The sequence below is a fragment of the Stenella coeruleoalba genome, assembly GCF_951394435.1.
Source record: "Stenella coeruleoalba genome assembly, chromosome: 2".
In the NCBI taxonomy this organism is placed as follows: Eukaryota; Metazoa; Chordata; class Mammalia; order Artiodactyla; family Delphinidae; genus Stenella; species Stenella coeruleoalba.
In genome coordinates, this window is record NC_137147.1 from 110,707,244 (window position 1) to 110,778,308 (window position 71,065).

General features: G+C 50.9%; 1 protein-coding gene across 1 annotated transcript; it reads left to right on the forward strand.

The window, feature by feature from the left end:
* The first annotated feature begins 3,755 nt into the window (after positions 1-3,755).
* Positions 3,756-30,022, forward strand: RHCG (Rh family C glycoprotein). Its single transcript, XM_079913138.1, has 11 exons — positions 3,756-4,121; positions 13,911-14,097; positions 17,338-17,488; positions 21,447-21,594; positions 22,380-22,546; positions 24,002-24,139; positions 24,338-24,474; positions 24,788-24,912; positions 25,110-25,183; positions 28,678-28,770; positions 29,588-30,022. Exons 1-10 carry the CDS (start codon positions 3,935-3,937, stop codon positions 28,744-28,746), a joined length of 1,383 nt encoding a protein of 460 aa, XP_079769264.1. The 5' UTR covers positions 3,756-3,934; the 3' UTR covers positions 28,747-28,770; positions 29,588-30,022.
* The last annotated feature ends 41,043 nt before the right edge of the window (positions 30,023-71,065 follow it).

The following is a 71,065-nucleotide window of genomic DNA, read 5'->3' on the forward strand; positions in this document are numbered from 1 at the left end:
TTCTAGAAACGCCCAGTTCACAGAGGCTGCTACTGTTGCTAATCTCTGCTTCTGTCTTCCCTGAGACCCCTGCATTTTGGTTTGTGTGTTTTTGGACTCCTGTACCCAGAACATACTCTGCAATGGCATGAGCTGACCCCTCCATGTACTGTTCACACTGAAAGAGCGGGGGCTTGATGTCTTGGTGCCTAGTACAGGGCCTGGCATGGGGTAGGTCCTGAGTAAGTGCTGAGTCCCTGGTACACGCTGGCCCCTGTTCTGTACGGAACACAGGGAGCCCAGTGGGTCATGCAAAGTTTGAACTGTAATTGGGCAGAGTGTGTGGGTGGGACTCTCCTTGAGCCTATAACTCTGTGGTTTCTGCCCCAGGCCTTGGGGAAGCTGATTTTTCCTAGCACATATCGGAGGCTCCCAGTGACAGCTCCACAAGGGATTTTCTCCAAACTTTTTGTTTATGAATTTTCAAACCTACAGAAGAGTTGCAAGAATGGTGCAATGAACATGCATGTACCCCTCACCTGGATTCACCACTTTTGCTTCATCACACACACACACACACACATACACACACATTGTTTTCAGAACCATTTGAGAGTTGACATCATGACATTTCACCTCAAAATGCTTCACCAGGCATACTCTCAGAACAAGGACACTGTCCCATACAACCACACTACAATGATCATACTCAAAACACTTGACGCAGATAAATCCCTTATCTAACCGTGGTTCTTGTTTAGATTTCCCCAGCTGTCCCAATAGTGGTTTTTTACAGGGTTCTTTTTGTTTGTTTGTTTTGATCCAGGAGCCAATCAAGGATCAATCAAAGCACCACATGCAGCTGTCATGTCTTTTTAATCTAGTTCTCTTTTTTTTTTGTTGGTCATCCGGGACACCTACATTTTTTTTAAGGAATGCAGGCCAGTTGTTTTGCAGAATGTCCCTCAATTTGGGATTGTCTGCTGCTTCCACATGACTAAATTCAACGTGTATGTTTTTGGTAGGAACAGCACAGATAGAATGTTGTGACCCTCTCAGAGCAGCCCACCAGGGAGCACAAGATGTCCCGTGTCCCACTATCTGTGACCTCATTTTTGATCCCACAAGTTGTCATAGGGGAGAGAATTTTGCAGAAGCCTGCATTCTCTCCCCTTGCCCCGCAGGCCAGCCACATTGGAGACTGCCCCATGAGCGTGGAGATGTGGCACTCTCTGTGGCTCTGAGGAGATAAAGGGAATGGGGTGTGGCCAGAACTGCTTCCCAGGGCAGTTCAGAATCACCTTTGTCCCCAAACCACAACTCCCCTCCTGCCTGCCCACGTGGCTGCCATGCCCTGCCTCTCTTTGGCGGGGAGGAAACCATCCTGTCCCGGCAATCCCCACTCATCCTCCCTACTTGTCAAGGCACTCACGTTTTAGGAGGAAGCGGCTGGTTCCTGTGGTAAACCCCTGCCTGGCCCAACAGACCTGAGCAGCCGGTGTCTTGAACCCTGGTCTCAGAGGAGAAGCCTAGAATCCCAGCCTGCTGGTGGCAAGAGAAAATACTGGGCCAGGACAGGGAGGTGGCCTGGAATCAACTGGTGGGATGTGGGTGAGTCAAGGGTAGCCAGAGGGCAGAGGGGAAAGGTCTACCTCTTAACTGCTCTACAAATCCCAGATCAGTTCACCTCTTCCATGAAGCCCACCTTGATCATCTTGGTGCCCACCAAACTCTTCTCAACTGCATAGGAAAGTGCTTAATTCTGCTTTAACCACTGGGGCAAATTACTTGTGCCTCCTCTTGTATAGTACTAAACCTGGGGAGGCGGCGGGGGGGGTGCATCTTTGTGCAGCTATTTGGGCCTAATCCTGCATTGTGTATGTAGTAGGTGCTCAGTACATGTTTTGATTAGCTAAATAAAATGAGAGTTCATCTATTCATGCATTCATTCACTCGAAAAATCATTAACGAGCAACTACCTTGAGCTAGAATCTCTTCTAGAGGCCCTTGCCCTTGGGGACTGAATGTAGGGGTCAGACCACAGACAGATAAATAAGCAGATGATGTGAGGCCAGCGCTACAAAGAAAGAGTGTGTGAATGACTGAACGACTGAATGAATGTATGAATTGTAGATCGAGGAGAGGAGAAAGTGGATGAATGGCCCGGGGAGGGAGCTCCCATCCTCCTGCCATCACCCTGGGAGGACAGGCGCTCTGCAGAGAGTCTGGCCCTTGTCTGAGGTGGGGCAGCCTGCTGGCCTGGCCTTATGTTAGCCGGAGAGAAGGTATTCTGGGAGGAGGTATTTTCCCTAGGCTTTTGGAGCAGTGGCCATTTCCCCCCAGGGGCACCAGAAATGAAACTGCTAGCCACTCGAGGGAAAAACAGAGCTCAGTTCACCAGTAAGACCAAGGGCAGCCAGTGAAGAGGACAGCTGCCCTGGGACATTCAGTAAAGTGCAATAGCATCAAAATGCTACTGAGGAGGTCATGTTCCCCAAGTTCAGGGGCAAGCTGGGACTAAAGGCAGCAGAAGAATCTCCTTCCTTCCTCCCTCCCTCCCTTTCTTTCTTTCTTTCTTTTTAACTGATGAATTCATAGAAGTGCTAACAAAAGATCAAAATTAAAAAAATTAATTACATCGGACTGAGTGAAATGATGAGGATGATTATAATTTTTGTGACTTTCTGTTTGAATAAAATTTTTAAAAATCCCACAAGGACTCAGAGGCAAAAAATATACAAATCAATTTTCACTGCAAAGTAAAGGAGCTGTTACGGTGGAGGATTCCTGGACTGAATGTCAATATTATGACATAGTATGAGTGTGTTTCGTGTTTGGTAATTGCAATCATTGTTACTTTTGTTGTGGTCATCCATCTACAATGCTTGGTGTCAGTTGATTTATCTCTTGTAAAAATAAAATACAGTCTGTGTGTGTGTGAAAAATACAGGGAAAGCAATATTTAAAAAAATAAGAAATCAAATTTATTTTGACAAAATACGGACTAAGCAAAGATTTAACTTAAATTCCAAGGTTAAATTCTATCTTGACTCATATCAAGATCACTTATAGTAACCAATAGATAATTCCTGATCATAGTTAAATGAACTTGTGAAAAGCTCTTAAACTGTTCCTACAATCTTTTATATATATATTTTTCTTAATACCCTTTTCTTTGGGAATAATGTTAATTTACCTGAAATGTGCAAAGATAGTACAGAGAGTTCCCCTGTACCCCTCACCCAGTCCCTCCTAACTTGCATAACCAGGGTACACTTGTCGCAACTAAGAAACCAAGGAGGGTACAACACTAGTAACTAAACTTGAGACTTTATTTGGGTTTCTCCAGTTTTCCCATTAACATCCTCTTTCTGTTCCAGGATACAATCCTGGGTATCACATCACGTTGATGTGTCATGTCTCTTCAGGCTTCCCTGGTCTGTGACAGTTTCTTGAACTTTCCTGGTTTTTCATGTACCCTGTGTGAATTTTGTAATCAGGAAAAGAAAGGCACGACGATGAAGAAGATGAAGATGAAGATGAAGAAGATGATGATGATGATGATTTATGCCCGGGAATGCCTTCGTTTTTATCTCGGTGGGAGGCAAATGATCGGCTTTTTCTTCCTCTGTTCACCGGAACAGAAGAGGAAAGGCAGTGCTGCCCGGTATCTATGGGATCCACAGAGGCTGGACGCCTTAATCCCTGCCCTCTGCCCTCTCGGTCCCTACTCCCGCCACCGTCAACACCACCCCAGCGCGGGGGCCCTTGGGCGGAGGGCGAGCCGCGGGCCGCGGGTCCCCTCCCCGGTTGGGCGAGCGCGCGGGCGGCCCCCGGATCAGCTGTTCCGCAACCGGACTCGGCCGCCCCGCCCCTGCCCAAGTCTTAAAAGCCTCTCTCGCCTCCGAGCGTCCGAACTGCCTGCTGCCCGTCCCGGCCAGGCGCCCCCTGCAGCATGGCCTGGAACACCAATCTCCGCTGGCGGCTGCCGGTCATCTGCCTGCTCCTGCAGGTGGCCCTGGTGGTCCTCTTTGGCGTGTTCGTGCGCTATGACCTGGATGCCGACGCCCATTGGATCGAGGAGAGGATGTCCAGGAACATTTCCAGCGACTTGGACAACGAATTCTACTATCGGTACCCGAGTAAGTCCCACCACCTTGCAGGCCCAGCTGCGGCATATCCGAGCTGTCCCCACCGGGCTGAGGGCCCCGCCCGGCCTCACCTCCGCAGCCTGCTGCTCAGGAACATCGGGCAGGCAGGCGGGAGCGGAGGAGGAAATGCTGCCCACAGGCCCCCCTGCCCCGCCCCTCTTAGGCTCCCCACCAGGGGGACTTCCCAGTGTCTGGAGATCAAGCTTGGGAAGTGGCCCGATGTACACAAATTCCTTTCACCCCCTGAAAACTCACCGGGGAGAGCTCACTCCTTCCAGGTGCCGTCAGAGACCTCCAGCCTCCCTGTCAGAGAGCCCTTCCTGATATCTTCCAAAGACCTGAGTCTCATCTTGGTCACCAACCAGTGGGTGACTCTGGTTCCCTTGTCCAGCTGTGCCCATGCTCTCCATGTTAAGGGGGTAGTTCCAATGTCGAGGGCTGCAGGGGTGGCTCATTGGCCTACCAGCCCTGCTGCTGGGAGAGGTGTGGGGGACCACGGCACCTACCACCTTTTGGCTTGGAGAGGGAGAAAGAGCACCCCTGAATTCTCTCGCATCTGTGGTGCTGTGGTTAAGAGCATGGCCCTGGAATCACCAGACCTCACCTCTATCATGGCTCTGCCATTAACCAGGTGGGTGGCCTTAGGCAAATGTCAACAATGCAGAAACTCAATTTCCTCATCTGTCCAGTGACGATAATAATAGATCCTACCTCCCAGGAGTGGGTTGAGACCTTGCACATAAAGTTCTGGCCTGGTGCTGGGCATGGAGTCCTCACTTCATAATGGAGCAATTGCTAGAAGAGCACTAAACACAGAGGCCCTAGGATTCAGGAGTTAGAAGAACTGGCCCAAGGTCACTCGGGTCGGCCCAACCTCCAGACTCCCAGCCCAGGACTCTTTTCATGCCCTTGTGCTTTCTAGTTTTCCACACCATCTGCCAGCAGCCAAAGACAATCTTTCTAACTGTTGGTGCTCACATAGTCATGGACTATTGGTTTTGGAACAGTCACCTACACAAACTGGTCTTCCCTCCATGGCTTATACACCCTCAGTAATGGGATTCTACCCATTGTACTCAGATCCAGTTAAATAAGTACACACATTCAGGATGGCAGCCTGCATGAAAAGAAGTAGAGGTGGAGGAGACTGTAGGTCCCGTGGGAGCCAGCCACATTAAGTGCCTCCCAAAAAGCCAGCAAAATCACAGGCTTCGTTAACAGAAATATGGTGCCTAAAAGAAGGGAGGTGAGAGAAGAGGGTGCCCAGCGTTGGTGACACCACAGCCTCTACTGGGCTCCACTCAGGGCCATGTTTTAAGAGATCTTGACAGCTGTAGCCTTGGAGCTTAGACTCCAAATCCACCTTTCACATTGCCCACTTTTATGCTTCTTGGCAGGGGACTGACCCAGCAAATGGTGAGGCCGGCAAGCTTGAGACCCTCCTTTGCCTGTTTCACTCCTTCCCTCCAGCTCTTGCTTCTCTGTTGGCCACAGAGCCAGCCCCTTGGTAAAGCGTCAGGGCCAAGGCTTCCCATGGGCGTTTATAGGTCCCGCACGTGTCTGTGCAGTGGAAGGTCTCAAGATCCTCTAATAGGAGCTACAGAACCACGGCAGTAGGGGGTACAATCCTCACATCTCCCCAGCTCCTATCCCCACTCTCTCCACACCCACCCACTTCCTTGCATACATGCTCTACTTTTATTCACTCAGTGATCACTTATCTATAGGGTGGCCGTATAATTTATCAACCAAATGACACTTTGGAGAGTGAAGAGGTAGGAAATTTGTGCTAGTAGTAATTTGCCAGGACACAGGCATAAACCATGACTGTCTCAGCAAACCAGGGCTTATGGCCACTCTGGTCAGAGAGGTACACCCCGACACCACAGGCCTCAGCAAGGGGGTCAAGTGCTCTGTGCAGAAGAGATCTGTGACAGCTTCCTGGAGAGCAGTAGGATGATGAGGAGGGGAAAGCAGGGCAGTTAAGGGGTCCATGGAAAGAGCATGCGGGGATGTGGGCTGAGCGGCTTAAGTCTGTGAAAAGACTGGGAGGGAGGTCGCTAAGCGGGATGAGGTAGTCCCAGCCATCAATGAGGGCCTTGAGTTTCTCCTGCCACGGCCGGGGCGCTCTTTGTCATCTGAGCAGGAAGTGACAGAGAGGAGAGGAGTGTAGGGAAAGAATCTCGGCCTCAGGATTCCTTGGCAAGGGCAGGAAGTAGTGGCAGCAACTCAAACCAACATACAATCTCTCCATAAGTCATCACCGCCACCGCATGAGGAAGGCAATGTTATGACTCTCATTTTACAGGTGAGGAGACTAAGGCCAGAGAGGGGAAGTATCTTGCAAAAGTCACTCAGCTAGGAAACTAGTGAGCCAGAGTAGGAGCTCCGGGGACCTGAGCCCACCCTGCTACACTGCCCTCCTCCCCCTAGTCTCACCTTTCCCCTCTCTTCCTGCCCCTCTTGCTCCCAGTGGCCATGGTTAGGAGTTGGAGCCCAGGTGGGGCCCTGTGCCTGGATTCCTGGGCCTGAAGGCAATTCCCAGGGGCGGGAAGTGAGGGCAGCCCTTGTGGTACTTTCAGGATTCTTGGTTCCAGGCTGTCAACACCTGCGTGGGCCTCATTCCCGCCCAAGGGATTAGTGGAGTACACTGGGCATCTCGGTTTCCAGAGGAGTACCGCTCCAGCTGGCTCAGGCTGGGGCCCGGGAGTGCCTGAGGACAACTCCCCAAGCATGGGCCCCTTGGCGGCAGGCACAGAACCAGCTGGGGACCTGCCCTGGCAGTGGCCTCAAAGGCCGTGTTGCAGGCACCGGCTGCTGAACATGAACTTCCTCCTGGGCTGGTGCTCTGGGGCCTGGGGGTCTCCAGGCAGTGTCTGGGGGAGGTTGGCCTGAGGAGGAGCCATCAGAGCCTCGGCTCTTGAAGCCTCCTGGGAAAACTAAGGGAGAAGGGAGATCACCCAAGGTAGAGGATGCCACAGTTTCAAACCTGAAGGACTGTTTCATGAAACCGAGGCAACAAGGCTTGGCCTGTGCTCCTGGGAACCTGAACCTCAGATTCAACTCCATTTAATAAAGACCAATGTTCCCACAAGCAGAGGGCAGTGTAACCTGGTGGTTGACTTTGGAATTAAACAGATCTGGGTCCATCACTAAATGGAGTAAGCCACCTCCTTAACCATGCTGAGCCTCAGTATGCTCATCTGTGAAGTGGGAATGTTCTTTAACGCACAGGCTCTCCTGGAAGATTGAAGATGACGGGTGGTGGGGAGGGCACGTCTCATGGCATGAAAACAGAGGACAGTAAATGCTGATATCGAGCTTACTCAGAAGGGAGTGAGTGCTCTGCTGCTGAAGGTGTTTAAGTGCAGGCTCAGCATCCCTTTAGAGATGTGGCCGAGGAATGTCTCTTCCAATATTAGTTTGAACTATTATAGCATTTAAATTCCTTTGTGCTCTCCCCACTTACAAGTGCTTTTTGCATGCTCTGTCAGGCAGGGAGTGTATTTGTTTCTATTTTATGGTGCCGGTGATGGAGGTTAGAGACTTGCCCAGCTGGTCAGTGGCACAGGCAGGGGCGAGGCCAAGCCCTCCCACTGCACAGCCAACCAGCTTCCCCCAGTCTCTGCCGCATTGCTACTCCCCAGCCACCTCCCCAGGAGGTTTTGCAGTGATGGGGTGGTTCTGTGGTCGGCTCTGAGGCATGGGGGAGGTGGGCACAGAGCCTTGGGGAATTGAGAGTCTGGCCGGTAGGTTTCAAAGGCAACAGGTTAGGCTGGGCTGGCCTATAGAGCATGGGAAGGGCTGGTACCCAGGCTGCTGCAGGGCACCACTCCTGCTGTGCTGAGGCAGCAGAGGAGGGAGAGCTGCCATAGCCCGTCAGCATGGGAAGATTTGTCCTCAGGCTTCAGAGATTTTTGAGACTTGGCCAGCTTCAGGCCAGCTTCATTAGGGACCCATAGGGAAGAGTGAGCAAGGAAGCGGGTGCAGAACAGCTGTGTACTGATGCCCCCTTGTGGCAGCTCTCAGAGCTGGACGCCAGGTGCCAGACTCGCCCTATCAGGGACCTCCCAGTGGAGAGCAGGTTCTGGGCTGGGCTGCTTGAGTCACTCCAGGCTGGGGAAGGAGGGGGAAGAGGGGAGGTGTCTTAACAACTTACACTGTCCTCCAGCAAGTCGCCAACGCAATGCAAAGCACCTAGTCAGTCTTGAAAGAGAAAAAGAGAAGTATTACAGTAGCTAATATGATTGCACAACGGCTAAAGGGCCAGGCCTATGCCCAGGGCTTTGGTTGGATGACCAATTAAATGTGCACCACACACCTCTGAGCTCTGTTACTATCCCCCACTTTACAGAAAAAGAAACTGCAGATCAGAGAGGTATGTCCCTTCTGAAGTTCATGCACTCCGGACCTTCACACTATTTTTTTTTTTTTGATGTGGACCATTTTTAAAGTCTTTATTGAATTTGTTACAATATTGCTTCCGTTTTATGTTTTGATTTTTTTGGCCACAAGGCATGTGGAATCTTAGCTCCCCAACCAGGGATCGAACCCACACCCCCTGCATTGGAAGGCAAAGTCTTAACCACTGGACCTCCCGGGAAGTCCCCAGACCATTATTATTAAAAGCATTTTCAGTAGCATCAAACTTTATGAAATATAAGTTAATAAAGTGGTACTTCTAATGAGGACTTTGGGAGATAAAGAGAGATGAGCAAGAGAATGGATAGGGAAGGTGCCCAAGGAGAGAGAAGCTGGCATCTGTGTGCCTGAGGTGGGGGGAGGAGAAAGAGACACCTGCAGAGAGGGTCAGAGACAGAGGTCAGGACAGCCAGGGAGTCACAGAGAAGGACAGAGAACTGGCCAGGTGGGGACAGTTAGGGAGAAGCCCTGGGAAGCTGAGGCCTCTCTTCTGCTCCACAGGGAGAACGAAGGCAGCCCTGAAACTGCATATCACCCCCCAGGAAGGCCGCCTCCAGTACTCTTCAGCCCTGCCCCTGCCCGCATGCTTCCTCTGCCACCAAACAGCTGACACCCCGCTCCTTGAATGGCCCCCACCTTCTGTGATGCTACCTTTTTCCAGGGGTTCCCCCCACCTCCTTGCCAGCAGCTTCCCTGTCTGGTCTGTTAGCTTCAAGGCAAGCTAGCAGATCCTCGGCTTCTGGCTCCCACTCACCATTCCCACATTCCAGCTGCCAGCTCTGTCTGCAGGTCTGCCTGATCTCAGACCCCAGCTCCAAGCCCCAAGGCCAGGATCCATTCCTCCCACATTACCCTGCCCGACACTCACCACCACCCCTGGGGTCATCTCAGACTCCCACAACCAGCGTTAGTCCCAGCACCTCCCTCCCACCCCGGCAACCTCCTCCTCCTTCCTTGTGTTTACCCACAGCTCTGCCCTCCTGCCACGTCCCCTCCCTGCTTTTGTAATTGTGGTCTGAATGTGTCTTCTCCCTCTCTTTCCAGTCTGTCACCCATCAGTTCTTCCCAAGAATAACCATAACACCGTGTATGGTGCTTCACATACATTAGCTCAGCTTCCTCCACAACAGTTAGAAACGTGATAAACCATGAAACACGATAATACATGAAATCAGCTACACACATTGTGAACCTAAGCTGAGCTGCTGTTTGTTTGTGTAGGTCTGCGCAAGAAGCGCAAAGCTCAGAGCACCATACTGGGGCGACACCCACAGCTCTCTTGCATCATCTGCTATGCCCTCAACCCTTACCCAGCAATGTGCCAGGGCCTCCTCTCTCAGCCTCGTCCAGGTAGCTGCTAGCCAAGGGGTCTATGGCTGTGGCCTGGGCCTCAGGGAAGCCTGCAGGGGAGACAGATGAGGGCAGATGGGGGCTGGCAAGCGTAAGCATCGCCAGGCTGCTGTGGGCACCAGGGCCTATCCGCCCAGTGGGTAGGAGACTTTGGACGGTAGAAGGCCTGCAGCCTCCCCTGATGGTGAAATCCCACCTGAGCCCTAGGCTGGCATATCTGGGTGCTGCTGAGATCATGACAGTAACCATTCATTCATTCATTCATTCATTCCTGGATTTTTATGGGACATCTACCTGGGCACTCTCATAGACAATGGAGAATACCAGAGTGAACAAAACAGGCTTGGCCTTGCCTGCTTTGAGCTTTATAGTCTGGAGGGCTAGACAAACAAACCTAACTACAAATTGTAATAAGAACTAGAATAGAAACAAGAGGGTGCTGTGAGGGAAAGAACCAAGTTTAAACTCAGGGGTCAGGAAGGCCTCTGTGATGAGGTGACATTTTGCCAAGATCTGCAGGAAGAGAAGTTGCTTGGCCATTCTGTGGGAACAGCATCCCAGGTGGAGGGACCACCACGGGCAAAGACCCGGAGTGGGACCGAGCACAAGGGAGGCCAGTGACGCCGGGGCACAGGAGGGAGGGGAGGACTGAGGAAAGGAAGAATGAGGAGGCAGGCGGGTAGGCCAGGTCTGGTGGGCTCTGCAGTTCACTTTTATTCAAAAAATGTTTTAATTTGGAAATCATTCCAAATTTACAAAAAGTTGCTAAGACAAAAATAGTACAAAGAACACTGTATACTCTTTAACTCCGATTAAGCTATCTGCTCTTCTCTCTCTCTCTCTCTCTCTCTTTTCCCACATAAACACAAGCACATACACACACTTACTTTTTCCCTGAACTACTTGAGAGTCAGTTGTACACATCATGGTCTTGTAGCCTTAATTACTCCACAATGTTTCCTAAGAATAGAGGTATTCTCTTCTATAACCACAGTGATCAATTTCATAAATTTACATTGCACAGTACTTTAATATACTGTCCCTATATAATTTTGTCAGTTGGCGCAGTAACAACCTTTGTAGCACTCCCCTGCACCTGCACCCACCCCCCACCCCAGCCAAGTCCAGGATCCAGTCTAGTGTTAGGTGTTGAATTTATTTGACCTGTCTCTTTAGCCTCTTTTTCTTTTTTTTAACATCTTTATTGGAGTATAATTGCTTTACAATGTTGTGTTAGTTTTTGCTGAATAACAAAGTGAATCAGCTATACGTATACATATATCCCCGTATCCCCTCCCTCTTGTGCCTCCCTCCCACCCTCCCTATCCCACCCCTCTAGGTGGTCTCAAAACACCGAGCTGGTCTCCCTGTGCTATGCAGCTGCTTCCCACTAGCTATCTATTTTGCATTTGGTAGTGTATATATGGCAATGCTACTCTCTCACTTCGTCCCAGCTTACCCTTCCCTCTCCCTCTTTAGCCGCTTTAATCTGGACCATTCCTGTGCATGTAAAGCACCTAGCACAGGGTCTGTCCCATAATAGATGCTCAAAATGGGCAGCCTTTCTTTATCTTTTACGATATTGATTTTTTTCAAGAATACAGCCTCACCCCTTTCTAATAACATGTTGCTCATTTTTTGTCTGATGTTTCCTCACGGTTAGAGTGGGATTATGCATTCTCAGCCAGAGCACCACAGAGGGGATATGTCCTTTTCAGAGTATCTCCCTAAAGGAGCACATTGTCCATCTGTCCCTCACTGGTGATGTTCATTTTGATCACCCAGTCAAGATGTTGCCCAATTTCTCTGCCGTATAATTTACTGGGTGCTTTTTCCCCTCCCTTGCAACTCATAAGCAGTCTATAGGGAGACCCTTTTAAGACAAGGCAAATGTCCTGCTCTTCATAAAAATTTGTCCCTGGATTTCAGCATCCACTGATGGAATCTTTGCTGTGAAAATTATGATTTTCCAACTTCAGCGCTCATTCCACATTTAACTGTCAGGCTGGCAGCATTCTGCTGTAAGCAAGAGCCCTCCCTGCTATCTCATTTATTTATTTACCTATTCTGAGTTCCTATTTTTTTATGGTTTTAATTTGTTATGGTAACCTAATTATTTTGGTGCTCAAATTGTCCCAGAATTGGCCAATGAGAGCGCTTCCATCTGGCCCCTGTGTCCTGTGACACCTGTGGTAGTTCCTTTTAGTGGCTTATACTTTTGTAGCTGTCTTTGCTTCTCAAAGCTCTTTGCCTTCTGTTATTTTCTGGGAATCTAGAACCATGCAATGTTAGCCCTAGGAGGACACTTGAGATCATTCTAATCCATCCCTTTAGTTTTATCATTGAGAAAACTGAGGCTCTGAGAGGGGAAGTGGCTTGTCTTTTCTTTCTTTCTCCCTTCCTTTCTTTCTTTCTCCCTTCCTTTATTCCTTCCTTCCTTCCTTTCTTTTTTGCTGCACCATGCGGGATCTTAGTTCCCTGACCAGGGATCGAACCCATGCCCCCTGCAGTGGAAGCGCAAAGTCTTAACCACTGGACCGCCAAGGAAGTCCTGGAAGTAGCTTGTCGAGGCCACACTGTGAATTGGTAGAAGGGTTGGGTCAGAACTGAGAATTAGACTATACCTAAGTAACAATAAATGATAATCAAGTAGCAATAAATAATGACATGCCCATTTGGAGCATCTATTATGGGATAGACACTGTGCTATGTGCTTACATACACATCTGCATTTAATCTCTGCAACATCTGTCAGTAAGCATTGCAGAAGGTGCTGAGAATCAGGTATGTTAAGTGACTTTCCAGAGACATCTAATGCAGATCTCAGTGATGCTGGAAGGTGTGCTTGCTGGGAGTGGGGGTGGGATGTGGCGATGTTTCTGGGAGTGATCAACTGATGAGCATGGCCAGTCAAGGGACTCCTAGGCTAGATAAGACTAACTTCTCCATAGTAGAAGAATGGAGTTGAGGGGGCAAGGCCCTAGACCCTGGGTGTAATCCACAGCCTGGCCCCAGTTTGAAATGCTTAGCTGCCCACACCCACCCTTGGTGAGAGTGGTGAGGGGGAGCTGTCATCTCCCGAGGGGGACCTCAGGCATTTCTTGGCCTTAAAACCCAGTGGTCTAAGTGGTCTAAAGTCGGGGGGCCCACCTCTGTTCCCCTAGACCAGTCCACTCCAGAAGGTCTTTTTTTTTTTAATTGAAGTATAGTCGATTTACAATGTTAGGTTAGTTTCTGGTGTACAGCAAAGTGATTCAGTTATACATATATATAAATATATTTTTTCTTTTTTTTAATAAATTTTTTAAAAATAAGTTTATTTATTTATTTATGGCTGCATTGGGTCTTCGTTGCTGCGCTCAGGCTTTCTCTAGTTGTGTAGAGTAGGGGCTACTCTTCATTGCGGTGCTTGGGCTTCTCATTGTGGTGGTGCAGAGCACGGGCTCTAGGCACGTGGGCTTCAATAGTTGCACCACGTGGGCTCAATAGTTGTGGCGTGCAGGCTCAATACTTGTGGCTCACAGGCTTAGTTGCCACAAGCATGTGGGATCTTCCTGGATCAGGGACTGAACCCATGTCCCCTGCATTGGCAGGTGGATTCTTAACCACTGCACCACCAGGGAAGTCCATTCTTTTTCATATTCTTTCCTTTACGGTTTATTACAGGCTATTGAATATATTGAATAGTTTCAATAGTTTCTATTCAATATATTGAATAGAAGTATTGAATAGTTCCCTTTGCTATACAGTAGGACCTTGTTTATCTGTTTTATACATAGTAGTTTGTATCTTATGACTTGATGGGGTAGTAATGGCTCCTCTACTTGCAGTAGAGCCATTCATTACTGCGCCTAGCCTCAGGATCCAGATGCGGGCATGGCGGGGCGGCCCGCCCCGGCCAGCGGCAGGGAAGACACAGGCTCTATGTCGGGCGGAGCTGGCCCAGACCCAGGGCTACGGCGGGTCTTCGCCAGGCCGCCAAGACCCTCGGCTGCGCTTTCCCCGCAGGCTTCCAGGACGTGCACGTGATGATCTTCGTGGGCTTCGGCTTCCTCATGACCTTCCTGCAGCGCTACGGCTACAGCGCCGTGGGCTTCAACTTCCTGCTGGCGGCCTTCGGCATCCAGTGGGCGCTGCTCATGCAGGGATGGTTCCACTCCTTTGACGGACGCTACATTCTCTTGGGCGTGGAGAAGTAAGCGCGGCGCCGGCGGCGGGGCGGGCACAGTGGGCGGGGCCCCGGGTGAGGGGAGGGTCCAGGGGCGGAGCCCGGCGCTTGGGGCTGTGAGCTGGGTCCTCATCGTCCATCCAGGGTACCCGGGGCCCTGCGACATACACCACACACACTCGCTCACTCACTTCCTGATCAACGAGTCCCCAAGGTGGGAGTTCTAATGGTGTCCAAGTGCTGTTGGAGGCTTTCCCTCCTCCTAAGACGCAGGCTGCAGGGACACAAGGCCAGGCTTCTTCTCTCCAGGGGTCAGAGCCAGACCCTCCCCTTTGACACATCAAACATCAAAATTGCCCTGAGAAACCTCAGCCCCTGGAACCCATGGAGGGGGCGGTGTTGCGGGTGGCAGAGGAGGGGAAGGAGTGTGGGGCTGCCTGAACCAGCCTCCTAAGGTTCATTGTGGACGGAATGGGGTGCTTCTCCCTGCCTTGCCCTCTCCCTGACTTGCCCGTATCCCCACCCACGGAACAGGCATAGGAAAGAGCTGAGGCAGGTGTGGAGACCGAAGACTGAAGCCCCTCCCTGCCTCAGCCTCCAGGGGGCACCTTATCCCCATCTCTTCTCACCTCTATCCACATCACTTTTCTCTGTGATAATCTCTTGGTCTGGTGAATACCACCACCCCCTCACATCAGGTAACTCAGCTCCTCCCTCTGTCTGAGGAGACCTCCTAGGAGCCTCAGTGTATCCCTCCCCCCAACACCACCACCAGGTTATACAATAAATTTGCCAACTTGCCAAAAACCAAGTTGCCAAGCAGTCACTTCACTGAATGTCTCATTTATCAAACTCTCTAGGCCATGGCAACTTGTGAAACCTATAGCAATTTGTGTTGCATGGGAGAAAATCAGAAAACCAAGTCCACAGAAAGGGTTTAGAGGCAAATTGTTATAAACCACATTTAAAGTGCAAATCCCTGCTGTCACATATAGGGCACCAACCAGGTATCATAAGCCAGGTGCCTGAAATTTTAAACATATGCCAAATATTTGCAAAATATTAATTCACTTAAGCCAGTTAGTGACTCCATGAATTAAGAGAAACAGGAAAAATAGTTGACTAGATAGGAAATGTTTCGGAACCAAGAAGTCAGTCTTTTTGTATATAAAATCTGTGACATGCATATCACTCTACTGTTTAAGATACACAAGAAATTCTCATTCCCAAAGCCATAGACCCAAAGCATAAAAAATATCTGTAATATATTTAATTGGCCACCACAGCAAAATAGCTATGGCTAAATGCTTTTTAAAATGTTCAAAGGGAATTATTGTAAACTTTTGTGAGTTAAGTTTTTTGAACCAGTTATTTAACAAGTTAGTCATTTGACAACTTGAGTTTTGGCAAATTGGTTTTCAGGGAAATGATTTTCACCAACTGAGCCAGAGCTGATCTCTGGTGCCCAGGGCTGAGATGAGCATGTCGCCCCCAGACCTGACCTGTGGACCCTTCTCCTGGCTTCTGTCCTGTCCCTGCTGCCGAGTCCTCCAGATCGTACCTGTCACTCCAGGGTAGTTCCCCTCTGCAGGCTCTGCCTGAGAGGTGAAATCCAGATCTCCATCTCCTGGGAGCTGATGGCCCAGGTGTGGGCTTTGGTACTCTCCCTCTCACTCCTTCCTAGTGGTCACCTCTGTCAGATGGTCTTCTGGCTGCAGTTATGGGAATTGGGGCAAATAACTCGGCCTCTCTAAGCCTCCATTTCCCATCATTGGTTCGGGTGTGGTACAGGAGGGCCTGAGCAGTACTGAGCAGGCATTTAGGTGCCTGGCACTTAGCAGCTGTCATTGTTCATGCAGCCAGGCCCTGGGGACTCAGCAGTGAACAAGGCTCATAGTGAAGCATACATTCCAGTGAACATCCTTTGTCTGGGGAGGGACCCTGAGGGAACAGTGCCCTGCCCCCACTCCACGCACTGACCCTACAATCAGCTGGCTTCTTACTTCTCACCTCCTGATTCACACACACACACACACACACACACACACACACACACACACACACACACACCCCTGAACGTGGGGGAGGGGCACTCCCCTGGATGTGACTGCCTTAAGGAAGTAGTAGCCCCTGCTGTGCTTACACGAACCCCAATTAACAACGCTCTTACATGAACCCCAATTAACAACGCTCATGACTCAGAGAGCCACGCTGAGAGTCTGCCTTGGAATCCAGGACAGCGTTGCTGCTGGCAGGGCCCACAGAGGCCTGGGTTAGGCAAAGCGGACACACGGATGGAAACAGGGTCTCCTCTGACCACATGATGTCCGCCTCTGCTGGCTGGCTGGGCTTTCAGGGTCCACACTTAAGGAGCGCCTATGTGCCCCTCTGCCTCCATTCTCTCTGTTGGCCTTTCTGCCCCCTCCCTCCACCCAGCCTCCAGCTCCCTACTGCCTGCAGGAAGGCCCCTCTCTCTTCCCTGGACACATATCCTCTCTCCCAAGTAAGGTGAGGAGGAGGTCACGATAACTCAAACCCAAGCAAGGCCCTGGTAGCCAGCAGGAGAGGTGTGTGCACAGTGAGAGATAAGGATTCGGAGGCAGAGACCACATCTGGTTAGAGGAATTGGGGAAGGCTTCCTGAAGAGGAGGCAGGTGAGAAGAGGTTCTGGAAGGGCAGGTAGAAGATGGAGGGCAGGGCAAGGCCCCAAATATGGGCCACATTCAACAACAGCAGCCAGACCACTTGGATGCCTTAAACGCAAGCTGCCTGCAAGGAGGGGTGGGGGCCTGAGATGGGGCCGCAAAGGAAGGGTGTGGCATCTAGTATGTACCACTGCTGTGCTGGATACTTCACGTGCTATTTCTTTCAATTCTTTTTTTTTTTTTGCTGTACGTGGGCCTCTCACTGTTGTGGCCTCTCCCGTTGCGGAGCACAGGCTCCAGATGCGCAGGCTCAGCGGCCATGGCTCACGGGCCCAGCCGCTCCATGGCATGTGGGATCTTCCCGGACTGGGGCACGAACCCGTGTCCCCTGCATCGGCAGGTGGACTCTCAACCACTGCGCCACCAGGGAAGCCCTCTTTCAATTCTTAGAGTAGCTCTAAGATGCTATGTGCCCATTACCACAGATGATGAAACTGAGGCTCAGAAAGTTTAGACCGCAAGCCCAAACCCACAAGTGACCAAAGTCTAGGTTCAACCGCAGGGCTTGGAGTGCCACTTCTTGCTGTGGCCTCAGCCCCTCCCCTGACCTGTCTCCCCACAGCCTCATCAATGCGGACTTCTGCGTGGGCTCTGTCTGTGTCGCCTTTGGGGCAGTTCTGGGCAAAGTCAGCCCTGTCCAGCTCCTCATCATGACTCTCTTCCAAGTGACCCTCTTCTCAGTGAATGAGTTCATTCTCCTCAGCCTGCTAGAGGTGAGCAGGGGTCAGAACAGGGATGGGAGTGGAAGGGACACTTGGGTGGGGGCAGGAGGGGGACAGAGAAAGAGAGAGCTGGGGAGACATGCCAGCTGAATTCAATTCAAGCTTGGCAAGTCACTTAACCTTCTGAATCTCAGTTTCCTCATCTGTAAAGCGGGAGTAATGACATTTATTGGGCAGGAATGATAGTCTACCTGGTACATCAGTCCACCAGCTAGGCAGAGAAGTGGTTCCTCACATGTTAATTTTCTCTCTTCTTTCTCTTTCCTGTATATCAGATGGAAAGAATGGGATGTTCCTGCACATCCTCTTCCACACACATATTCCCAGATTGCTCTGCCAAGAAAAAGGCACAGTATATTGAAGGGGCACATCAGTAAGAAAAGTTCCCAGGGGAGTGGCCAAGGTGGATATGTATAGCTTCACAGGTTGCACAACTCCAGAGGTGCCATTCACATGCACCTCTATGGCAGGAATGATGCCCCCTGGAGTTGGCCAATTCACTGGCCCAGGTAAGGGGCACCTTAGGCTGCTGACTCTTGCTCAGACACCTCTTTGGTATATTTGCAGGTGTAGGGATTATTCAGGGACCCCATCCATTTCTTAGCCCCCAGCTCCTCTATATTTGGACTCTGCCTGAAAACCCCCAGGATTTTGGGGGTTTTTTTGTTTTTTAATACAAAAGCTTATTTCTCAGAAGCAGGGAGATCAGGGCTTGTATAGTGGTTCCTCAGTATCATCTGGGATCCAGGACCCTAATCTTTTTTGTTCCACTATTGTGAGCACATGATTTCCATTCTTTTTCTTTTCTTTTTTTTTCGGCCATGCTGTGCACATAGGATTTTAGTTCCCCAACCAGGGATCGAACCCATGCCCCCTGCAGTGAAAGCACAGAGTCTTAACCACTGGACCACCAGGGAAGTCCCACTGCCAGGGTTTTTGTTTTCAGGCCACCCTACATTCAATCATTCATTTTGTCATTTTTTTTCAGCCACCAGACTAGTCCAAGCCACCATATCCCTTCCTCCTGACTCATCTCCCTGTCTTCATCCTTTTTTTTTTTTTTTTTTTGGCCGCGCCAGGCATGTGGGACCTTAGTTCCCCTACCAGGGATTGAACCCACGCCCCCTGCAGTGGAGGCGCAGAGTTTTAACTACTGGATGGCCAGGGAAGTAAGTCCCTCGCTGGCTTCATCCTTGCCCCACCCACCACCTCAGGCTAATCTCCACCAGCAGCCATGGTGACCTGTTAATAATGCATATAAGACCATTCCCCGGATTAAAACACTGGTTTTTAAAATTTCACTTCAAATAAAATCCAAACTTGTTATAAGGCCCTACATGTTCTGGTCCCAGCCTTTTCTCCAAGCTTATCATCTACTGTCTCCCGATCTTTCTGTGCTCTGGCCATACCCTGCTGTCTGCTCTTCAAACACACCAAGCTTGGTTCCACCTCAGGGCCTTTGTACTTGCTGTTCCCTTTACCTGGAATGCTCATCCCCCTACCCCAGTCCTTTTTTGTGGTCTAAACTGGAATCTCACCTATTCAGAGAGGCCCCCCCAGATTCTCCTACCCAGTGTTGCCTTCTACCTTACCTCTTCCCAGTCACTCTCTCTCTCATTGCCTTAATTTATCTTCTTCATAGCATGTATCCTTATATGATAAGGATGGGAAACCTTATCTTATCTGGACAGTCTCTATTCCTGGCACCTGGCCCAATGCCTAATAAGTTCTCAAGAAATATTTGTCGAGGGAATGAATTTTGGAGTCTAACTGCATGTCAGGCAATGCTCCAGGCACTAGGATACAGAGGTGAGCAGGACTCACGTTTTGATCCGAAGGAGCTCACAGTCTAGTGAGGGGGCCAGGAAGCAAATAGACAGTGACCATGCAGTGAGACAAGGATTAAGCTCCAGGGGTAGGTGGCCTGGAGGGAGGGGAGGAAGGCCTGAACCAGCACCTGGCAGGTCAGGGAGGCTTCCTGGAGGAAGAGATATCAAAGCTAGAAGTCAAGTAGGAGATAACCAGGCAAAGGAATGAGCAAGGGCATTTGAGGCAGAGGAAACGGGGTAGGGAGATGAACATGGATCTTCAGACTTTCAGAGGCTGTGTTAAAGAGTCTCAACTTTATTTTTTTGTTTGTTTGTTTTTGCCTGCACCATGCGGCATGTGAGATCTTAGTTCCCCGACCAGAGATCGAACCCGAGTCCCCTGCATTGGAAGTGCAGAGTCTTAACCACTGGACCACCAGGGAAGTCCCAAAGAGTCTCCACTTTATCATGAGGGCAGTCGGGAATTATGGAAGGTTTCAGGCAGGAGAGTGACATGGTCAGACACATGTAATGGAAATGTCACTTTGGCTGTGGTGAAGAGAACAGTTGGAGGCAAAGGGTCCAGTTAGGAGGCTGTTTTAGTCACCCTGGTGAGAGATAATGGGACTGGGTTAGTACAAGGAGAAGAAAGTGGATGATACAAGAGTTATAAGGAAGGTGAACAAATAGACCTTGGAGACTGGTTGGGGTGGGTAGAGAGAAAGAAGTGAGGCTAGATGAGGGGGTACACAGTGGGGTCAACAGATGAGATCTGAAATTGGCTGAGAAGTAGTATCCTGGGTGTGAATTTAGAGGCAGAGAAGGCTCCTTTCGCCCTCAAAACCCCTCCCTGATCTGCTGCAGAAATTCTTTCAATCCATGACAGTCTTCTGGCCTCTCTTTGAGCCAAGTTTAAACACAATAATGACTGCTGACAGTTAAGGAGCACTTGCCTTGCCTGGGCCCTGCTCTGAATGCTTCACGTGGGTTATCTCATTTAATTCTCATCTCTGAGATAGACACAATTATTACGCCCATGTTACAGATGAGAAGACTGACACTCAGAGAGGGTAAGGGGCTCCCCAAAGGTCACATAGCTAGTAGAAGCAACCCCCAGGCTGGGAGTCAGGAAACTCAGCTCTGTCAACTATTCAACAGCTAGCTCTGTGACCTTGGACACAAGGTTGGATTTCCCATCTAAAGCGAAGAAGCGAGTCTGTGATTCTGATGGAGATTTCCTGAGTGGGGAAGAAGAGGAAGATGAAGAGAGGGGAGGTTGGGGGCAGGGAGGAAGACTAAATCAGTCAATCATCCACCCCTGTGGAGTGCCACATGCTTGCCAAGTGCTTTACACAAGTTGTCTAGTTTCATCCTCAAGACAGCTCTGCTAAGTCACTAGGACCTGCCCCACTTTGTAAAGGAGGAACTTGAGACTTAAGGTCCAGAGGTGCAGTGGGCTGAGTCGGGTAGGGTAGGAGGCCCAGGAATGGACAGATGGGGAGGGCACCAAATCTGCCTGCTCTGACTCTGGGGGACAGGGGAGAGGAGAGGGGATGGGGCGGACGGTGGGAGGTTGGCTGGGAGGTTGGAGGGCAAGGAGCATGGTAGGATGCAGGGGAGACGGGTAATGGCAGTCCGGATGGGGTGGTGTTGGGCCAGGAGTGGTGTGTAGGAGGAAATGTGGAGAGGGGAGACCCCAGAGGGCAGCGGCGAGGTCCCAGGAATTAAGATAAGCTGGAAACTAGTGGATGACAGACTAGATAGGGCGCTGCCCTGGGTCCTAGCTTGGCTTTACCTCTTCCAGCTGTGTGACTGAGCAAGTCCTTTCCAGGCCTGGGTTCCCCATCTGGCCATAAACCTCATCTGTTGGGTGAGGATGCCCTGGCATTTTGCTGACAGGCTTACAGGCTGGGTTCATGGATCGCCCTCTTAATTTTTTTATTGAAGTATAGCTGTACAGGGGATCCCCACTTTCTCCCCTTCCCAGTTGATTGGTCTATAAGGGGCCCTAGGCTCCCTCCTGTAGCCTGTGGAGTCAAAAGACAGCTGACCTTCTGTCTGTGGGTAGGGGGAGGTGGGAGAGTGCTCTGAGGAGGGAGAGAGAGGACGTGTCAGAGTCTCACAGGCCCCTTGTACCCCAGGTGAAGGATGCAGGGGGCTCCATGACCATCCACACATTCGGCGCCTACTTTGGGCTCACAGTGACCTGGATCCTCTACCGACCCAACCTGTATCAGAGCAAGGACAGGCCAAGTTCTGTGTACCACTCGGACCTCTTTGCCATGATCGGTGAGAGCTTCCATAATGATTGAGGGCCGCCTTGATGACTGAGGGCTGCCATGTCGGGTGAGGACCACTGTGACGGGTGAAGGTCACCATGAGCAGTTCAGGCTGCCATGTTCACAGCTGATCCCCATGCGCTCTGTGAGGTGGCTGCCAGCTCCCTTTGGAGGAAGTGCAGAGAGAGGTCGTCTATAGATACTTCCAGGATCCCAGATACTTGTCCCTTTCCCCCATGGGGCTGGAAGAAGTTGGTCAGTCATCATGTGTGTTCCCTAGGATGTCCCAGGGCAGACACAGTGGTAACCAGGAACTGTTCACTCCATCCCTAGGCTAGGCAAGGTGTACATTCCTATTTCCAGTGTCCATTCATTCCAGAGAATACGTATCAGCCACCCTCTCTGGTCTCTTAAAACCCAGCCCTGCCTCCAAGGAGCGCCTCACAGTGTAGTAGACAGATGGCCATGCCACCAGATAATCTCCCTACAGTGGAGAAAAGGATTCTCCCTCAAGGTGCTGTGGAAGCCGGTGGGAGGCATTTTGCCCAGTTATGGGGTCAAGGTAGACTTCCTGGAGCAGAGTGGAAGGCTCAGTGGGAGTTAGGTAGTAAGTAAGGCAGGGAGGGCCTTCTAAGAAGATCCCAGCATGAATAAAGCTGCAGGGGTGGGAAATAGCTGGGGCGTGTGAGTCATCTGACATCTCTGTAGCTAAAGGACAGGATGTCTGCCTGAGCTCCGTTGGGCCCATCTAACACCTCTTCTCCCGGGCCCACCGGCCCTGTCTGGTCTGGCCAGGCACCCTCTTCCTGTGGATGTACTGGCCCAGCTTCAACTCAGCTGTTTCCAATCACGGAGACGCCCAGCACCGAGCTGTCATCAACACCTACTGCTCCTTGGCAGCCTGTGTGCTCACTGCGGTGGCGCTGTCCAGCGTCCTGCATAAGAAGGGCAAGTTGGATATGGTGAGCGTGGGGCGGGGGAGCAGTGGGGAGCCTTGGGGGGAGCTGTGGCCACGACTGCCTGTGCCCAGTGGGCACTGATCACCATGCCCCGCCGACAGCGCTGTGAAGCAGGCAGCATAAGGGTTATCGCACCCATCTTGCAGATGAAGAAACGGAGGCTCCGGGAGAAATGACTTGTCCAGATGACATAGCTGGTTTTAGGCAGAGTCCAGAACCACATTCTTGGAGGTTCTATTATGCCGGCTGCTCTGGATGAACTGGCTCCTCTCGTTCTCCTCCCCACAGCCTGGGTGCTGACAGCTCTTCTGGACTGAGCACCTCCCCTCTGCCAACTTCTGATCCTCCAGACACTGGCCCTCAGCCTTCCTAGCACTGCTTTCACCTGCCCTATCCCACACACCAAAGCGGGGAATCCCTTCGATGCATTTGGGAGGTTTGTGGGAATGTGGTGTTGCCCAGTGTCCTTCATATCACGCCACTGGGACATGTGTTTCTGTCATTAGCGGGAGGGGCCAAACCCCATGGGTGTTGGTAGATTTTTCTGTAAAAAGACAACCGCCTCTCTATTTGCCATTCTGACACTAGCTTCTAGACATGGGCACATGTGTGTCGAGACACTGCCAGGAGTACCCGTTATTCCGGGACACAGCCTCGAGCCCCTGGATGCACTGGCCGATCACTGCACAGAGAGGTGGGGGCTCAGGAAGCAGGGGGAAGAGAATCAGACACGCTGACGTGGGCACATGCAGGGAGGGACATGGAATAGGGTCAAGGTCAGGGGCTGTGGCTCCACGAAGACCTGGATCAAGACACCTTTCTGCCCCTTGCTAGCTGTGTGGTCTTCAGCAAGTCCATTAACCTCCCTGTGCCTCAATTTCCTCATCTGTAAACGTCAAAAGATAACTGTACTTACCTCCTGGGCTTGTTGTGGAGAGGAAACAACATCCCCACAAGCCAGCGACACAGTCCATGGCGCAGGTAGGCGCTCAGAGAGTCAGCTGGTGCTGGTGTAGGCTCACAGAGTCTGACATGGGTGCGTGTGAATAAATAGGCCCCAGAGGTGCCTGACGTTGGCATACGGGCACGTAGAGAACATCAGACATGCAAACCTGGGCACACAGGGATGTGTGGCAGCCAGATACAAAGGGAACATGCAGATGTGCTGATGGAACTCATTGGCATGGACACAAGAACACTGATTTGTGCACACGGAAAAAGCCCAGAGCGCTGGTGTGGGTGGCACATGTGCAGAGAACACAGGGGTGGCTGTCCGAAGCCTGGGCCCAGGCTGGAGCCCTCTGCAGTCTCCTGGCTTGCTGAGATGCACTCTGAGCCATCCCTGGCTCCCAGGTGGCACCCACGCATAGGAGGTCAACTTGGGCTATGGGTCAGCTCCTCCAGGACGCTACTCTGGGAGAGGACTGAGTTCCTGCCCGCTCTGCCTGCCCTGCTCAGGTGCACATCCAGAACGCCACGCTCGCAGGAGGGGTGGCCGTGGGCACTGCCGCCGAGATGATGCTCATGCCTTACGGCTCCCTCATCATCGGCTTCATCTGCGGCATCATCTCCACCCTGGGTTTTGTGTACCTGACGGTGAGGGCCCCAGGCCAGGGGCTGGGGGCTGGAGAATGCTGGGGTCTCTGTGTTCCTGACAGTGGGGGGCGGTCCCTAGGGAGGGGGTGGGGGACTGGAGAATCCGGGATCTCTCTGTATTTGGAGCCTCCAGAATCCTGGCCTCCCCACATCGTGCCACAGCCCCCTGCCTGAGCAGCACCTATCTCCCCTTTCCAGCCATTCCTGGAGTCCCGGCTGCGGATCCAGGACACGTGTGGCATTCACAACCTGCATGGCATGCCCGGCATCATAGGTGGCATTGTGGGTGCTGTGACGGCAGCCTCTGCCAACACTGAGCTGTATGGGCAGGAAGGGTAAGAATGGAGGAGGCAGAGGGAGGTTGAGCTCCCTCCTTCCTTCTCCATTCCTCCTTCCTACTGTTCCTTTCGGGTCCAAGACTGTGTCTCTATCCCCTTTCTTGCCCAGTCTGGACCACTATTTCATGGGCCTTCTCTCCTCAACCTCTGTCCTTCCATAAGGACCTTAGAGATCATCTGGTCTTTCCAGTGCCCCCATTTTGTAGACAGGAAGGCTGAGGCCCTTGGTGTCCACTCGTGTGTGGGGTGGCAGCAGGCGGTGACTTGGCCTCTCCATGGGGCCCTGACCTGCCCCCTGTTTCCACCCCAGGCTTGCCTTTGCCTTTGGCTTTGGAAGTTCCACACTGAGCTGGAACGCAAGCACACAGGGCAAGTTCCAGGCTGCTGGTCTCTTTGTGTCGCTGGCCATGGCCCTGGTGGGCGGCATCATCGTAGGTGAGTGGGACTGCCTGGGCCAGAGAAGGTGGGGCCTGTGGTTGGGGGACCTAAGAGTGTGTGCCAGAGGTCAGCTGAGGCTCCCAGAAACCCTTTGTCTCTGCACTTATAGCGGTGAGACTGAGGGGATTTTTCCGTCAAGGGAAAGGGCTGGGTAGGTAGAGAAGAAGTTATCCCTGACCTCCAACTTCCTTTAGGGGTCATTTTGAAATTGCCATTCTGGGGACAAGCCGCTGATGAGAACTGCTTTGAGGATGCAATCTACTGGGAGGTGAGTTTTACTGACTTGTCCCCCCACACAAGGGTGGCTGCCTTCCCCTCTCCCTGGACCACATCAGCTGGGCTGGGGCCTGGGAAGCAGGAAGCTGAGGGTTGGGGGACAGAGCCTGTGTCATCCTGCTCCTTTATCCAGGAGGCTGTGTCTCCTGGGGGTTGAAGGCTTCATTCTAGAGCATTCTAGAGTAATTCCCAAAGCCTAGTCCCCTGTGCTCCCCAGAGCAGAAGCACCACCTGGGAGCTCGTGAGAAATATAAATTCTCAAGTCCCACCCAAAGCTCCTGATTTCACAGCTCGAGAGGTGGGGCCCAGCGCTGTTTACAAGCCCTCCACCTGACTCTGATGAAAAACTCATCTGTGAACCACTGCCCAAGACCAGTGGGTTTGGGTCCTTACATGCACATTGGAATCACCTGGAGAGCTTTAAAAGTTTCCAAGCTCAGGTCTCAGCCTCCAGAGACTTGGAGTTAATTCATCTTGTGAAGGGCCTGGGCATTAGAATTTTTCAGTACTTAAAACCTCCCAGGTGAATCTAATATACAGCCTGGGTTCAGAATCACAGTGCAGTGCTTAGCCTCTGTATCCATAAGAACCACCTGGAAAAACTCAGTTTCCCAGAGGCTAGCCCAGAAATTCCATTTCAGTAGGGCCTGGGACTCTGCATGGGAACAAGCTCCCAGGTGGTCTTATACTAACACTTCTCCCAGCATCCAGAGAAGTGTCAGTACAAAAATCCAACTTGAGAAACATTGTTCTAGAAGCTAAAAGTAGTAGAATGTCACAGAACTCAGTTTCTTTAAAAACATGCCACAGGGCTTCCCTGGTGGCGCAGTGGTTGAGAGTCTGCCTGCCGATGCAGGGGACACGGGTTTGTGCCCTGGTCCGGGAAGATCCCACGTGCCGTGAAGCGGCTAGGCCCGTGAGCCATGGCCACTGAGCCTGAGCGTCTGGAGCCTGTGCTCTGCAACGGGAGAGGCCACAACAGTGAGAAGCCCGCGTACATCAAAAAACAAAAAACAAAAAACATGCCACAGTCTGGGCTTTCTGTGACATCAGGATGGCCTTCCTCCCCACGAATCATTATTAGAGGTATTTACCTGCATTAGGTGATGGAGGATGACATAGAGGGCCCTTCTTGCCTCCTGCATTTCCCCCTCCTGACAAGGGCAAGGACCTAGCCTGTGTCTGTGGCCCCTGAGACAAGGGTCTGCCCATCATGGTCCTTCATTTGGCTTTGTATTATTTTATTACTGAAGTATGGTTGAATTACAGTATTATATTAGTTTCAGATGTACAGCATAGTGATTCAATATTCTAATAGATTATACTCTATTTAAAGTTATTATAAAATAATAGCTATATTTCCCTGTGCTGTATACTATATCCTTGTAGCTTATTTTATACATGGTGGTTTGTACCTCTTAATCCCCTACCCCATCTGGCCCCTCCTCCCTTCCCTCTCCCCACTGGTAACCACTAGTTTGTTCTCTGTATCTGTGAGTCTGTTTCTGTTCTGTTATATTCATTCATTCATTTTATGTTTTAGATTCCACATATAAGTGATAATGTACAGTATTTGTCTTTCTCTGATTTATTTCACTAAGCATAACACCCTCCAGGTCCATCTATGTTGTTACAAATGGCAGAATTTCATTCTTTTTTATGGCTGAGTAATATTCCATTCTCTCTATATACCACGTCTTCTTCTTTATCTGCTTATCTGTTGTTGAACACTTAGGTTGCTTCCATATCTTGGCTATTGTAAATAATGCTGCTATGCACATTGGGGTGCATATATCTTTTCAAATTAGTGTTTCCATTTTCTTCAGATATATATCCAGCAGTGGAATTGCTGGATCATATAGCAGTTCTATTTTTAGTTTTTTGAGGAACTTCCATACTGTTCTCCATAGTGGCTGCACCAATTTTCATTCCCACCAACGGTGTCCAGGGTTCCCTTTTCTCACATCCTCACCAGCGTTTGTTATTTGTAGACTTTCTGATGATAGCCATTCTGACAGGTGTGAGGTGATAGCTCATTGTGGTTTTGATTTGCATCTCTTATGATTAGTTGGCTCTGTATTTTTAAAATCATACCAGAAGTTTTCAGGGTAATCCAATTTTATGTACATAACTAATAAGCCTTTTCAATTCACTCTCTTTAAATTATTTTTTAAATTATAACATGAATAGAAGCTCATTAAAGAAAATCTGGAAATAGAGAAAAATAGAAAGAAATCCCATCACCCTCATTCAAGCACTATTAATAGTCTCGATATATTTCCTTCCAGCCCTTTTTTTAAAATCGGCATTGATTTTTCATACATAGCTGAGATGATATTATACTCGATTTGGTATCCTGCTCTTGTTCTTTATCTCTCTATCATAAGAAGTGTTTTGTGTTATTACATTCTGAATAAACTTTATTTTTTTAGCAGTGTAATTATTTTCACTCTATATTTGAAGTCAGAACTTAAACTATTTCAGACACCACAATTAGAAACCACACAGATTTAATGCTGATGAAATAAACTAAAAAACATTATCAATTCCCATATGTAGAAGTTCTCTCTTATTTTATTTTTTTTCTTTTCTTTTTTTTTTTTTGCCACTGCACAGCTTGTGGGATCCTAGTTTCCCAACCAGGGATTGAACTGGGGCGGCCGCAGCAGTGGAAGCTCCAAGTCCTAACCACTGGACCACCAGGGAATTCCCTCTTGGTTCTGTTTTGATCTTCATAATTTATTCTAAGTTCACACCTTCTCCGTGCTGTATACTCTTCAGCAGTGCTCAGTTTCAAGTAATATAATTCCATGTTGATGGAAGTAAGCCACCATCAAGCCATTCCCATGGCCCCTGGCCTCTGGATAGTCTACCTGGGAGATAAGGTGGCTTCCCAGAGGACAGAAGTGAGACAGATATTCCCCAGGACAACAGATGAGGGAGTCTTTAGGATCAAATCTGAGCCTTGAGGCCAAGGTTGGGCTGATCTGCCCCACCCCTACTGCACCTACCAATCCACTTCTGGCTTCCCCTGCATCTCCCCCTACCTCACTTTTGGACCTGCCCGCGCTTCAGGGAGCTTGCCGTGCTGCCTCTCACCTGGCACACTGCTACGCCTCTTTCAAAAAGTGTGTTCAGCACAATGGAATCCCCCCAGGCTGGGTTATCAGTCTCTTGCGTGCATTTACAACTCTTACTGTCACTGTGCACTTCACTTGAATGCCTTCCCATTGCTCTAGTGGGTCAAGGACTGTGCCTTGGCCTTGCAGTGCCCTAGCACCCTGGACAGTGGCTAAGTGAACTAGAAGCCAGATACCTGTGTGAAAGACTGCCCTGCTTTGCGGCATGCAAACTGCACGGTGATCACAAGGTGGCGCCCGCCACACACCATTTGCTGCTCCTGACTTGCCCAGGCTGTTCTAGTTCCACCAGGTACACCTGCCCGGCCTGGAGCAGGGCCCTCGGAGCTGCCTCCTCTCTCTGCAGATGCCCAAGGACCAGAAGAGTATTGTCTTCCATTCTGAGGACCCCACCCTCAAGCCCTCAGAACCTTAAACTCCCAGGGCAAGTGAGAAGCAGGTGAGCATGGGCTTGGCTTGTCAGTGGGGGCCCAACTCTGGGAATCAGATGCCACCAGCAAAGGGGCAAAAAGAAAGCATCAAGAAATGAGGATGTGAGCTCCCACACCCCCCTACCCACCCACCCACAGCGGCATGCTGGGGTTGGTGGGAGAGGCACTCAGAGTCAGACTATGTGCCTACTGGACAGACACGGTAATTTGTGGAAAGCACCCGGGACTGGAAGAGTGACTTTGAGGAACTCTTCACCCCAGAGACTGAGCCTCACTTTCCTCATTTATAAAAGTGGAGATGACAGGTCTGGCTCTGTTCAGTAGATCAACTCAGGCGAGACCCTTCCTTCCTTCCTTATCTCTCTCTCCTTCCTTTTTTTCCATCAACTAACATTTCCTTGCTCCCTCTGTGGAATGCACCAAGCCCTTTCTCATGTCTTTTGCATCTGACCCTTCAGAGATCTCTACAGACAGGTGCAGTTACTTCCCTCTTTTTAATAGATGAGGAAATTAAGGCTCAGAGATGTTCAGGATCTTCAAAGCCACACAGCGCAAGTGGAGGAACTGGGGTCTCTCCAGGTCGCTATCATTGCTCTTATCGTAGTTATCTGACCTCTTCAAAGACCAGAGTTTGGAAAGAGCTGTGTCTGGGACACAGGCTGAGTGATGTGGCAGGAGAGGATGCTGGGGTTTAAGGAAAGAGAAAAGAGAGGCTGTCACCGGTTGCTTCTAATGCTGCCCATCTCGTTCAGAAAAGGAAAAGGTGCCCGAGGGGCTACTGCAGAACATGACAGTGGCCCGCTGCTGTTGGCTCTCTCCCTGCAGGCTCCACAGACTGTTCCAGCATTCCCCAAGGAGCCAGTGCTGATCAAGCTGGGAACAAAAGAGCAAGGCGAGCGGCACTCCACCTGCTGGCCCGGTCCAGGGTGCCTCCATCTCTCCCTCCGCTTTCATCCCAGGGGACCTGCCTGAGAATGGAGGAGGAGCTATAGACAAAGTGGGCATCCAAGCCAGGTTCTGGCTGCAGGAAGCCTGCCACCAGGAGTCTTGGCGGCCACATCCTGAGAAAAGCATGCAGGAGTGGGGCTGGGGGCTGGAGGTGGACCTGAGCCCTCCTACGAGACAACGTAGCTGCCAACCACCGACTGCTGGGCTCTTCCACTCCCTTCCTGCCCCTCAGCCAGTATCTCCCATGCCCCCTGAAACCTCCAGGCCTCTCTGTGCCATGCAGATGGTAGCCTCCATGAATAAAACGTTCTTGGTGTTCTTTGTAGAATGGGTATTAATGCTCCAACAGGGCCAGTTTGAGGGAGAAAAAGACCCAAGAAACCTCCTGCCTCAGTCCTGACCTCCCACCCCAAGCTGCCGCTCACACTGCAAGGAAAATCATCCCAGGCTGAAGAGGAAGAATTCAGGGTGCTGGAGTCTGCCCAGCCTGGAGCCCGCCCCCACCCTCCCCCAGCAGGGCTCAGCTTTTGTACTGGGATCTTTCCCCAAGGCCCCTCCTTACTTCACATCAGCCACCCCAGAAACACCCATTTTGTGAAACTACCATGCCCACTGTGCCCTCCATGTGACCCGGCTCCCTTTCAAGGGCACTCAGGCAGGTGAGAGAGTAGAGAGATAGGGCTTTTGTGGCCAATTCCCCTCCCCCAACCCTTCCCGCCTTCCTCCCTGCCATGCCAGTCCTGCTTTCCCTCCACATTGGGAGAATGTTGCAGTAATTCAGATCTTCCATCACTTATTAAGGCCTGCCACCACACAGGGTTCCTGCCTTCAGGGGGCTCACAGTGTAGCTGGGGGATTAAACTGACATCCAGAATCCACCCTGAACTCTGGCAGGCATTCAATGCCCAGGTGGCTTACCAGAGTGGGCCACCTGTGCAGGGTTTTGGAGGCTGAATAGGAGTTTACCAGAAGGATGGCAAAGGGACAGCATGGGCAGAGACCCAGGGATGGGAATCAGCATGGCAAGGTTTGGTATGGCTAAAAAGGAGGTGAGGCAAAAGTGTGCCAGCTGGAGACTAAGAAGCAGAATCCAGATCCTTTGTGGAGCAAAGACTCCAGGAAGAAGGGGTGAGGGGAGAGGGAGGAGAAGGTCTCTCCTGCCTCCAAATCGCCCTCCCCGTCCGCCTCGCAATTCACACGTACATACGCACTCAGGCCTTCATTCCGCTTGCCAGAGGAGCGGGAGGAGGCGGCGGGGAGGAGGAGCTGAAATGCAACCTATTCATGTTCCCGAGATGTAACACCCCTCATTTTCCATGCTGGGTAAAGACAAAAACCCTTTACAACCTGTTTCTGGAACTTGTCAGCAGCTGCCAAGAGGAGCGTGTTAATTAAACGTCGGCAAAGATGGAAGCCGGAGGCCCCGGCTCTAATTGGACAGTTTGCTTCACCGGATTGAAAAACATTGTGACAAAGAAGGAGGTGCGCGGCGGCTCGGCAGGGGTGCGGCGTGGCGGGGAGGGGAGCGGCGGCTTTGATTTCAGCTGATCCTCACCCCAGCCTCCCTCCGCCTGCAGAGCTGGCCCAGCCCAGCCCAGGCCGGCACGCCCACGGAGGGCCTGGGAGGGGCGGCGGCGCCGGAGAGGTACGGGTGGAGGAGATCCCCGAAGCCTGACGGCCCTGAGGTCCCGCTGGCAGTCTCGCCCAGTAATAGGCCCAGACAAGGACCAGGCTTTGGGGGCTCTGGGGGGGCCCCTTCCCCTGATGACACGACCTGGGTTCTGGTGGCTGTGCAGGGAGGGCACCGAAGACAAGGGTCCGGCAGTTGCCTCAGGGTAATGTAGAGGTTGCCCTGGGAGCCCAAGCCCAGGCCTCAGCAGGGAGAGACCTGAGTCTGGACCGACCCCTGTTGCCCGAACTAGCTCTGGGTCACGAGACTGGGGATGAGGTCTTTAAAACGTTGGCAACTGGGAGGCTTATACTGGGAGGCTTATACTGGAGGGCACAACTGTGACGACGGTTTTCGCAGGACCCTGCAGAGCCCAGATTCCTGCAGGGCTGCGGGGGCACACCCAGAGACTGTCCCCACATCTGTTGTTTGGTGGCTGCACCCCAAGTCCCCTCCTGTTTTGACTCACAAATGATGACAGCAGCCATGTACTGAGTGCTGACTATGTGCTGGGCACTGTGCTGACCTTACAGGCCCTGTTATTTAACCTCCCAGCAGCTCCCAGCATCTCACAGGTGGGGATACTGAGGTCCAGAGAGGATAAGTAACCCGTCCATGGTCACAGTGTTATTAAGGGTGGTGCTAAAGTGACACTGGAGCCCAGGTCCCTCTGATTTCAATGTCCCAACCTGGACCCCATGTTTCCCACTCTCTGGTTCCTGGCCCAGCCAGGAGATGAGGGTCTTCAGGACGGTGTGAGAAAAGAGTGGGGTTCTTAAGTGGAGAACCCTTTCTCAGAGCCTCCAGGTTGAATGGCCTGAAAGATGGGGTGCAGCAGCCTGGGGCTCATCCCTGAGGGCCCTACGCATGTCACCCACCCATACGTACATGCCTGTCTTGCATCTCTTGGGGTAGGCGTGGTTAGTTAACAAGGCCAGAGCCTCCTCTTCTGTCCCCTTCCGCCTTGCGCCAGGTTTGTCCCCCGCCCCACCCTCATCCTGTGCTGCGGTCCAGAAGGGCTCCGATTGGGGTGGGAGGCCAGGCTGGGGCCTGTGAGGACCAGGAGCAAGTATGGGAAAAGGGGCCATTGTGGCTCAGCTCCGGGGATTAAGAGCTAGAAAGTGGATGTGGAGAGCTGAGGCCATTGACGGTAGCCCTGCGAGCTGAGTTCCTGGGGGGGCGGCCCAAGCAGCCTGTGCCTGAGCTGTGTCCAGGCTGCCTGCTGGGCCTAATCCCCTGGGAGCTGCAGCCCGAGAAGCCCTGGAAATACAGCTGCTGTGGAGAGAGGGCTGCCCTTGGTGGGGTCGGGTATCTTGTCCTGGATGGTCAGAGTGGCCGCTCTGAGGAGGGATGGGTGGTGGGGAGGCATGCCCATGGGGTGTGAGTGTACGTGTGTGCCCCTGGCCTGGGCAGTGTATCCGAGTGGGACACTCTAAAGATAGGTGACCCAAGATATAAAGAACAAGCTAGTGGTTACCAGTTGGGGTGGGGGGAGAGCAATGGGGAGTGGGCGAGAAGGAAGTACAAACTGTTGGGTGTAAGATAGACTCAAGGATGTATTGTACGACGTGGGGAGTATAGCCAATGTTTTGTAATAACTGTAAATGGAAAGTAACTTTTAAAATTGTATTAAGAAATTAAAAAAATAAAAAGATAGGTGACCCAGTGTGTTAGTGTCAGTCCCCTTGTGTGTCAGGTTTAGGGCCTGTCTTGAGGGGAATGGGGCCTGAAGGCGGCGACTAGGACAGCTCAGAGGTCCTCAGAGGTCCCTGACTAAAGAGGTGAGCCATGGTGAGGAAAGAGGCAGCGCCTCCACCAGCAGGCCTGAGTGGGTGCTAAGTGTGTGTGTGTGTGTGTGTGTGTACTCGTGTGTGCACCATCAAGCAGGATGCTTGAGAACGGCCCTTCAGAGGCGGCTGGAGGGGCTCTGCAAGTTGTAATCAGATTAAGGGGGCCAATCACTTAGGGCTCTTGAAAAGGCCACAAGGTTTCTAATCAGCCCTGAGCACCAGGCCCACAAAGCCCAGGAGGAGCTCGGCAGGAGCTGCCCGCGGGCTGCTGTGGGAGCCGGGCGCGGCTTTCTTCCCTCTCTGTCTCTCCTAATTATGTCAATTTGCTAGCCAAATTGTTTGCTCGAGTGGACAGGGCGCCTTGTGGCCCATTCATGTGGTAATGTGGGAACTGGCAGGCCTCCTGGCTGGGAAAATAGGAGGTACCGGGACCCTTTTCGAGGGAGCAGACAGGCTGGGAGTGTGGGGCACCCAGGCCTTGGGAACTCTCCCCTAACTAGTGTGGGGCTTTTTCCCATGAATTCCAGAAACTTCCAGCTTGGGTTGTGCTCTGGGATGTCCTTTTTGGCCAGTCAAGATGAAGGATGGGGAAGGAGGCAAGGACCCCATAGAGGACAGAAGAATTGGCCTCCAGTTTCCTTCAGGGTGAAGATGGGCAGCTTTCTTTCTTTATGCCTGATCCTTTGAGGGCCAGGCTGAGACTTGAGTGGTTTGGGAGCTGGATAGAATCTGGGAGGTGCCGGAGAGATGGAATCCTGAAAGGGTAAGTCGAGTCACAGCAAGCGGACACGTTGGGATGTGTAGAGACTCAGAAAAAGTTCTTATCAGTTTACTGAGCCTTTATGCAGGCGCCAGCCACTGTGTCACTACTTTGTACACAGCAGCTCATTGAGCCTGAGAGCAATCCAGGGACGTAGGCCCTGGGCTTCCCATTTCACAAAGAAACTGAGGCTCAGATAAGCTAAATGATTTGCCCAAGGTCACACAGCCAGTAGGTGAAGAGCAGAAATTTTTTTTTAATTAATTTATTTTTTAATTTATTTCTGGCTGCGTTGGGTCTTCGTTTGTGCGCGCGGGCTTTCTCTAGTGGCGGCAAGCGGGGGCTACTCTTCGTCATGGTGCATGGGTTTCTCATTGCAGTGGCTTCTCTTGTTATGGAGCACGGGCTCTAGGCGCGCGGGCTTCAGTAGTTGTGGCACCTGGGCTCAGTAGTTGTGGTGCGCGGGCTCTAGAGTGCAGGCTCAGTAGTTGTGGCGCATAGGCTTAGTTGCTCTGTGGCATGTGGGATCTGCCCAGATCAGGGCTTGAACCCGTGTTCCCTGCATTGGCAGGCAGATTCTTAACCACTGCACCACCAGGGAAGCCCCAAGAGCAGAAATTTGAACCCAGGTCTATCTGATCCCTTTTTCCCTTCTGCCCGGCCCCACCACAGGCGTTCATTCCTTCCTTCAAGCAGCAAACAAGAACTGACAGTCAGCCGGGTTCTGTTTGAGGCATGGAGGATGCAGAGAACTAAGATGACCCAGGAAGTGAAACCGTGCACCTCAGATTGGGACTTGAACCCCCACGGCTGGGACTCGAACCCGGCCAAAACCCACAGTCTTTGAACTGTGATCACACACCTGGTTTCAGGACTTAATGAAGCTTAGATTCTTGATGTCTCATCGCAGAAGAAATTCAGTGAGAGACAAAGTGATAAGTAAGAAGTGGATTTATTTAGAGAGAAACACACTCCACAGACAGAGTGTGGGCCATCTCAGAAGGTGAGAAAGGCACCAGGGTTTGGGGTTGTCAGTTTTTATAGGGGTGGGTAATTTCATAGGCTAATGAGTGGGAGGAGGATTCCAGCTATTTCACAAAGTGGGTGGATTTACATATATTAATTCATTTAATCTTTTTTTTAAAAGATTTATTTATTTTATTTTTATTTTTGGCTGTGTTAGGTCTTAGTTGCAGCATGCGGGATCTTTTGTTGTGGCGCGCAGGCTCCAGAGCATGTGGGCTCTATAGTTTGCAGCATGCAGGCTCTCTCGTTGAGGTGCTCGAGCTCAGTAGTTGTGGCTCATGGGCCTAATTGCCCTGCGACATTTGGGATCTTAGTTCCCTGACCAGGGATCAAACCTGCGTCCCCTGCATTGGAAGGCGGATTCTTTACCACTGGACCACCAGAGAAGTCCCAATTCATTTAATCTTCATAACAATTCTATGAAGGGAGTACAGTTATTATCCTCATTTTAACTCATGAAGAAACTGAAGCACAGAGAGGTTGAGTAACTTGCCCAAAGTCACACAGCTAAGTATGTAGCAAAGCTGGCATTCAAACTATGGCCCCAGAGGTCCAGCTTTTAATCACACACTTTTAGTCACAGCTAGGCTGTTACCACTCTTAGGTCACTGGAAGAGACAAAGGAAGGGAGGGTTTGAGGATCCTGGATGGGGGAGGGTTATGTGGAGAGGGCTGTCTCAAGCAGATCAGTGATATCTGTCAATGGCCATAGCCAGCTCCAAGTGACCCTGTGAGGGAGGGAGGAGAGGAGACCATGGAACAATGACCCATCCTCACTCCCCTCCCTCCTGACAAAACCTGCATGGAACCCATGGGTTTGCAGAGACAAACAGGAGAATATTTAACCCAGCTTTCCAGAGGCCATGATGTCTAATCTGTGTCCTGAAGGACAAATAGGAAATATTCAAGCAAAGGGTTGGGGGTGGAGAAACCAGCTTCTGGGAGGTGACAGAACATCTGGCTCAGGAGTGGCCAGGCATGCAGCCAGAGGGGAAGACAGGAGTCTACCCAAGGGCAAGTTTAGATATTATACTAAGGGTTCTGAGAACAAGTCATTGAAGAGTTTTAAGCACCAGGAGTGACAGGATCAGGAACAGTATTCTCCACTCCCCCTTGCTGTTCGGGATGCCAGCCTCAGGGAATTCACTGAGTTCTAGGAATTAGTCATACAGTTCTGCCTCAGGGCCTTTGCATAGGCCATGCCCTTTGCCTAGAGTGTTCTACACACCCTGCCCCATTGCATTGACTCCCTGTGCACTGCATTTTCTACTCATCCTTAAATTTCAGGAAATATTTCTCAGAGGGACTTTTCCTGAGCCCTAGACCAGGACAGGACCCCTAGTTATATGCCTTTACTGTACCCTGAACTTTTCTTCATAGCATTTACAGAGTCTGTGATGATATATTTCGTTGTGTGATTAGTTAACTCTCAGTTCCCCCAGTACATATAAGTCCTATGAGAACAGGAATCCATCTTCCTAGGGCTGAGCCTGGCACATTGCAGGGGATTGATCAGTACTTGTTAAGTGAATGAATAAGTGAATGAATGAATTTTGGCTACACTGGGAGAATGAGGTGGAGAATAGCAAGCAGGGAACAACTATATATGTAATAAACTATTCAGTAAACATATACCTGTATGTATATATACTCTATGGAGACAAACTCTTGAGGTGGCCCCCATGACACCCACTTCTTGGTATTCATGCCCATGCAGAATCCCATCTCCTTGAGATTGGGCAGGACCTGTGACTTATGTCTAAACAACAGGATACAGCAAAGGTGATGGGATGTATGTGATTACATGTATATGATGATGTGATTACATCACGTAAGACTGTAGTACCCGGGAACTTCCCTGGCGGTCCAGTGGTTAAGACTCTGAACTTCCACTGCAGGGGGCACCGGTCCGATCCTTGGTCAGGGAACTAAGATCCCACGTGTCACATGGCGTGGCCAAAAAAAAAAAAAAGATTGTAGCACCCATCTTACTAATTCTCTCACTCCCTTGTTGGTTTTGCTAAAGCAGGTGGCCATGTTGCAGCCCACCTGAAAATGGCCTCTAGAAACTGAGGACAGGTGACAGCCAGCAAGAAAATGAGCCCTCAGTCCTGTATGTGCAAGGAACTGAATTTGGCTAAGTGCTGCATGAATTTGGAAGTGGACCCTTCCCCAGCTGAGCCTCCAGATGAGGCCTCAGTCCTGGCCTGCACCTTGATTGCAGGCTTGCAGAGGACCCAGCTAAGCCATGCCAGGATTCCTGACCCACAAAAGCTGTGAGATAATATATGTTGTCTCACACTGCTGCATTTGTGGTAATATTGTTATACAACAATAGATTAGGGACTTCCATGGTGGCGCAGTGGATAAGAATCCGCCTGCCAGTGCAGGGGACACGGGTTCGAGCCCTGGTCCGGGAAGATCCCACATGCCGCAGAGCAATGAAGCCCGTGCGCCACAACTGCTGAGCCTGTGCTCTAGAGCCCACAAGCCACAACTACTGAAGCCCGTGCGCCTAGAGCCCATGCTCCACAACAAGAGAAGCCACCGCAATGAGAAGCCGGTGCAACACAACAAAGAGTAGCCCCTGCTCTCAGCAGCTAGAGAAAGCCCACGCACAACAACAAAGACCCAACACAGTCAAAAATAAATAAATAAATAAATAAATAAATAAATAAATAAAAAAGACCCAAAGCAGCCAAAAATAAAATCTTAAAAAAGACACAATAGATTAAAAAATATATATATATATAATATATACACATATATGACATAAATGATATATGTAAACACCCACACAATACACATGTTAGGCCAAGCATGGTATGCCATCCCCCGACCACAATTTTTGGCCAGATAGGGGCACATGGCACAGGCTAAGCCAGTCAGACTCCTTCCCTGGGATTTTATATATGGAGGCAGGGAAAAGAGGAGGCTTCTCTTTCCTCTAGGCTTGCCCAGATGGTAGGATGTAAGCCTTATGGTTGACAAAATCCATGCTCTCCTCCCACCGCATAGAGGAAGTGCTCCACAGCAGGACAGAATGCAAGTAGCTCACAAAGGGGAGACCTGAGCCACATTGAAAAAGAGACCAATTGACATCATTTGAGTAACAGGACTCTGCCACACCTGAAGCCAGCCCATTCCTGGATTTCCCAGTTGCATGAACCATTAAATTCCTTCTGTTGCTTCTCTTGGCTCCCCTTATCCACTCTGAGCTCCTGGAGGTCAGGGAATCTGCCAGCTTCCTCACAATATTTCCTATTATGGCCCAGCCCAGAAATCTTTTCCAGAATAAGTGCAGTAAAAGGTGGCTGGATGGAAGAAGGCTATGTGTCAAGTGCCCAAGTAAGCAGTCACTTATATGATCTTATTCAGTCATTACTGTATCAGTTACGCAGTTTGGGCTGTGAGTAAAAGAAGACCCTAACAAAAAATGGCTTAAGCCATATGAGGACTTATTAATTCACATAACAAGAGTTCCAGGGATACACCAGGCTGCGGGCATGCTTTCCTGTGATTCTCATGGCTCCTCCCTCCTTGCTATTGGCTCCAACGTCAGGCCAGTATAAAGGTGGCTGCAGCATCGCATACAGACGCAGCAATGTCCGGGGCAAGAAGAGCAACCATCTACCTTTTCCTTACCTGTCTTTTTTCCCTTCAGTCATCTTTTTAAGTGAAATTATACACCCACATAATTTGATTAAGTTTAGTTTTTGTGTTTTGGGAGGGAAAATTGATGTTATTCTTTATCTTTTGCGGCTCACACACACCTTGTCCTTAGATCAATTTCAGTGTATTCTCTAGTAGAGAGAGTCTCTAATTCAGGGGTTCTCAAAGTGTGGTCTGGACCAGCAGCATCGCCATCACCTGGGAGCCTGTTTGAAACGCAGAATTCTTGAGCCTTCCCTCCCCCAGCCTACAGAAACTCTGCGAGCAGGACCTGACAGTCTTCAGGTGATCCTGATGCATGCTCAAGCTTGAGTCATACTCTCTAATTTATTTAACTATTCCCCTGGGGGTGGACATTCAAGTTGTCTCCAATTTCTTGTTATTAAAACTTATGCTATGATACATCCCATTATATGTGTTTTTGTGTCCTGTGAGAACACTTCTTCTCTCTCAAAATTTTCTTGGTTAATTTTTCACATTCGCTTCTCCAGATGAACTTTAGAATGTTTCTAAATTCCAATCTCAGTGGTATTGCATTGTATTTATACTTTAATTTAGGAAGGATTGACATCTTGACAGTATTGAGTTTTCCCATCAAATATTGAAATTCTACAGGATTTTAAGTATAATTCACATAATTATATGTAATTTAGGCATGCTTTGTTATGATCCCAAATATAACAACTGCAGGAGATATTATTATAATGGTCTCCTTTCCCTGAATTTTATGAAACTAAGAATATAATCGTAAAGGGTCAAGTGTATGATCATCCTATTCTTCTTGGGAGAGTCTCATTTCTTATGTTGGCCTCTCAGTTGTGATTCAGTTAAGCCTATGTCTCTTTTGGGGAGCAAAGAAACCTTTCTTAGTAATCACCCCCCAACAGACTTCTCCCCATGTTTCACTGGCTACAGCAATTTTAAAACATGCCCCCACCCCCAATTCTTCCATATTCTTCTCATCAAGAGGTGAGGTCTGTGCCCTCCCCTTGAATCTGAGCTTGGTGACTGCTTGCCCAATAGAACAGGACAAAATGACACTGTGCCAGCTTCCAGGCCCAGACCTTAAGAAATGACAGCTTCTCTTTCCTGCGTCTTGGGACCCTTGTTCTGGGAACCCAGCGTCCATATCTGAAGAAGTCCAAGCAAGGAGTAATGGAGGCCCTTGGCCCGCAGGCTAGGCTGAGTGACCGGCCCACAGCCAGCCCCAACTTCCAGCCGTGTGATTGATCCTCTAGCTCCACTCAGACTGCCCAGTTGATACCATGTGAAACCTAGATGAGCCATCCCACTGATTCCTGCCCCAATCACAGATGTATTGAGCAAAAGAAATGATTGCTGGGACTTCCCTGGTGGCATGGAAGTTAAGAATCCACTTGCCAATGCAGGGGACATGGGTTCGAGCCCTAGTCCGGGAAGATCCCACATGCTGCGGAGCAACTAAGCCCGTGCGCCACAACTACTGAGCCTGCGCTCTAGGGCCTGCAAACCACAACTACTGAGCCCACTCGCCTAGATCCCGTGCTCTGCAGCAAGAGAAGCCACTGCAATGAGAAGCCCATGCACTGCAACAAAGAGTAGCCCCCGCTCGCCGCAACTAGAGAAAGCCCACGCAGCAACAAAGACACAACACAGCCAAAAATAAATAAAAAAGGAAATGATTGTTGTTGTTTGAAGTGTCAAGGTGGTTTGTTAGGCAGTTGTGCCAATGGTGCAATATGTTTCAACGCCTAAACCAATCACTGACAAGGGGACAAGGACTTAAATCTTCTGGAACCCTCCCCCAGAGGCTGGGACTGGGGCTGGAGCTCGGTTCCCCTTCCCTGAGCCAGGGTCAAAGTTAGAGTTGTGCAAGGACAAAGAAATGCCTGCTGGTGGGTGACCAACAGCATCTGCCGTGGATGTTAGGTCCAGTGAGATGAGGTAACTAGCCCGAGGTCCCACAGCTAGTATGTGTCAGGGCCAGGCTTTGAACCCAGGCTGTATCCCAGACATCAGGAGCAAGGCTGAAACTATTAGTGCCCATAACCTCTCCTACTCCCCCTCTGAGAATTTCCTCCAGTGTCCTCTGCTCTACAAAGCCTTCCTGGATGCCATTTCCCCATGGACACACCTCCCCTATAACACACATCACAGTATATTCTCATCATGTGCCTATACGTCTACCCCCAATAGGATACAATACCCCACAAGGTGGGACCTTTGTTTCTGTCTCCCCCAGGGCATAATGGGGGGCTTGGCAGAGAGGAGGGAATAGGCACAGTGGAGTCTTATCTTTTGTGGGGTTAGAATCATTACTTAAAGTCAACATCCAGTATAGTCAAAATTACCCCTAGTTGGGGACTTCACTGGTGGTCCCATGGTTAAGAATCCACCTTCCGGGACTTCCCTGGTGGCGCAGTGGTTTAGAATCTGCCTGCCAATACAGGAGACACGGGTTTGAGCCCTGGTCTGGGAAGATTCCATCCCACATGCTGCGGAGCAACTAAGGCCGTGTGCCTCAACTACTGAAGTCTGTGCGCCTAGAGCCCGTGCTCTACAAGAGAGGCCACTGCAATGAGAAGCCCGTGCACAGTAACGAAGAGTATCCCCGCCTCGCCGCAACTAGAGAAAGCCCACATGTAGCAACGAAGACCCAATGCAGCCAAAAAAAAAAATTAAAAAAAAAAAGAGTTCACCTTCCAATGCAGGGGACATGGGTCCTATCCCTGGTCAAGGAACTAAGATCCTACATGCTTCGGGGCAACTAAGCCGGGACAACTAAGCCCACGCTCTGCAACTAAGCCCGTGTGCCACAACTAGAGAGCCCGTGCACCGCAGCCACTGAGTTCACACACCACAGCTAGAGAGAAGCCCACATGCTGCAACTAAGACCTGAAGCAGCCATAAATAAATTAATTAATTAAATATTTGAAAAAAAATATTACCCCTAGTGAGCCTTTAAAATTTGCCCAGCAAGTCAGTATACATGGTTTTGTATATACAGCTCTGAACAGTAATAAACATGTATAAATGGATGTACTAATATGTAGGATACAAGAAAGAGTACATTTTCAAATGTATTCAGTATTTTTAATTAAAAATATTTTGAGTGTCTATACACATAATTAAATGCACATGAGATAAACATCACTGTAAATGCTTGATAGAAGAAGATATCTGTCATTAAAGACACAAAGGGATGGGTCTGGCCCATCTGCTCATCTTTCGCCTCAAACCTCTCCCCTGTCGGCCCAGCACTGTTTGTCCTTCTCTTGTGCCTGGAATTTCCCCACTTGAGTCACTGAGCACCAAGGCACACAGGTCAAGTGTCCCAAAGACCACGGTTATGAGCAGCACACCAGTACCCGATATGTGTTCTAACCTTTCTGGTTGACTATTACCAAGGATTGTAATGAAAGGTCACCTAGCTGACCCCTCGGACACACCAGGAGCCACACCCGGAGCCACACCCGGAAGATGGGTTGTGTGTGCACATGCACGTGTGTGCTTGTGCGTGCACGTGTGTGCTTGCACATGCTTGTGCACTTACATACATGGGTACTTGTGAAAAGCTGCCTCACTAAAGACCTGACCCTTCTGTATGTTCCTAAGAGATGCCATCAAGGGGTCCTGCAGGCAGAGCTGGCACGAATGCCAACCCCAGTAGCCCCAGTCCCATGGGCCAAGGGGAGGGAAGGCTAAGGGGACCACTTGTGAATCTGGCTTAGAGGGCTCCGGATTTGAATCCTGTCCCCTAGAATGTGCTTGGAGATGTTGCAGGGGAGGAGAATTTTTACTCTTCGCTTGATCTCCTCCTATGTCGTCACGGCAAGTGTTTTCTCTTTATCATCTTAAAAGCTTAATAACATTTTCAAAAGGAATTTTTTTAAGAATTTGAAATTTTTGGTCTCATCCTTCCCAAATAAATGTCAACTCCTTTGACAGGTGGGTGGGGCTCCCCATCTGCAGCACCTCCCTGGAGTCCAGTGAGAGCTGCCCTTCTGCCTTTCAGAGCCCTCAGAACATGTCGGCCCTGGACTGGAGTCTGTCACTTACCAGCGTAGAGGTAGTGCCGGCTTCCCCTGAGCTTCAAATGCAGGTGCGCACGGCCCCAGGGTTCAGAGCAAAGAGGGAATCATCTCGGAGGGCTCTGATTCTTGCCCCTCAGAGCCTCTGGGAACTGCGGAGACAGTTCTGACAAGGAAAGCCTGGGGAAGGGGACCTGGGGGCACCTGGAGGGGTGTCCCCTACCTTCTCTCCTGCCCTTCTCTCCTCCTCTCTTCCGCGGTCTCTTTCCATGTCTGTCTGTAGGTCTCTCCCTGACTCTCTCCACCTGTGTCAGGCTTGTCCCCTGTGTCTCTCCCCATCTCTCTCCTCTGTCTCCACCAACATCCCCTATCTCTCTTGTATCTCTCTCTGATTTCCTTGCTGTTTCTCTCTGTGTATCCGCCTGATTCTCCCTCTCTTTCTCTCTCTTCTTCTCCTTTTTCTCTTTCCTTCTCTGCTCCCTCGCCTCCCTGCTCTTCTCTCTCTGTGGCTGTCTCTCTCTCTCTGTCTCTCTCCCTCTCGGTCCTCCCCCTCCCCATTGCCCCCTCTGGAGGATGATCTGTGTTGTGGGATCATGCCAAGCCCAAAGGGAAGGTCAGGGCACCCCGCAGAGACCAGCACAGACTGCCATTAACCTGTCACTTCTGCCTCCAGTGGGGAAAACAGCGGGGCTCAGGAAAGGCGAGGAATTGCAGTCATTGGAGATGGGACGTCTCAGCTGGGGCTGACAACTGAAAGCAGAAGCCACCCAGTCAGAGGGCTGCAGACGTGCACCAGGGCACCAAGGACAAATAGAGTGGGTTTCTGGACACCAGCCCGCATTACAGACTGCTTTTGACTTCTGGGCCGGGGGGACCTGTGCACAGGGAAAATCTGCACTGGTGGCCACATTCAAGCCTCCCTTGCCTGCAGTCTTGGGAACTGAGGATGGGGGATCTCAGGGAGGTCAGAAGCAAAGGTCTCAAACTCAGCAGCCTGAGGGCCATGTATCCCATCACCACCCTGCCCCCCAGTGGCTCTAAAATATGAATGTACATTTTTTAATTGGCAAATTTCACATTTTTTAACATCTTTATTGGAGTATAATTGCTTTACAATGGTATGTTAGTTTCTGCTGTATAACAAAGTGAATCAGCTATACATATACATACATCCCCATCTCTCCTCCTTCTTGCGTCTCCCTTCCACCCTCCCTATCCCACCTCTCTAGGTGGTCACAAAGCACCAAGCTGATCTCCCTGTGCTATGCGGCTGCTTCCCACTAGCTATCTATTTTGGTAGCACATTTTTTGGTAGCTACATAAAATGGTAGCACATTTTTTTTTAAATCTAAGTTTCTTTTCTTTTTTTTTTTTTTTTGTCTGCTTTGGGCCTTTGCTGCTGTGTGCAGGCTTTCTCTAGTTGCGGTGAGTGGGACCTAGTTTTCGTTGTGGTGCGTGGGCTTCTCATCGCGGTGGCTTCTCTTTTTTTTTTTTGCGGTACGCGGGCCTCTCACTGTTGTGGCCCCTCCCGTTGCGGAGCACGGGCTCCGGATGCGCAGGCCCAGCGGCCATGGCTCACGGGCCCAGCCGCTCCGCGGCATGTGGGATCCTCCCGGACCGGGGCGCAAACCCACATCCCCTGCATCTGCAGGCGGACTCCCAACCACTGTGCCACCAGGGAAGCCCTACCGTGGCTTCTCTTGTTGCGGAGCATGGGCTCTAGGCGCGCGGGCTTCAGTAGTTGTAGCATGCAGCCTCGGTAATTGCGGCGAGTGGACCCTAGTGCATGCAGGCTTCAGTAGTTGTGACTCGCAGGCTCTAGAGTGCAGGCTCAGTAGTTGTGGCGCACGGGCTTAGTTGCTCCGCAGCATGTGGGATCTTCCTGGACCAGGGCTCGAACCCTTGTCCCCTGCATTGGCAGGTGGATTCTTAACCACTGTGCCGCCAGGGAAGTCCCCAAATCTAAGTTTCCTCTTGAGGACCTGGCAACGCTGGGCTATGGCTGAGCAGCAGTGTCCCTGGCAGACCATTGCACACTCCTCTGTCCTGCTGGCCCCTTCTCCTTGAACCTGGATAACTCCTCAGTTACCTGCCTGCCTCTGTAAGCTCAGGAATGTGTTGCCTGTGACAGCAGGGAGTTCTCTGGGCAAGAGTAGGGGCCCAAGTGCTACCACCAACTTATCGTGTGACATTGGGCAAAGCATGCCAGCTCTGGGCCTCAGCTTTTCCATCTGTAAAACGGGAGATTGGATGAGCCCAGCAGTAAGACTCACCTTTTGGAGCATCTGATGAAAGCTATGGACCCTCTCCCTAGAGAAAAGGACCTGTGCATAGATTTGCCTACCATTTGAGAGGTTCACATGCCCCTCCCCCTGGGGGGCAGGGATGCCAGGCTAAGAACCCCTGCTGAGCACCAACGTCCCTTCCCCCTTTGCCTCAGCTGCCTGAGTCTGGGTCCAAGCAGACCCACTCTCTCAGACCTGACTGGCCAGGGCCACCCCTCCTCTGGGTGAGTGGGGCCTCTCTGGATCCCCAGTGGCTGTCCCAGCCAGGCTGACAGCTGCCCATCGATATGCAGGAGGGGTCCGGACTGGCGCTGGATTAGCATAACGCACTCCAGGAGGTAAAGGCCCACCAGGCGGCCTCTGTGTGCAGTGCCTGCCTTTGTCCTGGCCCCAGGACCAGGTTAGGACGGCCCAGGCGGCTCATACACTTTTGACTGCCAGATGAAAGGGGGCGACATAAAAAGGCTGCCTGGGCTGAGCATGGGGGCGCTTTGTGTCTCTCCAGACGAGTTACAGACGTCTGTGAAACGTCAATTACAGCTGAATAAAGACGTCTGCTCGGTCCAGACATGCCTCCTTTCAGCCGGGGAGGTGTTTCCAGGCCAGGCCTGGGATGCTTTGGCAACCTAATTTGGCGATTGTGACTCTATAAGCGGCCCTGGCATTCATCATGCCCAGGGAGGATGGGAACGGCTGGGCTGGCCTGACCCAGCTCTGGGAAGTGTCCTGGAATGCGGGGTGGGGTAGGGGTGGGAAGAGAGAGGAACAACTCACCTCCCTTCCTTTCTCCCCAGGCCAGGCCAGGGAGGGGGGCAGTCTGGGAACTACACAGTCCCCCTGTATCAGCCAGGCCCCCTTCCCAGGCCCCTGTCGATGCCAAGGTGGCCCAGTGCCTCTAACAGCTACTGGGTGGGATTAGTGTTCACTGATCCTTTCTCCTGATGGGCTGGTGTGAGGCACTGTTGAGGGGACAGGATTAGGAGAGCCTAAGGTTCAAGTGCCAGGGTGACCAGAGATGCTGAACCCTGATGTCACTGAGCCACCGGGCCAACCCGGGGATCACCACCCTCTTACTGTGTGAGATGAATAGGCCTTCATTTGTTTAAGCCCCTGTCCTGTCCATCAGGCTGTCAGTTACTTGCAGCAGAAACAATCCTACCTGACACAGTAGGACAGCCCAGGGCTCACATTCCTGGTCTTGCACTTTCAGAGTGACTGAAGGGGTTGTGCCACTCAGAACTTCCTTGAGAGGGGGTGACATAGCCATGGTGGGGTGTGAAGACCTGGGACACAGCAATGATTCTGGGCATAGTGAGCCAGGCTGTCCCTTCCCAGATGGTGGTGGCCCGTGAAGTGCCCTCGCCCAAGGAGACCTGATCTCTGGGGGTCTTGGGCAGCAAAGGCATTTCCTGAGGACCCCCATGCTTCCTGGGACACCTGTCCTGACACTCACCCAGCAGGACTAGACAACTGACCCTTTGGCCACCACGTGTCATGTCCTGAGTGAAAGCCTGTGAGCTGCCTCTTATAGGAGTACAGAGCAGAAACGGCCATAATAATGACTCTCCTGCTTACTGAGCACCTCTTATGCACCTCTTGTGTTTTTCATGCACAAACACCTCAAAAAGCCCCTCAAAGCTGAGAGGTGGCCCCCTCGGCACTGTGGGGACGAGCATAGCTGCTGGGCCACCCTGACGGGTGTGATCCTGGCTCTGCCACTTACCAGCTGTGGGACCTTAGCAAGCCAGTCAACTTCTCTGTGCCTCAGTTTGCAGACCTGCCAATGTTGATGACACATCCTAGAAAAGCACTTGGCACACCAGGAGCAAGCAGCAGGGCTGGGCTTTGTATCCGTGTGGTCTGACCCCTGAGCTTGAAGGCTCACTACTTCTCACAGTCCCAAGGGATATGGAGCCTCATTCCCCACTTGGGTCTAGGCCGTGGGAGATGATAGCCTGGGATGGATAAGCCCAGTTCTCTCGGTTCTTCCAGTCCTCCCTCTGAGTTCCCACTCCCCACCCCTCAGTGCCTTGGTCCTGACTGTGGCTGAGGGGGCATCCCCGACCTGCATATTGGCCCAAGCAAGGCCTATGTGCCCAGGTGTGCCTGTGTGCATGCAAGCACATGTTGTTGGCTGTGTGTATGTGGTTGTGCGTGTGCCTGTGCCATGGTCACGTACGGCTGGAGCAGAAGCCTTGAACCACTCTGATGTTCCTAAGTGCAAGACAAAGGTGGGCCCATACCTGGATTATGGGGTGAGTCCCAACATGAGACCAGCTGAGTAAGCGGCCAAGGAAGCTGGGGGTATCCCTGAGGAAGGAAAGGGAGCTGCAGGTCTGTACCACCTCCACCCCCGGCTGCCCCTGCAGACAGGCCACAGGTGGGTTCACCTGACCTACACCTCCCACAAGAGCGGGCACCTAAGAGAACCCACAGGGGTGGTGACATTTGTATGAGCCTGTACCACACCACCAAGAGCATTTCAGATCATTCGTATTTAATTTTTTGCAAAAGCTGATATTTTCACCTAGTATAAAACTAAAAAGATTTGCTGTGAGAAGTCTCCTTCATGTCCTGTCTCCCATCTGCCCTGTTCTCATGACTCCCTAAAAAGGTAATAACTGTTATTCATTTTTTTGTATCCTTCCAGAGTTTCTTTATACATAAACAAGCCCATACAAACTTGTATTCTGATTTTTCCCTCATTTTACACAGCTTCATAGGATGACATTAATCAGTCCTCTCTTGAGGCTCATTTGCCTTGTTTCAACCTTTTGCTTTTACAGATGTCACTGCAGCAAATAACCTTGCTCATAAGTCATTTCTCACAAGTGTGAGCGTATCTATAGGACAAATTCCCAGAAGGGAGACCGCTGGGCCAAAGCTTATATGCCTTTGTCATTTTGCTATATCTTGTCCTTCATGGGGTGGGTGTCACCCCCTACCCACAGTATGTGGCTGATAGGATCTTAGTGAGGATGGATCACTGTGTAGTTAGACGCACCCATCGTGGCTTGGCCAGCAGGGCACTGGCCTGTCAGCCTTCCCAGCCGGTGCTCTCATGCAGGGATAGTGCGTGACCACACATGGCAGCCCTGCTCACGCTTGTATCTGCTGTTTTTCTCCCCTGCCTCTTCCTCTGAAACAATTACAAAGGAGGGGACGCCCCCGCCAACCACCAACACCACACACACATACACAAGTCGGTTCTGGAAAACACAGCAGCAGAGCCCTACAGGAAGAAGTACATCTGCCCATGTTTACTCATTGAACAAATCCATGAGCATCTACCGTGGGCCTGGCATCCTCCTAAGTGCTGTATGTGTGATATGTGATCTTGGCCACTTCCCTTAACCTCTGGGCCCCAGCAATCTCTTGAGTAAGATGACAGGTATGGACGTGGGGCTTCCAAGTCTCCTAGCGCTAATGAGGTACCATCGCCAAATCATGTGGTCAGTCCATGTATGTATCAAAGGGAGGAAAGGCTTGGAAAACACTTCTTGGGCTGATAAATGGTGGTGCTTTGTAGAAATGCAAAGCATTTTCTGGGCCACCTTCACATCTCTCTTAGGTGGCTATTGTGAACATTGAATGAGATCTTGTTACTGAAGAGCTGGACACATTAGAAGTGCTCAGCAGGGACTTCCTTTGTGGTCCTGTGGCTAAGACTCCGTGCTCCCAATGCAGGGGGCCTAGGTTCGATCCCTGGTCAGGGAAATAGACCCCATGTGCCGCAACTAAGAGTTCTCATGCCACAACTAAAGACCCCATATGCCGCAACTAAAGATTATGCATGCCAGAACTAAAAAAAAAAAAAAATCTCCCACGTGGCAATGAAGATCCCGCATGCCACAACTAAGACCCGGCACAGCCAAATAAATAAATAAATATATATATATTTTTAAAAAGTGCTCAGCAAACGTTATCTGCTTTCCCGGGAGTTTCCAAGAGCACTTGCGTTGCCACCCAGGGTCAGGCTTGGAGGCAGACCCTCCCGGAGGCCCCAGCCAGGCCACTGGCAAGTGCGGCACTCAGAGCAGGGCCCCGCGCGCTCTCCAAGGCGTCTGGACAGGCCGGGAGGCAGACGGGACGAGTGACAGCTGGGAAGGTTTAATTGCTCCTCAGTGGCTTGGGAGCACCTCCCTCCCTTGCCAATGATCTGCATTTCAATGTGAGAAGAGTGGAAAGTAGGATGCTGCTCAAAGGGGTTACAATGATTAATCATTTAAAAAGCAAGATCTTAATTACAGGCCGCAATTTTTGCTATTTAAGGAGTCCATTAGTTGCCAGAAAGAAGAAGAAAAAATTATCACAGGTTATTCTCCTCCGAAAGTAGAGAGGGGGGAGGGGCGGTGGGGGAGAATCAGCTGCCTCTCCAAGATGGGGTTGGGTGCAGGGTCCCAGCCCAGGAAGAGGCCTGGCGGGCAGCAGGATGGGCCCTGTGTGGTGTGGGAGCGAAGTGAGAAAGACGCTTCCTGGAGGCCTGGTGGAGGGTGCAGGGGGTGGTTGAGAGCTGGAACCTCCTCTCCTCTCTCCAGCTCGGGCCTGGCTGGAATCCCGCCTGTGGGGGCCCCTGGAGGCCTCTTCTTGGGCATGGCAGCTGGTGGTCAGCCCCTCCCCCCACCTCAATGACCCCTGACCCCACCCTGCTCAGGATGTGAGGTTAATTGCCAGGCCTTCCCCTCTGACCCTTCTGTGGGTTTTAGTCCTGTCTGTTCTCTCAGCCCCCAGGGTGTATAAAGGAGACTGGGGGTGGGGGTGGGTGTTGAGAGTGAGATAAAAAACAACCCAACCTCTTTAGCGGATTAATTTACTGGGCCTCAGGGGGCTAAAAGATCAAGAGACCAAGCCTCCACGCCTACTCCCCACCCCTGCCCTGTGGCCCCGGAGGCTCTCGTGGCAAGGGATGTGGACATCTTCCCTGCCCTGGTCACCTTGAAGCCAGGGCACCATCCCACCTCTAAGGAGGGCAGTGCTGCCTGACCCTGAGTTCTGGATCTGCAGATCCAAGCCTCCTCCTGAGCTGTGACTGGCAGCTCCTGAATCCCAGAAAACAGCCCCAGAAACAAAGGGGCTCCACCAGCGCAGGACCAGTCACAGGAATGCAAGAAACCCAAATCAAGATGATCGTGTGCATGATGGTACCAGTGCCATCAAAATTAATAACTCAGATGAGTCAAGAATAAGTGTGAGCTGGAACCAGGCCCCAAACTAGCCTTATTACTATGATACCATAGGTTTAAAATAAGCTTGCAAACAAGTCACAGAGTTTACCAGCCTACCTAGAGGAAAGGTTTATTCCCTGCAAAGCCTCCTTGATATTGAGAGTAAAATAAATGAAATCGCTTCTATAAACTGTCCCTCCTGCCAGACTGATTAAGTGCCTCTGGGTGTGTGTGTCTGAGTGTGTGTGTGTGTGTCCATCAGCCTCACTGTTCTAACATTTAGGCCCCCAGAGGGCAGGCCGCTAAATCGGATTGAATGATAATCCCAGGGATTTCTGGGGAAAGGTTGGGGCACAGACTCACAATATGGGTTTGAATTCAAAATACCCAAACTGGTTTCATGGTGACTCTACCCTGGCCCCTGCCTCCTCCATCCTCAGACCCCACCACCACCCAGGAGAGGGAGAGTGTCTGTCCCTTTAACTGTCAGGTTCTCCACCTCCTGGGGGGTAGGCACACAGACCCTTACCCATCTTCTCCAACCATCCCTCTACTCCAATGCTGATTAATTTCAGGGTTGGGCACCCCAAACCGGCTGGACCACATTACTTCTGATGTTGGATCTTTTCACTGGTCACTGCCTTGAAGCCACAGTAATCAGCAGCTTTTAGCTTGTCACTCTCCTGACACTCTTTACTTAGACCAGGAAATGGCAAATGTGATAGAAATAGAACTTTATTATCTGTCTCGTTCTTTCCAAGAGAGGAGGGTTGGAGGATAGAGTGGAGGGCCTAGCATCCGGAAGCCATGTCTGCAGGTGATGCTCAGACCATGGGGCAGATGCATGGTGGATCAAGCCCAGGGCCCGGGGCCTACCAGCGGCACCTCCACACACATCACCTACCCAGGTTCCTCATGGGCAACTGGGGACGCAGATTCATTCCTGCCTCAGAGACCTGCTGAATATCCATGCCTGGAAAAGTGCTCTAACCCCAGGGAGTCCTGGAGGGTTTCAGACGCCAGGCTGCCTCTCTCCTGTTAGGGCCTGCACCCCAGCTCAGCTGCCAGCCCAGGCAAGTCTTGTGTGAAAATTAGGAAAAGGCGCCCCCTCTGGGCAGCGCCTGCAGGGCATACAGCTTGGGGATTGAGTGCAGGCTGGATTTTAAACCCACTTCCCCACTTGGTCTTCATGACAAACCCTAAAACAGTTTATCTTACACCTGGGGAAACTGATGCTCCCTGCTCTAGGGCACACAGCTGCAAGGGGCCTCCCAGGGCCTAGAACCCGTTGTCCTACATCTCCTGGTAGGCTGCCAACCCACTCCCACAAAGTCGTAGAGGAGCATCCAGATCCAGCAAGGAGAAGGAACTGATGACCCCCAGACAGCCCAAGCACCCCTGTCCCCAGCAGTCTGGGGAGCTCCAGACCCTGGACAAGGGTGCGGCAGGAGCCAAAGAGAGGCCAGTAGCTTTTCTTAATACCAAACACTGCTTTCTGTTTGTGTGAAGCTTTCCCATTTTCAAAGCACGTTCACATCCAGGATCTTGTCTGAGCCCCTCAAACCAGCATGCCGGGGAGCCAGGGCAGGACCACAATGTCCATTTCACAGGAGCAGCCCAGAAGCTCAGGGAATGAGACTCACACATCTCTTGACAAGGCTGAGGCTAGGACCCAGCGCTAGTTTGAGAAGGTCCTGGAGCCCGTTGGACTGGGACTTAGTCCCTGATGGAATCGGGGACCTGGTGCCACACTCTGGTGAGAGAAGCATCCCAGATCCCCCCTGCCTCTCCACGCAGACCCAGTTCATTTACCTCACATTTTCTAAGAGGTGGAGCGTGTGATAGAAGACTTGGCAGGAAAGTGCCTAACCTCCCTGGGTCTCGGTTTCTTCACCTGTGGAATGGGCTTAATAATAGCATTTATTATTAATTATCAGTAATAGAACCCAAAGGGTCGTGGTGAAGAGTCGCTGAAGTGTGTGTAATGCATTTTCCACTATATCTTGCACACAGGATACACTCATTACACTCATTAGATAGTAGCAATTTGTATTATGGGCCTAGACCCGGGGATGCAGCTGGGAGGGGACACATGGGCCCCGCCCCCACTCCCGAAGCCTTGTGTCCCCTGGGGGAGAGACAGCACATCATGTGAGGGTGCGGTGAGGCAAGGCCCGTGTAAGGGGAAGCCCGATGGAGGGGCAGCTAACTCAGCCACTGGGGCCTCTAAGCCTTGGTGCATGCCCAGGAGCAGTCCAGGCAAAGAAGGAAGAACCAAGTTCTGGCCAGAAGAAACAGCAGATGCCGAGGCAGGTCTGCTCAGGGCCCTGCAGCAGCTCAGTGCAGCTACAGCAGGGGACGCGTGGAAGGATGGAAAGGCCGGCTCCTAAAAGGCCTGTGTGAGCCCTGCTGGGGAGTTTGGACTTCTGGGGGCGATGGGGATAGGGGCACAGCTGAGCTCAGAGAATGGGAGGGTAGAAGGAGAGAGAGGAAATGCAGTGGAGAGAGGTGACGGTTAGAAGAGAAGACAGGGGGTGGAGAGGGGCCAGTTTACCAGGGTCACCCAGCTCTGGGGTGCAGAAAGTCTGGGTGTGTTAGGGAAATGGGTCTTCTTTTCTAATTCAAATGGAGATACCATGTAGGTTAGCTCTGGTGCTGCAGGGAACCCCCATGATCATTCTGGACCCAAGCCCTTGTCCCAGGAAGAAGTTGCCCCCAGTCTCCCGATAGCATCCTCTAGACTCTGAGCTCTCTTGGGCTGGAGACCCTGTATGGGACAAGGAAGGGATCCACTGGTGGCCCTCCCTGAATCCTTTCCACCAACAGTCAAGAGCCCTGACTGCCTATAGTCTAATGTTTGAACCCACAAAAGTCCCTTCCCTTATCTGGACCTCAGTTTCCTCATCTGTCAAATGAACCAGTTTTCTTCCTCCTCTCAGGCCCTGAGGTTTGTACCCATTTAGTCTGGGATGCTCAGCAGGCCAGCAACAGGGGCTCCCTGCTGCCTGGATCCCTTAATTCCCCACCCCCAGGCGTCCTGTGACCTATGAATGCAGGGGACACCATGTGAAGGGCAAGAACCTGGTTACTGGACCAAGCAACCCCCGCTTCCCCTGCAAACCTGCTGCTTTGCCCCAGACTGGCTCAGCTGGGGTCAGGCCCTCTAGGGCTGGCAAGAGGCCTGAGCTTAGTGCCTTCCCTCTGCAGGGGTTAGGTCCTTGTCCTCCCACATCTGACAGGCCCCCTTCTGCTCCAAGGGGCAGCCAGAGGTTGGGGATGTCTCTGGCTGCCTGCCTCCCTCCTTCTCGCCTCTTTCCCACAGCTGTGGCTGCACTCCCTCTTCTGCCCTGGGCTTCTGCCAATGCCGAATTCATGTGACATCTCAGAGGGAGGGCTCCTGGGTGGGCAGACAGATGGAAGGGGAGATGCTCTGAGCCCCCTACCCCCATTCTCCCAGGATGCTCCTCTGCCCTCATTTGCAAGTTCTGAGCAAGCAGGACAGAGTCCCTGGGTGGAACTGATGGCAGCACCTCCGGCAGGAGCAAGGTGTGTGATGGGGCTGCAGGACTGGGCTGGCAGAGGACAGTCTAGCATAACACAGAGGCCTCTGCTTGGTCTCAAGCAATCTCTGAGAGAGTCAGTGACCAATGGGTCCTAAGGAGGAGACAGCTGGAGCAGGTGATCCTAGCAGACCTCATGGTCAGAGTCTGAGCAGACGTGGCTTGAATCTCTGCTCTTCCACTTCCTCGCTGTGTGACCTTAGACAAGTAATTGGACTTTTCAGTGTTTCAGCTCCCTGGTGCAAAATAAAAGGAAATAGTGATACCTATTCTAAAGGGTTGCTATCATGCAATAGGTACAAATGCCTAGCACAAGACCTAAAATTTAGTAGGTGCTCAATAAAAGGTGCTATGATTCTTTTTATTCCCATGGACAAGTGGCCACATAGTACTTTAGTGCCCTGGGCTTTGTGACCTTGGGCAAATTGCATCCCGTCTCTGGGCCATCTGTGAAATGAGGGGCTTGGAGGAGAAGAAACCCAAGGCCTCCTTCTGGTGTGAGCTATATGGTTTGTGGGCACTCTGGGTTGATGAGAGGAAGGCTGTGCTGACTGTATCATTTATGAGCTTCAAATCCTGGGCCCCTGGAGACGTTTGGAGGTAGGAGAGAGTGGAGGAGGGAGAGAAGGAGGAGAAGAAAAGTGTAGGAGAGAGGGGATGAGGAAGAGGAAAAGGAAAGGGAGAGGAAGAAAGAGATGAGAAGCAGGAAGAAGGAAAGAAAGATGGGAGAGGAGAAGGGAGGGCAGAGGAAGGAGGGGGGAGGGGGAGGAGTGAGGGAGGGAGGGAGGAGAAGAAGAAGAGGAGGAATGAGAAGGAAGTTTCAGCTGGGCTGCTCCCATCTGTGCAGAGGAGACCAGGAATGAGTTAGCTACCGGGATGCCTGAAGGACTTCTGGCTTGTGGGAGGTGGGGCATGGTAGGCTCTTCCTAGAGGGCTGATGTCCAGTCTGGCCCCTGCGGCTGCCCTTCTGGATTCCAGGGACAGACCACTAGACCTTGAGTCACTGCCTCCCCTGACCTAGAGGAAAACAGGTCAGGTGAGAGCCATTGGCCTATAGACGAGCCATTATTTCCCCCGCGAGCACGCCCAGGGTGTGCTCATGCGCCCGGGGGCAGTACCCCTTCTCTTCTTTGGAGGCGAGGGGCAGACAGAGAGGCAAGAGATCAAACCAGGGTAAAAGGCTTTTCTGGCTCTTTCCTGGAAGGACCAGAACCTTCCCACTAGGTAAAGGTGGCCACTCCCAGGGGATCGCTGAGGCTGGGTACTCTGGACAGATGGGGCCAAAGCAGCCAGCCCCAGAGCAGGCTCTTTGGCCATGGCCGTGTAGTTTGACCCCTGGTTGGCATTCCTGCTCTCTCTCCTGAATTGTAGTAAAAAGCATGGCCTTAAGGATCAGAGACCCATGGCCTTAAATTTCACTTTTGAGCTGCTAGTCCTTGAGAAAGTCACTTCCTTCTCTCAGGCTTAGTTGTCTATAGGAAGGGGTACTACTGGAGGCACTGAGCACCATTATGTGAGGCCAGGGCTCGGCATACCAGTGCTTAAAGGAGGAGGTTAAGATGTCCTGCCTTCCTCTTCCTTTCTTTTTTTTTTTTTTGCGGTACGTGGGCCTCTCTCTGTTGTGGCCTCTCCCGCTGCGGAGTACAGGCTCCAGACGCGCAGGCTCAGCGGCCATGGCTCACAGGCACAGCGGCTCCGTGGCATGTGGAATCTTCCCGGACCGGGACACGAACCCGCGTCCCCTGCATCAGCAGGCGGACTCTCAACCACTGCGCCACCAGGGAAGCCCCCTCTTCCTTTCTTTACTCTGTTCTTCCTCTGGCACAGGGCAGCCATGCATGTGCTCGTGGTGGGTGCAAGTCCCCACAGACAGGCCTCCGGCCCGCTTCCCCACCCTACCCCACTTTCCAGCTGCTTCTTGGGGAGGCCCACACCCAGTGCATCCTCAGCTGCCTGTAAGTCAGCAAACCTTCCAAAAACACTTTGCGGCAGGTGAACGGAGCAAGCTGCATCTTCCTGGAGTCTCCCCCAGCGTTTAGCGCAGGAACTGCTTGCTGTGTGTGTCCCGATGTGAGCACAGGAGGGACAGGGAGATGGTGGCCAGTGTGAATAGCCGGGCCCCGGGGGCAGGGGAGCCAGTGCAGGCTAGATGAATGAACAGGTCTGGGACCCAGAAGTAGAAGGTCTGAGTCTCCGGCTTACGCAGGGGAGCCTGGGAAACCCTCTCCCTGCTGAGCCACAGGCAGGGGTGGGAAGTCAGGGCCCGCAGGCTCTTTGTACCCATACAATCGCAGCCACTCTTCTGGATAAAGGGGCGAACAAAGGGGCCTTCGGAAGTGGCCACGCTGCTCAACACCCGGGGAGGCCCCAGGAAGCCAGCTCTCACTTGCCGCCCCATCACGGGGGCCTGCTGGGTCCCAGTCACCCACAGCCTGGGCAGCTGTGCTGAGACTTAATGAAAGCAGAGGGAACCCGCCCCCCTACACACCACACACTGGCCAAGGGGCCCGGAAAGTACAAGAAGAGTCCTCACCAGGAGCGAGGGGGGGAGCTAAAATGCTGCCTTCCAGGACAGCAACAGGAACTCATGATGGATGAGAGTGGGCTTCAGAAAGGCCTTCAGCCTCTGATGAGAGATGGACCCCTGAGAGGTTGCTGGTTTGCAAACCAGGGGAAGCTCCAGGAGGCTTAGAAACAGCTCCTCTTCTGAGCCGTCCCCCCCGCTGGCCAATCACATCACAAGAGCCATGTCCTTAGCCAACTGCGTTATCGGATAGGAATCTCACCCTGGGGACCTGGGACCATGGGATACGGGAGTCAGCATGCCTGGGCTCTGCAGCTCTGGCTCTGGGATCTCAACGGGCTTTATAACCCACTGAACCACAGTTTCTCCATCTCTAAACAGTGATTGTACAGAAATTACGCTTGTAGGGTGGCGTGTGCATTATATGAGGTGATGGGTATCAGGCCCCGACACATAGGATATGCTCTATAAATGGCAACTATATTTCTTAGGCCCTGTTTGAATGCGGAATGATCATTAATTCTAAATAAGTTGTATCCAAAAGTAGCGTTCAGACTAAGGCTTCCAGCATTCTTAGTAACAACCGTTGTATGTTGGGGCGAAAGTGATGCACAATAAGGGCTCCTTCTATAGTATCCATCTGGCCTTTTTTAAAGTAACCTTTTTTATTTTGGAATAACTTTAGACTTACAGAAAAATTGCAGGTAGTACAGAGTTCCGTATACCCTTCATCCAAATTCCCCAAACATTAACGTGTTATACAACCATGGTACATTTTTCAAAACTAGGAAGTTAACATTTCTACAATACGATGATATAAACTCCAGACTTATTTGGATTTCACCAGCTTTTCCACTAATGTCCTTTGTTCCAGGGTCCAGTCCACACACCTACTTTTGTTGGTTGGTTGGTTGGTTGGTTGGTTTTGCTACGCTGCGCGGCTTGTGGGATCTTAGTTCCCTGACCAGGGATCAAACCTGCACCCCCTGCATTGGAAGCATGGAGTCTTAACCAGTGGACCGCCAGGGAAGTCCCGCCACCTGTTTTTTAGTGGATGAAAGGACGGAAGTGTCATTCTTCATCAGCTTTTCTTACTCCCCGAAGGCAGAGCTTCCAGTAAAGCTGTCTCCACCGTGGGCACGGGATCCACACAAGCTGTCCGGTTGATGCTTCCGCATCTCCCTGATCTGAGCGCAGGTTTCCTAAACTCAGGAGTGCAGGTAGAGCTGCCCTTCTCAAAGCTCTGGATTCGTGAAGGATTTCGGTAGCTTCTTGCTAGCTTGGGAGTCTGTAGGGAGAATTTCAGAGCTGTGCCAGACCACACAGATGGGAACTGGGACCCCAGAAGCATCTGAGAGGCCCTGTGTCCCGGCTGCTTGGTGCCCACACACCCTCAGCCCCAAGTCAGGCCATCTTGTAGCTCAGAGGGTGGTTCTGAATCCAGAACGCTTTCTCCCCACATTTGAGCACTTGAATGAGAACCAGAAGGAGTCCCAGCCCATACCCCAAGCCCTCTTCCCTCAGAACTGGGTCTTGGTGCCTGACGGTGGGCACCCCTGGGTTCCAGCATACCCTGGGAGCAGGGAGTCCACTGGGCCCCCAAGAGCAGGGGAGGAAAGACCCGTTGGCTCCGGTGAGGAAGGGACAATGCCCCTTTTTTCTGGTAGCTGGCAGAGCCTGCCAGGCCCTGAGCTTCTGAATGCCCATTGGAGCCAGACACTGGACTCTGTTTCCCAGGCAGCCCTGTGCCAGGCCTGCCACAACCCAGAGAGAAGGAGCCTTTCTTCCCTTCTGGCCAAAGCCAAGCCTCCCAAAAGAGCATCAGCGGCAAGGGGGACTAACCTTTGTTCAGGAAGCAGAGGCTTCCCGCTACCCCCCGCTTGGGAACCTCAGAGTTGGAAAGGGAAGTGTGCCCCCCACGCTTTGTGAGTCGGGTCCGCTCCCTCCTGACTCTGAAGCTACAGGATTCCCAGCCTGCCTGGCTCACTGCCTCCGGCCCCCATCCACCCCCTACCTATTCATCAACTGCTCTGAAGACCTTTCACAAGGCTCATCCTGTTAGCCTTGAAAGGGGCTTGCAATGAAGCCTGCTTAGGGCTGTGTTTGGAAGGAGGGAGAGATTCCAGCTGGAGTTACTGTGCCTACTTTGAAGGTAGTGGAACTCAGGCCCAGAGGGGTGACTGATGGGCCCAGGGGAGGGGCATGCATCGGGTCCCCAGACCCAGGATTGGAGTCCCATGTGGCTCCTGGGCCACTTGCCCTAAGGACTCATGCCCCTAGCTCTGTGAAAGGGGTGGACCGAGGTGACCTCAAGAGGGTTTGCCCACTGCCAGGGTTGTTTGCTGTCCACTCCTTACTGCCCAATTTGGGGGTCCGTGGATGAGCAAGTGCAGGGCTAGCTGGGACTTTGGAAGGACTGGGAGTCACTAGGAAGACCATCTCAGGCAAAATGTCAGAGACTTTTTGGTGTGGCTTTTGGGAAAGCCAGGCTATGGGGTGCCCTCTCCCACCAGTGCAGATCTGAGAGAACCCTAAGCCAGAAATTTGGGGGCAGCAGCAGCCCTCCCTATGAGCCCATCCACTGTGGCACCCCACACACAGGCCAGAGGGGAGGAGTAGAGATGGAGACAGTCACCATGTACCTACCCCACACACCATACACACACACAGAAACTTGTACACAGAGACACCAAAACCCCACCACCATCAGAACCATGGAGACACAAAGATGAGAACCCACAAACAAGCACACAGCAGATAACAGTTGTTGGATCCTCATCATAGGCACTGTGATGGGTGCCTGATCATCTCACTGTAGACAGACACGCAAATATACACACAAAAAGACATAAAGAGAGAGACACACACACACTTTAGAAACCCAAAGACAAACACTTCACGGACTCAGACACAAAAGAGGGACAAACACACCTTGGATCCACGAAGATAAACACAACAAAGTTGTCCCAAGGGATCCAGCCTGGGGTCAGGCAAGTACCTTGTCTGTAGAAAACTTGAAAACCGTAGTAAAACACGCCTTCAGTCTGCTTCCCCCCCCCCCACCCCGCCTTGCACTGGCCTTTAACCACGTCAGTGATAAGATATTCCTCTCCCCCTCCCCAAATTATTTTGTGAATTCTAACCTGTTGGGTTGTTTTCAGATGATTTTTATTGTGGTAAAATATACATAACATAAAAATAATCATTTTTTCTATTTTTTATTGTGACTATTTTAACCACTTTTTTTTTTTAAACATTTATTTATTTATGGCCGCATTGGGTCTTCGTTGCTGCGCGCGGGCTTTGTCTAGTTGCAGTGAGCGGGGGGCTACTCTTTGTTGCGCACGCAGGCTTCTCATTGTGGTGGCTTCTCTTGTGGAGCACAGACTCTAGGCACGCGGGCTTCAGTCCTTGTAGCTCGTGGGCTCTAGAGTGCAGGCTCAGTAGTCGTGGCACACGGGCTTAGTTGCTCCGCGGCATGTGGGATCTTCCCGGACCAGGGCTGGAACCCATGTCCCCTGCATTGGCAGGCGGATTCTTAACCACTGCGCCACCAGGGAGGCCCTTAACCACTTTCAAGCATACAGTTCAATGGCGTTGAGCGCATTCACGATGTTGTATAACCATCACCACTATTTCCAGAACTCTTTCATCATCCCAATCAGAAACCTTGTACCCATTAAACAATAACTTCCAATACCCCTTCCCCAGCCCCTGGTAACCTCTTTCTACTTTCCGTTTCTATGAATTACCTATTCTAGGTTTCTCATATAAGTGGAATCATATAACATGTGTCCTTTTGTGTCTTAACCTGTTGGCTTTAATAATAAATATGTAGGCTTCAAGTCAGCACATTTTTTATTACTTATCCTTTAATTAACCCTGTGTTCTACATGGAAGTTAATCCCAATAACTTGCAGCTCCATGCAGCTGGCCCCTTATCCAGTTCTGGTGTTTGGAATCAACTGAGTGTTTTCAGGTGCAGTTTGTGTCGCCTAGCCCTAGCTCTGTGATGGTGAAATTGTAGAAACAGGACTTGAATTGCTTAGTTTTATTTGTATTTAACATTTAAAACAGTGAATTAGAGTGTGAGTTGTGAGGCTATAATAGTTTTGTTAGGAAAGTGTACATTTTAGATTACACAGGAAATATTTTACTGAATTTGAACAGTTTGTTTATAAATTAAGTTTCTTCTTTTTAACTAGTCTTTTATTCTGATTTAATTCTAATGTAATTGTATTCATTACTGAGATAGACCAATATGTAGATATATATTCCCCCCTTTTAAAAATAATGTAATTTAAAAGTATGTATCCATTTTTCCCCTTTTTGTACTATAATGATTATTGTATTTTTAATTTTATTTGTTTTTGAAATGGCATAAGTTTATATACACAATTCGGTAAAGGAAAATTTTGGCTGCCTGCCGTTTATTTATTGTTATTCATTTCATGATTGTTACTGATAAAATTTGGTCTTATAGGAGTGGTGTTAAGTATCGGCTCAGGGTACATGCTAACTACGCCCTGAAACGCACAAGTGCATCACACACACACACACACACACACACACGCTCCCCCCCAACCCCCCCCCACCACCACCACCCCCCCCCCCCCCCCCCCCCCCCGTCTCTCTGTCTCTCTAAGTGCCCAAAGCCAATGATCATGGGGTAGGCAAATCTCCTTAGCCGAGGGCAGTCCCGGTGATGGAAAGGCGGGCATGTCACCCGCCCACTGGGCTCTGCCTAGGTTGGGCGCCGTTGGGCAAGGTGGGGTCTAGAGTGGATGGGCGGGAGACCGTCTCCGACTCGGACCCCAGGGGACATCTGGAGTCATGGAGCCTCCGCCCCTAGCCCCAGTGTCCCCTTCCTGCTGCACTTCCGAGGCCTACCACGAGGTGCCGTTGTAGCAAAGCGATCCCCGCCTGTCAGCCCGTTCCGAACCCACTGGGCGACATTTGCGGAGGGAGCTCCCTCTCTGTGCCAGACACCGGGTCCGGATCTGGGGATTCCAGATGCGTAAGGTACGGGCTCTTGTCCCCGAACATCGCACAGCCTGGCGGGGGAGACACAAGGAAGCAGAGAGCGGCAGTGGCCCGTGGCGGGCGCTGAATGCGCACATAGGCAGGAGGGACACTGCCAGAGCAGCGTGCAGAGCCAGGGAAGCTGAGGCCTGAAGAAGAGCAGGAGGAGCCAGGAGCAGTATAAGGGTGCTCCGAGCGGAGGCAGAGGTGTGCACAGGCCTGGAGGTGAGCAAGGACGCTGGGGAGCGGTCAGAAGAGGGGCTGGTTGCGGACTACCTTTAGTCCCAGCCTAGAGAGTTTGGGCTTTGCGATGCGGGACACTAGGAAGCCACACAAAGGTCCGGTTGGAGGTGCACTTAGAAAAGTATCCTTCTGTCATTTGTGTAAAAAAAAAGGGGGGGGGCAGCAAAAATAAGGAATATGTATGCATACACTCCTGAGTATTCACAGAATTTTTCAGAAGATATACAACAGTGATAGACAGTAGTTTCCTCTGGGGATAGGACTGGGGGCTGGGCACAGGGGTGGGAGGGAAAACTTCACTGTGTATATTTTGTTCGTATTGAATTTTGAGCCATGCGAATGAATCACCTTTCTGAAAAATAAACTAAACAAAAATTATTAAATTGAAAATTGTATTTATAATTAAAAAAAGAAAAAGAAGGACTTCCCTGGTGGCCCAGTGGTTAAGACTTGCACTGGCAATGCAGGGGGCCCCGGGTTTGACCCCTGGTCAGGGAACTAGATCCCACGTACTGCAACTAAAAGAGCCTGTGTGCCACAACTAAGACCCGGTGCAACCAAATAAATAAATATTTTTCAAAAAGAAAAGAAATTAAGATCACTTTGGCTGTGTTGAGTAGGGCGAGTTGGAGAGACAGAGACTGGAAGCAGGGAGAACTGCAGAAGACTGAGGAGTGATGGAGGGGGCCTGGGCCAGGCTGGGAGGCTGGGGGGCTGGGGGTTAGGAGCAAGCACAGGGCTAGGGGTCTCCAGCCTGGCAACAGGCACAGGGTTCAGCTTATCAGCTTTTCTGTGGCTACAAAAATATAAGGGGCATGAAAACAAAAGTGTTGCTTTTTAAAAGAAAACTGCAACAACCAAATGAACACATGTTTAATCAGATATCTACAGAACGGAACTGGTGCCTATAAGTCAATTGCCACGTACCTCATAGAGTAAATTATATTCAGTGTGCATTCGTGTTAATAAGTTTGATATGTGGGGGGGAAGGGATGCCCAATGGGAGCCCTGTAGGACCTGCCTCCATTCTGTACCTCCAGGGCTGAAGCCAGGCACCAGGGAAGTCACATCTTGGGCCAGGAGCAAATTTCTAGGGCTATGGATACTCCTAGACATCCTCACACAAAGGTCCCCTCCTGCCCAAGATGAGGAGTGTGAGCAGGGGCAGGACGAGGCAGCTCCCACAGTGAGGCTCTTTCAAGGGAGGGGTACATGGAGAAGCAGTGGTGGAATATCTGCAGTGAAAGGAAACCTTGAGACCATGGTCGTCAACCCCCTTCTTGGACAGAAGAGGAAGCTGAGCCCAGAGAGGGGCAGGGGCTGCTCCAAGGCCACACAGCCAGTTAGCTGCAGCACTGAAACTCACCCCACCTCCTCTGCCTCCCAGCCCTCGGTGGCCTCCACTTGGCTCCACTGTTGCCCTGCACGCCCACTCCCAAAGCCAGGAGATGACCTTCAGGGACCCCTCAGCCTTCTCCAGACAGAACTGTCAGTCATTCATCGCTCCCGAAGTATTACTGGTAGGATTCAGGAAGAACTCCGCATCCCAGGCCCTGAAAATGGCTGCACCTCCTGGGGAGAGGAGTGGAGGGGAGGTTTGGTCTAGGCCTCTGGACATTTGCCTGTGTCACAGGCTGGTGAGCTGGCCTTTCTGTAGCATGGTTTCCTCATCCCAGCAGGCCTCCTTCCTGTCAGCTCATGAAAACCTCCAGTTCATCCAGCCTCACAGTCCTGATGTACACAAGGAAATGGATTTCCAGATTTGATTACATAAAAGTTAAACACTTACATGAAGCAAAAAATACCTCATATGAAGTTAAAAGTAAAGTGACAATTGGAAAATATGTCAACAATGTAAATAAAAAGAGGAATAGTATCTATAATATATTACAAATGAGTTTTGGGTTTTTTTGTTTTTTTTTTTTTTGCAGTACGCGGGCCTCTCACTGTTGTGGCCTCTCCCGCTGCGGATCACAGGCTCCGGACACGCAGGCTCAGCGGTCATGGCTCACGGGCCCAGCCATTCCACGGCATGTGGGATCTTCCTGGACCGGGGCACGAACCCGTGTCCCCTGCACCCATAGGTGGACTCTCAGCCACTGCGCCACCAGGGAAACTCCTACAAGTTAGTTTTTAAAAAGCCAAGTAACCCACAGGAGGCAAGGTCCATTGAGATAGTAGCAGGAAAGGGATTCTGTATGGTAGGAAGATCTGGACAAATCTGAGTGTCCTGGAAAAAGTCAGGGAGAGAGGACTCATTCTGTCTCAGTGGGCGCAGGACCAGCCTACCCTGTCTTTCTGCCTCCTGTTTTTGTTTTATTTTGTTCTGTTCTGTTTGTTTGGCCTCATTGTGCGGCATGTGGCATCTTAGTTCCCTGACCAGGGATCAAACCTGGGCCCCTGGCAGTGAGAGCAACAAGTCCTAACCACTGGACCACCAGGGAATTCCCCCAACAAATCATTTCTGATTGGACCAACCAGAGGTTTTCCAGAAGGGCAGCAGTATCCCTAGGGGCATTTACATTTCTGTGAGACATTTTTGGTTGTCATGATGATGGGGGCACTGTGAATATTTGGTGAGCAGGGGTGGGGGCTAGAATCCCTGAAAGTTCCACAGAACAAAGCTATGGCCTGAATCCCACATGACTTTCAAATGTCCCATGGGACAGAGACATAGGTGAAAAATCTGAGCCTAGGATCTAATCTCACTTTACATGTTAACAGAAAGTTTTTTTGGCACAGCTTTAATATATATATCGAATATACACCATAGCACAACCACCACTGTGTACATTGAGGAAGCTTATGTTCTGTGTTGTTTAGAATCTTCCAAGAGTTACCATTTCAACACAGTCACATAGCAGTGGCATTTTAGTCACCAAAACAATCCATCTGTATCTGTCTGCATACATCACTGCCATACTCATGGAGGTCTGTGCAGGTGAAGGCACCTGGTTGTTTCATCATGTCTTCTAGAATACTCTAGAATCAAGAATACCTGGGGCTTCCCTGGTGGCGCAGTGGTTGAGAACCTGCCTGCCAATGCAGGGGACACGGGTTCGAGCCCTGGTTCGGGAAGATCCCACATGCCGCGGAGCAACTAGGCCCGTGAGCCACAACTACTGAGCCTGCGCGTCTGGAGCTTGTGCTCCGCAACAAGAGAGGCCACGACAGTGAGAGGCCCGCGCACCGCGATGAAGAGTGGCCGCCGCTCGCCGCAACTAGAGAAAGCCCTCGTACAGAAAGGAAGACCCAACACAGCCAAAAATAAATAACTTAATTAATTTTTTTAAAAAACCTGATAAATACTGAGGATATATCTTGAAATACATATTATTTCATTATACATATCCTTTTGTTCTTCCTTTACAGTTAGGGCATTGCATTGATATTTTTGCAATTATATTTGTTAGTGGGTTCTATTTTCTACAGATTTCATTAGGATAGTAATATTTGTTATGGAAAGGGGGCACTAGACCTGATGGGATTAGGAACAGCTGGTCTGAGCCAGTCAGTGCCATCTGCCCTGGTGAGGAGTACAGGTCCATGGATTGGGTAGGGCGTTTTCCCTCACCTTCTCACTCACAAGAAAGCAATCCCATGTCCCTGATGACTACCAACAGCCACCTTGTAATCATGAAGAGGGAATGTTCCTGAGGATAAGGCCAACATGAAGGATGGAGATGGAGGACCTGAATCCTTGGGGAGCTCACTGAGCCCTGATGCTACAATGTCCATGGACATCCTTCTTCTGGACCTTCAGCTCTGTGAGATGTGTCCCTATTGGGAAGGCAGCTTCTGGGTACAATGGCATGAGGGGTTTGGGTTAAAGTAGCACTACGGCCTCAGTTTCCCCTTCAGAAAGAGAGAATCCTAGTGAGCAAGGATACTCCCTGCTCTTACTATTGATCCCAACATGGCTGTTGATATTTCTGACCCTTAAAGGCCCCCAGGAGCCATATCTCAGAAGGGACAGCAGCCGCTGCAAACTTCTGCCATAAGTTTCTCTCCACCTGAGAAAAGTTTATGGGGCTCAAAGTGGGTCTAACAGAAAGGCCATGAGTCTAGGTATTTAAAAGAACTTGAGGTTGAGTATCACTGGGGAAGCCAAAAGTAGACTCACGGGCCCAAGCCACAGAAAAGCCAGCACGGCAGAATCCCAGCCTGTTATGCACATCTGGAAGGGACTTGGGAATTACCCCATCCAGTTCCCTTCTGTATCAGTCAGAATAAGCATTGTTATGCTACAGTAACAAACAACACCCCAAATCTTAATAGCTTGAAGCCACATCATTTATTTCTCACTCGTGTTTAAATACCTATTGCAGGTACTCATTATAGTCACTCAGGCACGCAGGCTGAAGGGAGCTCCGTATCAGCCAGTCCTTCCACAATTGCCAAGAGAGAGAAATGAGAATATGGCAGACCCCAAACTAACCATCCCTTAAAGCTGCTCCTGGAAAATCTCTTCCATTCATGTTTCACTGGCCAGAACAAGTCACACGGCCATGCCTGTGTTCACCAGGGTTGGGACGTAGAATCCTCCTGCAGGGAGGGTCGGTGAAGGGAGGGACACTGAATATGGGGGAACAGTACTACTGTCTCCCACACCTGGTTTGCAGTCTATGTGGCCACCCTGATTCCACCTGGGCTCCCAGAGGAACCTTTCTATGAGAGCAGATCTGACTCTTCCCATTCCCATATGAGGGCTTTCAGGGGGACCCCATCCCTGACCAGACAAAGTTTAAACCTTCAGCCTGGCCATCAAAGCCATGGCCTCTGCCCACTTCGCCAGCTCCTCTCCTTTTATCCTCTACTTATTCATTTGTCCATAAACATTCACCAAGTACTGACCACTATGCCAAATGCTGGGTATGAAAGTGTATCCAAGACCCCTCTATGAGTCCCTTAAGGGGCAGGACTACCTCTTGTTCATACCTAATGACTTCCAGCTCCAGCAGCCAGCCAAGTGCTTCACAGCTCAGGACCTCTGCCTAAAGCCCTGACATCCTCCCTCCTCTCACTTGCAGCCTGGTTCCTCCCTGACTTCTGCAAGCTGTGCTGTGCCATTCCTGGACACTCCACCATCACAGCAGCTATGCAATGTATTGTTGTTACACGGGCTTGTTCACTTGTCTATCTCCCTCAGCAGACTGTGGGCTCCTCAAGGACTATCGTGGGTAGCCCATTGTGAAAAACGGCAACAATTTAAATGTTCAACCATAAGGAACTGTTAAATGTGTCATGGCCATTTATGTTCTGGAATATTACAAAACCATTAAAAATAATGGTGCAATACTCTGAATTAGTAAGTCTCCTTTAGAACTCCAACCTCAGATATAGTGGGGCAGCCTTATCTGTGGCAATAACCTGAGCGTCCACCGACAGGGTACTGGTAAGATGCACTGGAGTCCAGAATTGTATAAATGCAGCTGTTAAAAAAGAATGAGACTGTTCTGTGCATGCTGCTATGGGACTATCTCCGAGACACACTTGAAAGGGAAAAAAGTAAGGTGCAAAACAGAGTGAATAGTGTGCTAACATTGTTAAACAAAACAGATACATGGAAAAAATGTACATAGGATGTCTCTGGACAGATAAAAAAGAAACTGGTATCAGTGGTTGCCTCTGGGGTGGGGAACCAGCTAGGAAACTTACCTTTTCTGTCTACTCTTTGTACAGATGGCATGTTTTACAATGTGCTTTAAAAAAAAAAAAGTCAGGAAGTAAACGTAACATTCTGGTAAAGCATTCAAGATATCTTGTTATCTTGAAGTGATAAATTTAGATTTCAAAATCGTAGATACACTATGACCACTATTTTTCTAGAGAAAAATGTACACTGCATCTCAATGTATAGAAGTGTTGCATTGTGTGCTATTTTAATTAATTAATTAATTTATTTATTTTTGGCTGCGTTGGTCTTCGTTGCTGTGTGCAGGCTTTCTCTAGTTGCACTGAGTGGGGGCTACTCTTCGTTGTGGTGTGTGGGCTTCTCATTGCAGTGGCTTCCCTTGTTGCAGAGCATGGAATCTAGTCGCGTGGGTGTCAGTAGTTGTGGCACATGAGCTCAGTAGTTGTGCCTCGTGGGCTCTAGAGCGCAGGCTCAGTAGTTGTGGCACACGGGCTTAGTTGCTCCGCGGCATGTGGGATTTTCCCAGGCCAGGGATCGAACCCGTGTCCCCTCCATTGGCAGGCGGATTCTTAACAACTGCACCACCAGGGAAGTCCCTGCTATTTTAACTTAGTTTTGACATTCTCCTGATGAAAATTCAAACAGTGTAAAAGGGTATAAACATAAAAATATACATTCTCCTATTGCTTCCCTCAGTTCAGCTTCCTGTAGCCTCTGTTCAACTTATCTTACCAAAAACATTAATAGTCATTAAGTCGGAGTGGAGGACTGCAGGGATATTTTCTTTTCTGTACTTTTCTGAAATTTCTAATTTTTCTCAATAAGCATATATATTACTATGGAAATAAGAAAAAAATACATACTTTTTAAAAGTGCTTGGAATTAAGAGAAGCCTTTCTTCCTCCCTTCCTTCCTTCCTTCCTTTCCTCCCTCAACTCTGAAGAAACAGGCTTGGTGCTCTTCCACCACCATTTCCATCTAAACCATCCCTCCACCAACAACTTTTCTAAGTTCCAGGAAAGGCTTCCGGTTCCATTTTAAATAAAATCTTCCTTCCTCACCTTCTGCTCTGCCCTCATTGCCTCTACCCTCCCCTCCCTCCTTAAACCTCTTCCACCAGACCTCCTTTCTGGTGCAGAGCAGCACCAGGGAGAGAAACCTGTTGATTTTCTCGTGGGACTGATCCCAAGAATTCTGTCTTGTTCTTCCTCAGAGACTCTGGAAATGGATCCAAAACACAGGAAGGGAGAAAGGGAAGCAGCCTGAAGAACACCTCTTTCATGGGATCGCCAGTTAAAAACAACAGGCCTTGTTAAAACCTCACCTTAATGAGGCTCCTTCCCGGCCTAATTGTCGCCATGGCAATGACCCCTAGCGGCCATCCTTAATTAACTCGGAGTCAGAGTCACCAAATGAACTCCTCCAGTAAATTGCCCGCCAGCTTAGACAGTCACGCGGCTCCTCCTCTGTCCTTTGGCCTCCGGCACAGGTGATGGGGCAGAAAATTCTCAGCCCCAGCCTTCCTTTCTATCTCCTGATTCTCCCTGGCAGGTCAGGGGAGGGGTTCAGACCCATGATAATACTACTACTAATAGAAATAATAATAGCTACTATGCGAAACGCTTTATTTGCGTTATCTCTTTTAATCTTCACAGTAATCCTATGAGGGTTGCACTACTGCTACCCACCTTTTTTCAGATGAGGAAACTGAGGCACAGAGAGACTAAGCCAGTAAGTGGCAGAGCTGGTATTTAAACATAGGCTCCAGAGCCACCCTTGTAATCCCTCCGCTGGAGGTGAAGTTCACAGGGTCACCTGCTTCTCTTGAGCACAATAAATACCTGGAGTTTCTTGTCTACTACTTTCCAGCTGTGTGACCTTGGGCCACTTGGTTCACATCTCTGAGCCTGGTTCCTCACCTAGAGCAGGAAGGGTGATTAAAGTGGGTCAGGGGTTGGGGCCTGAAGAGCCTCATCAGTTCTATTCAATAATGACTCCTGACTCCATCAGAACCTTCCTGTTCTCTTCACCCTGGTGTGGTTTCAGAAGCAAGACGGCATGAAGAGATAATATATGTGATCAGCCATGCAAAGCCCTGAGCACAGCGCCTGCCCATAGTAAGTGTTCAGTGAATATTAGCTGTTATTATTTTCACTAAGTGGATTAAATTGTCTCAGCTGTCCAAATGTGGAGATGGCCCTGAGAAATACCTCCTCCAGAATGGGGCTAACAGTTGGGAACATGGGGAAAAGGAAGCAGTGGAGATGGCCCAGTTGCCACCAGTTTTAGGATAGGTGAGCAAAAGGCTCAGGCAGCTGTGGGAGAATACACTGGAAGAGCAGAGTATAGCTGTGGACCAAAGATGGTAGCCACCATCTCGCCCTGGCCTTGCCCATTGAACATGCTTGCATCAGCCTAACCAGATCAGATCAGGAGGACCAGGTGACAGCCATCAAGGTACATTCCAGCCAGAAGGCACAGGCACTTTCCCTCCCACAAGGGACACTCCCTGGAAGGTGCACAAGATACTTCTGCTTACATCCAGTCGGCCAGAACTTAGTCACAGGTCCATACCTAACTCCAAGAGAGGCTGGAAATGCAGTCTTCCTTTTGGGCATGCATGGGGAAAGGGAGACAATCCAGGCTTTGCCACAAACCTTCAAGTTCTTCTCCACACCACCCCTGAGTAATATTTCTAAACTGAAACTTCTGACCGTGTCTAAATCCTTCAGTGTCTCCCCACTGCCTTCAGCATGAGCTCCCAATGTATGAGCATGGATTATAAAGCCCTGAAGGATCTGCCCCCATTGCTTGCCACTTACCCTTCATTCTAGCCACTCTGGGCCACTGGCCTTCTCCAAATCAGCCATGCTTCCATGACTCTATGCCTTTGCCCATGCTTGGAATGCCATTTTTCTCTCTTCTCCATTTAGTTAGAATATTATCTCCTCCCTAGAGTCTTCCCAGGGTCAGGGAGAAAGAGGTGACCAGGAAAGGGTATGCATTCAGACTTGGGCTGGGGAAGGAGGAGGCGTTCTGCTGTCCAGGGCTAAAGAGAGGCCTGAGCTATAGATGCAGCAGCCTTACATGTGCCAGCAGGAGGCAAGCTGGGGCTACCCTTGAGTCTTTGAGATGGGAAAAGATGATGGGTTCCAATTTGTTCCTTAACCCCCATTTGACAGATGAGAAAACTGAGACCTGGAGACAGGCAGTAACTTGCCCAAGGTCACACAGAGGCAGAGTAGGGACTCTTGGTCCCCCATTGGTGCTCACACCACACTTGCATTACTAGGTTTAGCCTGTATATGGATATCTTATGGGACAACGGGCAGTCCTGGAAGCATCATGCCAGGAGGTGTGGTTCATGAAGGGGCAGGATGGGCAGGGGGTACCCAGAGGCCTAATCTCTCAGCAGCAACCTTTGCAGCCCCAGGAAAACACACACACACCCGTGGGGCCTGGGAGCTGCACGTGGCCTGGCTCTGCAGTTCTCCCATGACTTCAGGAGGGGATGCAGAGCAGCTAAAGAGAGGTGACAGAGGTCAAGGAGCATCCAAGGGAACCCACCTGAATCCATCTGCTCCACTTCTGCAGCCTCGGCACCTGAGAGCACAAGGTTGGTCCTTGTCTCCACCCTTGGTAATTGAGACTGGGCGCTTCGTGTTCCCCACTAGACAGTGAACTCACAGCCATTGTTCCACAGGTGGGCACTGAGTGAGAGAGCCCACCTCTGCTTCTCAGGGCTTCTCATCAAGGCTGCTTGGGGACCACTGTGATCCTAAGGTCTGCGGACTCTCACTGAGCCCAGGGTCCCTGAGAGAAAAACCTGCTACCATCTGCCTAAATGACAGGCCAAGTAGAGTCAGACTGTATTTGGGGGCATTGAATCTTTCCCAACTTGAAAAATAAGGCAAAAAGAGATATCTACTGCATTCTTGAAGGGAGGCTGAGCAAGGGAGGTGGCTCTGGAGAGCCTCAAGCCTGGGCATGGGGC

Coding starts and splice junctions, on each gene's coding strand:
- RHCG (XM_079913138.1), top strand. CDS start 3,935: ATGGCCTGGAACACCAATCTCCGCTGGCGGCTGCCGGTCATCTGCCTG. Junction 17,489..21,446: donor TTCTCCTCAGCCTGCTAGAG/GTGAGCAGGGGT, acceptor CTTGTACCCCAG/GTGAAGGATGCAGGGGGCTC. Junction 24,140..24,337: donor TGGGTTTTGTGTACCTGACG/GTGAGGGCCCCA, acceptor TCCCCTTTCCAG/CCATTCCTGGAGTCCCGGCT.